Genomic DNA, 71,884 nt, shown 5'->3' with positions numbered 1-71,884 from the left:
AAACCAAAATGTCTACAGATGGCCATAGCGTCTAAGTACAGATTCTTCATGTATCTTGGACCACCTGTGAAAGTAGCTGGTAGAAAAAATTATTAACCTTGTTCATTCATATCTGAGTTGCCATCATTTTCAGACTCCTTGATAGAATCATAACTATCTGACCGCAAGCATGTCTGGTTAAGCTTCAAATACCTCAATCTGTTAGATTCTATTGTAGTATAGGCATCCACTATGAATTGCTGAAATAACCTTCTTGAATAAAGCAAAACATGAGACTCAGATTCTCGCTCTTGAATCCGATAAGCAAAATACTGTGTCATACTAATAGTATCTTTTTTGAGTTTCTTTGAAGCTTCTGTGACACCTTTTTTAATACCAAACCTGAAACCATCCTCACCATACACAAATATTAGAGGATATTGTAGTGCTAGATAGGAAATATGAATCTCATCGATCCTGGTAAGCCGGCCAGACTTGTGCTGCAGAACAATATCACGCTTATCCATTCCTAACTCAAAATCCCCAGGAATCAATGCAGCTACCTCAGATGCTGTTGGCATATTATATGTCCTCCCATCTTTGTCACTTCTACTGACTAACCTCATATGGAAAGTCTTTTCAGGATTTTCCAGAAACCTCTCTCTAGCTGAACGAAACTTCATAACCTATGGATTAACAGCATTCAACATATTGATAATAGGCTGGATAATTTCTTTCTTCAGGCCGTCTTGCTTACTATCTGATGACGATTTTTTGCTTTTACTGATAACAAACACAAAATAAGAATCACTTAGTATTTCAATTGTACAGTTAAAACATCACGAGAGCTTAATTATTAGCAAACCAATATTAGTTACCTAAGAGCATTAGATCTGTTTTCAACTTCATTCTCTGTGGATGTATCCACAATGTATAGCTGTCCAAACTTGGCATAGTCTCCTTCAGGTGGTGTTAAACTTCCAGACAAATGATAGTTTTCACCATGAAGCTGAAACATTTGTGGTCCTCGTCCCTTATTTAGAGAGTTCTCTACCTTTCCACCAAGTGAAGTGAAAGAGAAAACCATGTTATATGGTCTCGTATTCCTTTGGAAGTGCTTGCTAAGACTATCAGTCCCTGTTAAAAAGGTTCATGAGAAGGTCCTGTGGTTTTTTTAAAAGTGGCAACTGAACCTGTCCTTGCATACAACACAATGTAAATATAGGCTTCTTTCTATATTTGCTCTTGTTTATGCGTTCATTATTCCACATAATAGCACCACAATGAACACAAGTGTATGTTGGGTCACCCTCATCAACATAATCTGGTACATTATAAGAATGTAGGTTAGGAAAATATACTTTTAAAAAATTACAAATTAACTTAAGTGAAAACTAACCATCTTCTTTGGCCTTTACTGGCTTAACTTTTGTCTTCACCTCAGAAAAGGTCTTTTTAAACATTGCTGCCAGAAAACTAACTCGGTCAGATTGATTGTCTTTCTCTGGTTCTAACGCAATAGGTTGACCGTCATCTGTATTATCAGTTTCACCGCTTTCCTGACTACTACAATCAAATTGTAGATCATCATATTCATCCATGTTGCCTAGTAGATCTGCAAAATACATGAAACAGTTATTGTTGAAGTTCTTGTAGACCTGAAATATAAGCTTAATCAAGGTAATACCTTCATTCACCGGATCTACTTTTGAACCTTCTTTTCCTAACATTCCTGAATCCTTAGGCGTATCTCTGTTTTTTTGAGTTTGGCATTTTAGGATTTGGAGTGTTTTGTTTTCCAAATGTGAGCTGACTTGAACATGATCCAGTGTTGGTAGCGGAGATGCCTACATAATAGAACTCATATTCTAACCTTTGCTTATATAATGAAGTTAAAAACGTTTTGGCATAATTGCAGACAATTTTTGCCTCTATTTCAATGACTATATACCTTTTTGTATATGACTCCTTTTCTTCAGATTAGCGCTATCATTGTTTGATTTGTCAGAAAAAAACTACAACAAATACAAATTAATATGTGAGTCGAATGGTAAAAATAACATAGTTTATGAGCATAGGCATAGCATCGAATATAAAACAACCTCGTTTGTTTTTAGGTTCTTACATAGTCACTGTAACTCGCGGTTGAGATATTGATTCAATATTTTGACTGGTAATATCATTCAATAGTCTTGCAAAAACAGTTCTCAAGGGGACATCTTTTGATTGGGAAGAAAAATGTCTTTGTTTAGAATCAGACTGTGAACGTTTTTTATGACCATAAACTCCAAGGGGAGGAAGATGCTTTCTTTTCATCCTGCAAATATCAAGGCCAGGACGCAGAAAACTCTTTGTCTATAAATACTATGAATTGAAAATTTATCACGAATCAAACATTGCTTATATTAAGAGGATTATCAGAATCACCTTAACAAAAGTTGGATAGGTTTAGAATTTTTCAGTGACTGCTGCGCCCATTCTATTTCTATAATGAAATGTTAATCTCAGTGCTTACAGTCACGAAATATTTTGAAGACAGAAAAAGAGCGGGATGATTCTAAATCAATATGAGAATTAGTTAAGATTCTTTACAACATTTGGTAGTATAATATCTCTTTACATCATCTGAATATTTTATTGCAGTTACAATATTTTAGATTCTCAAATATATTAACCGATAAATTTAGAGTATTATATAACATTGTTTTAAACATTTTAGAGTACTAACAACACTAAGTGGGATATTCTAAATTTGCAGGACAGTTAACGTGTCTAACATGAAGGTCAGCGGAGAAAATTGTGAAGTCATAAGGGCAACGAACAACACTTTCCTTCCAAGTAAGTATTTATTTAACGTTCAATGCAAATAGGTTCAAGACATACTTAGTTGTTCGGATATTTTGTCATTGTTGAGTATATATAAAATGAATCACATATTTATAAAAACTAAGCTTTATTTCATTAAAAACTTATAAATTAAATAAAACTCATCGTACTTGGAAGGAAAATAACAACAAAATGAAAAGAGAAACTGGAAAACCACTTATTCTTAAAAATTGAAAAACATGGAAGTGACAATAAGATGCAACTTTGAACTTCAAGCACACGCAACCTTCAACTACTCCACAACAACCTTTTCAACCTTGATAATCTTTGAGCACTGTTTTTTTGAAGTAGAAGAAAGGTCTTCAATTTCATTGTCAACTTTACGTTTTGAAAGTGGAGTTGAGGATAAACAGGTGTTATCTTCACTGTCAATGGTGATGAAAGATACCTAAAACAAAAAAGCATACAACATTATTAAGGTCACCAATATAGATATGTTTTAAGAATATAAAAAACATACAAAACTTATAAACCTGTCCTGATGAACGATCAGATGAAACACCATTAGTCAATGTATCTTCAGAATTGTCATCGTCAGACTCTGATATTATTTCATCAGCAGACCAAGTTTTCCCAATGTTACATATGTGGGATCCATAGTCAACATTGTCTTTGCCCACATAGACACCAAACATCAAAGTCTTCCCAATCAGATCAGTAATAGCGTTAAGCAAATCTTCAGGATCCTCAACCTAATAAAAAATATACAAACAAATTTTAAGATCGACAAATATAGAATCCTAATATAATTGTGAACATACACCTCTTCTAGAGAACCATCTAAAAGAACTTCAGCACTTACTCCCAAAATGGGTTCAACAGTAGTATCAAGTAACATCACCTTAGTTTCACCAGTGTCATCCTTTATTAGGAGATGGAGTTTAAACCTAATAGAAAAATTTAAATTAGTTCAGTAATTAAGATCGTGAGCATTAGTGATTCAAGATAAAGATACATACTTTGGAGCAACATTGGTGACTGACTGCTTGCATGTAACCACAATACCACAGATGTTTCACAGGCACCAATTCTTTATTAGTAATGTTGGTCACCTTTTTGTAGTGGCACTTAACACAACCAAAATAATACCATGCCCAGTCTGTGTCTATTGCATAGACAGTTGCCTTGACAATGCATTTATCATACTACAAAAATATCAGTACTGTTAGTAAGGTGTACCAAAAAGGTCAATAATTTAAAGTCAATTCTCAAAAAAATACCTCAGTTACCATAATGATATCCAAAATTGTTCTTTCTGGGTAAAGAGACCATTTATCTGGTTGGCGTTTGTTTCCCTTTGGTTTGACAACCTCACGACAACCAGTTGTGAGAGCAAGCTCATTATTTTGCTCATTATTTGGCATCCTAAATGCATAATAAAATGTTTGCATAAAGACTTATGTAATATATATTTTAAACGGTTATAAATGATTAGAATATAACTTAAAATCTTAGATAATCTTGCACATCAAATTCAGGTGGATTAATCACAACAGTTGAAGTGTCAAATGCATTAGTTATCTGGACTTGTCCTACAACAAACAAAATAAATAATTCAAAATGAATAATAATTATATTATAAACAAACTAAATTGGTTTAATCAGTGTAGTAGAGATCTTACCCTTGTAAACATTTATTTTTGCAAATCTTAGCAACATAGGAAGTTTTCGTTCACTTGACCAACTTTGTAAGCATAATAAAGTTGTTCAGCAAAACGACCCCAAAGATAACACGCTATTTGTTGATCACTGATAACAGATAAAAAAAAAAAATAGTAAACACAAGTTCTGGATACAAAACTGAATGTCTATTTGTAAAAGATCATAGTAACATACTCAGTATCTCTCAAAGTAAGTTCCAGCTTCTTTGTTTCTTTAGTTTGCACTGCCACAACTTGCAAATCTCCATTATCAATTGGCTGACCAATAACATCTACAACAATATTTAAGAATCGCTATATTAGCTCATATTAAAAGAAGCATATATTTATTCTTTATAGTTTTTACGACTTACCAATAAGGAAATTTGAATCAAGACTCCCCGTTCGTGATTTCGGGAAAACTGGTTAATGACAAAAAAAAAATCATCATTTTTCAGGGAAGACTCAGTCACGTTGGAGTTGCTTAGGATGGACATCTTGTATTCATGGCTCGTTGGACGGTACTTTCCGCCAGCTGGGGTCACGGCAAAATTCTCAATGAACCTCCATGCTCCAATCTGCAATTTCTTAACACGAGCAAGGAAGAGTTTCTTGCAGGTACAATGAATCTTAACACCCTACATTATAAGAACGCATTAAATTTAGGTTTAGAGAATATGTAAAAGCTTTGTGAAACATAACGGTAACAAATAGACACTTACTGTCTTATCTGCTAGTATGAACTGAACAGAGTCTCCACCAGTGTAATTCGAATGTTGTGTCCATGAATGCAGAACCTTTACTTCAACCTTCCATGTTGTTTTGAATGGTTTGACATGGTTCAGCAAAGATACTCGGTCTGATGTAACGATAGACATTTTCGTGAGTGTATTTTTGCGGTGAGGTATAGAAAAATGAGGTGAATGAAGATGTTTTATAGTGATTTGGTTATAAAATTAGGTTTAATGGTATTGATAAAAATATTCAGAATTCAAAAAAAGAAATAGATATATAGCATATTCCGATTTTCATATTTTTTAGGAACTGTTAAAGGTAGTTTAGATATTCAGTTTTGGTTTGCAAGTCACATTAGATTAATGGGTATTGCGAAGATATTAGGAACTGTTAAAGGTAGTTTAGATATTCAGTTTTGGTTTGCAGGTCACGTTAGATTAATGGGTATTGCGAAGATATTCTGAATTCCAAAAATGAAATAGATATATAGCATATTTCGGTAATCCTATTTTGTTGGATTTGTTTGCAAGACACGTTAGTTTAGATTTTCTAAAATCTCCCTATTGATGTGGTTAGTGTTGTAAAAGAATGGGGAATTCTGTGTGTTTTATTAATGAATAATACATCCCTTTATATAAGGGTTACAAAGGAGTTTAAATGGAAATACATAAATGGAAAGATTACAAATCATAAACCAACAAGGAATAGTAAAACTAGTAATATGGAAACCCTAAGTCGGCTGCCTCTCTCTCCTTAGTCGGCCGCCTCTCTCTCTTCTCTCTCTCTAGGGTTTCGGCCATGTCTTTCTAGGTATGGGCCGGTTATGGGTCATCCACTTAATGATTTATAACACTCCCCCTTGGATGCCATAACCATACATGATTGTAATACGCTTAATGTTGCCTCATTAAAACCTTATCAGGAAAACCCAGTGGGACAAAACCATGATGAAGGAAAAAGAGTACAACACGTACTACTCCCCCTGATGTGAACCTCAGTGGAGATTCTTTAGTCTACGCATCTGATGCGTGAGCTTCCTGAACGTGCAGGTAGGAAGTAAACAAATTGGCCAAGTTTATTATTGAACCGTAATTGGACCACTTCGACCTCTCTGGTCTTTTCTCATGTCTTCTGACATCGTGTGTGCAAGGTCAAGAAGTGAACCTTTGCTGTCGACTTGTCTATACTTTTGTCGGACAGACTAAACATACTTATGGACAATATACTAAGTATGGTACCATGAATTTATAATTTCAGGTCGTAAACCTAAGATCCGGTGTATCTTCTATACACGGATGTGTACCAATGTCTTTGTCCATTGATCTTTCTTTATTATCATCATCAGCCATATTCTATTCTAATTGATTCATGTTGAGTCATAGATCTCAACCACACAAGCCCACGGATACTCTCTTTGGCTATTATGATTGGTGACGATGATAAAGTGTGGACTATATGAACTTCTCCTTCTTCACTACCATCGGCAATGTTTTAATCTGATCGATACATGTTTGGGTCATAGACCTCGTCTATACATGTCCACAACTCGTCTCATGAGTGTCCAAGATCATGATGTGACCAATGATCATTGCTGCAACGAGTTTTTACGATCTTATCAAACTATGGCTCTGCGGCCAAATACACTCGTGGACTTCTTACATGGCTATCGGTTTTTCTTGCATTTGGTAATGCCATATACATCAGACATTGCAGTCCTATATTTATCTTGATGGCGTCCCATGACCTCCCTTGCCATGTATCATATCACGCATTGAATATATATATATTAGGTCATGGACTTTGATCACACGAGCTTATAGACTGCAACATATTGGTACCCGATCGAGATAGGTTAAATATCTCCTCTCAGCCTCATGACAGAGTCTCGTGGGAGTAGTTGCCTTATACAGCAGCAGCAAACTGTTCTGCTATGCCGGATCCGTATCTAAGGGATCTGATGTCGGATTTGTCTATCCGGAGAACGTGCTATATGAGATAGCAAGCTGAGTTAATCCAAATTACCTTTCTTTAGGCTGATAAAGTAAACACAAGGAATTTCGAATTTCTTTTGTATATGTGTGTGGACTGAATTGGATTGTTCTTATACAATTCCTTTACTAGTATTTCATACTATATGCAGCTGCTTTGTTTCAGTCCATAAACAGCTTAGGAACAAAACTGTTATTTATCCAGTGATTCATATGCTGCTTACTACATCATTATATGTCAATCTAATTTCTTTCTTATGACCAGACTTTTATCAATTTCGAAAATATGTAGCAGCATCCACCACATAGGAGTTTATCACCTTATAATCTGTTCCATGGTCTCTGTGAGTATCCTTGTGTAACAAGCTATGATCGTATGATGTTAGTAGGAAACATGAACACCTTTAGACCACGTGATCATGTACCATATCTCACGGTTTCTTTTCCCTCACAAGACTCATCTATTTCACTGGTTTATATCAGATGGCGTTTCTGTATATATGTATGTGGCCAATACGCCTATCTTTCTCTATAGATAATTTAAACCCCACGTTTATCTTTTCAATCTAATCTTTATTTTTTATGAGTACTCTTTCGTGGGTTCTGATCCTCGTTTATATCTTTATGTTCAAGTGCTACTCTCTTATGTACAAATATATATTCATGTGTCGACACTTATATATGGTTCCATTGTGTTCCAGACATGATCTAATCGATTTGAGATTTCATTATCCAAGACCTTTGTTACCTAGTAGCTTTGCGTCCCAAACTACATGGTTTGGTACCTTAGATGTTTAGCTGCGCAGTCTTTTCTCAATGTCTGGTCTGGTTTCCTTATGACCTCAGATTTGTATTCTATGCACCTTTCTCTTTTTCTTTCTGAGGTTCCTTATCTTATGGAACACTTTGGTCTATCTTGTATAGACTCTGTAGCAACTTGACTGTGTCTCTTTCTAGGACATCAGATTTCGTTTGGTGCTAAGTTGGTTATGACTTAGTCATTCTTTTCTTTTCTTTTCTTTTCGGGTCAGTGTCTGGCATCTCGATTAGCTAGCTTTGTATAATCTTTTCTTTTCTTTGTTTGGACGTCTATAATCATATTCTCTAGTCCGAGAATCTTTGCCAAGACAATGATGGTTGATACCATACTATTTCTCTTTATCATTCTTTTCTTTGTACCAGCTTATAACTTTCTCCTTCTAATGTTGGATAGTCGGATTCATTGGTCATGCAATCCGTGTACCTGGCCATAATCTGATCACCCATGTTTTGGCTCAAGGTCTCTTAGAAATTGTGGGAGAAAGACATATTCTTATCCAACATATATTCTCAATCCTCTTCTGAGGTTCCATCTTAGACGGCACATATGTTTGTGGTGGTTTATTCAAAGTCTCTTAAGATGGTGTATGTCTGGTTTATGACCTGTATACAATCTGAGATGGGAATATCTATGCTCACTTATATGGCCTGATGCATATTATCCTTATGTACATGTAAATTCATGATGTCCCTAAGCTTTAGGATGGATGTCCGAACCTTATAGGTAATGGCCTTCACGGCCAAGCCGTTTATAGCATGGTCATAGACCATGGTACACGAATTTATAGTGTGGTCATGGATTTAGGGTTTTATCCTCTCTCCCCCTCATGAACATACTATAATTTTCTGATGCTTAGGACAATCTTAGCACCTCTAAGAACAAATGTCTTTGGCAAAGTATGCTACAAGCTTCGAAGAGTTGTCTCGGGCATTTCCTCGAACACCTTTCGGGTGAGAAATGCCTAAGGATCAACAACTGAGTGGCCAACTCAGAAGATGCATTATGTTCACTCTGTTAGCAAGGAAATATGAATAATCTACACTAAAACATCCTAGCTCTAACCCAATCACCCTTAATCTCCCTAACCCATGAATTCAAAAGGTGATTACTCACTAATCTCCATGATTCCTCTTAAACCCATGTTGGATTTCAGATTAATCATGTAGAGAAACACAGAAAATAGATATAAGAACACATAATTTCAATAACAAAACTGATCAATTGATTCAAGAGATGACTTTCCAAAGGTTTTTGGTGGTTTTTCTTAAGAACAAAGATGATCTGCCTCCTGGTGGCTTACAAAGTATTAAAACATAGGTTTAGAAAATAAAAGCGTGCATAATGAAATGACCAAAAGGCCCTTGAGAAATCATAAGTTCGAGCAGAAATAAGACGCGCAACGACCTCGGCTCGTCGCTCCGACAAGTCAATCCATGCTTCGGGAGCGACCTCGCTGTGTCGCTGCGAGAGGTCGCTCCGGACTCGTTCTCGCGTCTCTGGGTGATGAAAACGCGAGCGACTCTTCCCTGTCGCTCTGGTAAGGTCGCTTTGATAGGGAGATCAGAGCGACTTGATGGTGTCGCTCCGGACTCGTTCTCGCGTCTCCGAGTGATGAAAACGCGAGCGACTCCTCCCTGACGCTCTGGTAAGGTCGCTCCGATAGGGAGATCAGAGCGACTTGATGGTGTCGCTCCGGACTGGTCGCTCCCATGCGCTACTACTCACCCAATGATCACTTTAAACACTTCTTTTGAACTCCAAATGCACCCAAATGTCTCCAAGAACTCCATGTGGTACTCCAATACCTGATAAGGACTCATGTATGCAAAATGCAACCTAAACATGGCTAAATCCTAATCTATATGATCAAAATGCACATGTGTGAATGGATAAAACAATAGAAATATGCAAGATATCAACTCCCCCAAACTTGTTCTTTACTTGTCCACAAGTGAACTTTCTAGAACTCATAGGGAGAGAGGTTTGAAGGTGGGAGCTCATAGCCAAAAGAAACACCACTAGCAAACACAATTAGCACACTCTCTTATTACACTCTAGCTTCTCTAGGCCTATCTCAACTCCTTTTTGCCCCTACACTCATCATCAAGCATCCACACATTCAAATCAACCAACTCTCACATTCATTAAGCACAAAACATCTAGTGAATTCTTGCAAATGGTCAGTCGGTCCAAGTCATTTGGGTAAGGGAAGGCTTTTATTCAAGTGATTTAAGAGGTTCGAAACATAAAATCTTTAAGGTGGTTTACTCTCGAAACAAGTAGCCTTGACATTGCACATAATATATCTAAGAAAAAGACCAACTCATGCATACAATGCTCAATCTCCATTGTTCTACCCTTTTCCCAAACATACAATTACACAATCTTTCCCCAATGTCAAGCTCAACTCACATCTCTCACCAAAAGATCTCAAGAACACCCTGCACACAAAACTCTTTTCTTTGAAATCTCATAAGGATTTTTCTCAACTTCAAAACAAAACTTAGCTAGCTCTAAACAGTTTTGCTAGCCCCCTTTCTTTCTTTTTTTTTTTTTTTTTTATGTATATATATATTTTTTTTTTCTTTTCTTTTTCTTTCTCTTTTTTTTTCGGGGGCCAAGACTTTTCATAAACTGAGCTAGAAGTTTCTCTACTTATCCCATAAAGACTAGTCAATTAAGCACAAAAGTTCACTCTTTTCCTTCCACTTTCTCATACTCTCAAATCAAACTTTACAACACTCACCCCCATCTATGGCTAGACAATGATGTACCTAATCTAGCAAGAATGAAGATCAAGCATTGTCGTTCCCGATACTCTCAACATTATGCACATGTAAGATTTTCCTAAGAAGGCCTCACTCATCAAACAATGAAAGCTTAAAAGGAGGGAAGGTTTTTGGGAGTGGTCTACCACTAGAGTTTGTCAAAAAAGATTGGCATAAAAGATGTGACAACTCAAGTGTGTATAGCCATGACTCAGTACACAAGGGACCCTAAGGAAGAAGCATTAAGTTCGTTTAGTTCAAATAGGGTTGTAGTTGGCTTCAACGACTAGGTTTCAGCAATCAACATGTTTCAAGAAGAGTTTTCAAGGCACGAAACATACAAGTATTTTCGAGAGGTGCATAGCTTTTCAGGTGAAACGTAGTGTTCTTTATAAGACATTTAAAATCATTGCTCCCAATGCAAGTGAATGCAACCTATATGCTCTAGACTCTCCTAGAAATGCAAAATGATGCAAACTAAATGAATTTGTTTTTTTTCTTAATGCAAATATGTTTGCAATGCATGACTCCATGAAACAACATCAAAGCAAACATGATCAAATGCTTGGTACCTCCCCCAAACTTGAGTTACACAGTCTCTGTGTTGTCAAGTAAAGAGAGAGATAACGAAAAGAAAACTAATATGCAAAAAAGAAATGGTATATACAAGGGAGAGAAAGAAGTACCTCCTATGGATAGTAGGTGGGGGAAGATGCCCCATCATCGTCGTCGTCAGGTGGGAAGGTGGTGTAGTAACCACCGGATGCTGAACCGGAGCCTCCATACCATGGTTGGCTCTCAACCTCGTCAATCTCGACCTCACTATCAGAAGAAGCGAGGGATGGGGACTTGTTACCGGAAGTGGAAGGTTGAGTGGGTGGGTTCCTCCACTTACGCTGAAGCTGCGCAGAAGTGAGGGGGAAGCCAAGAGCATCAGGCGGAGGTGGAGGCTGGGGGTTTGAGGTGTTCGCAAAAGCAAAGTCTGCTGAGCTACATCCAGCTATTCCTCCCCTGGTTAAGACATCAGCTACTTTCTTCATGAATTTGGCTGAGGTCTTTGCCTGCTTCTTTACTGTCTTGCTTAGCGCCTTGCACTTATCCTTCAGCTTTTCTATCGTTCTGTCCTGAGCCTTGTTCCACCTCTGAAGGCGACCAATGTGGTCATGAGCATCACGAAGAGCTCCAGGGGGAAGAACTCCGTCATGTGGCTTGAAGTAGTAGCGCGGAGGTCCATAGATATGCTCAGAAGTGTCTGCAACAGGCGAGTCAGGTCGCGTAGGAACACTCCTTCTCCTTGATGGAGCAGCATGAACTGGATCGAGAGGCCCGTGTTCTCCAAGAAAGTACTCCTGGGGTATGTTGAAGCTGATAGCTCCAGGTATCTCTAAACTCGTCAGGTTCTGGTTTGGAAGAACCACTTCGACTGGCTTGCCATGCAAGTAGTAGTGGTAGACGTAGTCCTTCCCATACATCCCACTAAAATAGGTGGCAATCCTCAAGTAGGTGTCATCAATGAACTTTCCTAAGAAGGCCTCACTCATCAAACAATGAAAGCTTAAAAGGAGGGAAAGGTTTTTGGGAGTGGTCTACCACTAGAGTTTGTCAAAAAAGATTGGCATAAAAGATGTGACAACTCAAGTGTGTATAGCCATGACTCAGTACACAAGGGACCCTAAGGAAGAAGCATTATGTTCGTTTAGTTCAAATAGGGTTGTAGTTGGCTTCAAAGACTAGGTTTCAGCAATCAACAAGTTTCAAGAAGAGTTTTCAAGGCACGAAACATACAAGTCTTTTCGAGAGGTGCATAGCTTTTCAGGTGAAACGTAGTGTTCTTTATAAGGCATTTAAAATCATTGCTCCCAATGCAAGTGAATGCAACCTATATGCTCTAGACTCTCCTAGAAATGTAAAATGATGCAAACTAAATGAATTTGTTTTTTTTTTAATGCAAATATGTATGCAATGCATGACTCCATGAAACAACATCAAAGCAAACATGATCAAATGCTTGGTACCTCCCCCAAACTTGAGTTACACAGTCTATGTGTTGTCAAGTAAAGAGAGAGATAACGAAAAGAAAACTAATATGCAAAAAAGAAATGGTATATACAAGGGAGAGAAAGAAGTACCTCCTATGGATAGTAGGTGGGGGAAGATGCCCCATCATCGTCGTCGTCAGGTGGGAAGGTGGTGTAGTAACCACCGGATGCTGAACCGGAGCCTCCATACCATGGTTGGCTCTCAACCTCGTCAATCTCGACCTCACTATCAGAAGAAGCGAGGGATGGGGACTTGTTACCGGAAGTGGAAGGTTGAGTGGGTGGGTTCCTCCACTTACGCTGAAGCTGCGCAGAAGTGAGGGGGAAGCCAAGAGCATCAGGCGGAGGTGGAGGCTGGGGGTTTGAGGTGTTCGCGAAAGCGAAGTCTGCTGAGCTACATCCAGCTATTCCTCCCCTGGTTAAGACATCAGCTACTTTCTTCATGAATTTGGCTGAGGTCTTTGCCTGCTTCTTTACTGTCTTGCTTAGCGCCTTGCACTTATCCTTCAGCTTTTCTATCGTTCTGTCCTGAGCCTTGTTCCACCTCTGAAGGCGACCAATGTGGTCATGAGCATCACGAAGAGCTCCAGGGGGAAGAACTCCGTCATGTGGCTTGAAGTAGTAGCGCGGAGGTCCATAGATATGCTCAGAAGTGTCTGCAACAGGCGAGTCAGGTCGCGTAGGAACACTCCTTCTCCTTGATGGAGCAGCATGAACTGGATCGAGAGGCCCGTGTTCTCCAAGAAAGTACTCCTGGGGTATGTTGAAGCTGATAGCTCCAGGTATCTCTAAACTCGTCAGGTTCTGGTTTGGAAGAACCACTTCGACTGGCTTGCCCTGCAAGTAGTAGTGGTAGACGTAGTCCTTCCCATACATCCCACTAAAATAGGTGGCAATCCTCAAGTAGGTGTCATCAATGAACTTAGGTCCCGCTGCGTCGTTTCCCAAGGGAACATTCAGAAATTGGAGCAGTGGTGTGATCATTCCACCTATCCCCATCTTTGGGCGCGAATCAGTGGTGTACCACGCCCAGTCTCTGTAGTGCTGGAGACGACCCAAAAAGAAACTGACCATCCCGAAGGTAGCATAGATGTCGGTGCTGGGAAGGGGTAAAACTCCAGGTTGGGCGTAGGGACGGATAGCCGGACAGAGCAGTCGCATGTCTTCCTCAGTAACCGTACCAGCTTGCTTCCGTGGGTAGAATGCATGGACGAGCATCCTGTGGAGGTAACGTACGGACGGGTGTCGGATGTGTGAGTTCTTGTCAGCCCCGGTAGAGTGTTTGTTTCCAGTGATCAACTTCCAAAGCTCCGTGGGAAGGTTCTCACACTTGGGTAGGGAGTGGTCTTCTAGGTCTTGGAACCCCATGACTCTCCCAATGTCCTTGAAGTTCATGTTGTATCGTCGTCCATTGACCTTGAAACTGATTTTGCCCCATCCTTGCCTCACATGCGCGGTGTCGTGGTAAGTGACCGCAAGAGAAGATAAGAACTTACAAGTGACATCCTTGTAGAAAGGATATGCCATGGTGAGGAGTTTTGGCATCTTCAAATGTCCTAGCATCTCCTCAATGTCAGATTCAAGACCCAACTCCTTCAGCAGATCAAGGTCGGCGAACCTGGTTGGAGTCCAAGTGACCCCATTCTTCAAGTGATCATACAGCTCCTCCACAGATGGAGTTTTCGCCCTATCTCGATCAACCGCAACCCCTTTGCCTTTGGACATCTTGGCTTTCTTCGTAGGTGCCTGCTCATCAGCACTCTCAGTTTCACTTTCCTCATGGTTGGGAACTGCTACACTTTTCCCTGCCCTCTTCTCCTGTTCTTTCGCTTTCCTTGCAGCCAAAGTCTGTTGTCGAACAGTCCTCTGCGTCCCTGAGCCAGTTGGCTCGCAGGCTAAAGCTTTTCCTCTTAGTGCAAATTCTTGTCTTTCGGCTTCTTGCCTCTCAGCTTCCAACTTTCCCTTTGTCTTCTTAACCATTTTCACCTGAAAAATTAAAAACTTGAAAAGGGATAAGTAGATGGAAGTAAAGAAGGGCAAGACATTGCAAGTGAAAATTGCAAAAGTGAACTTAACAAATGAATTATCAATTTAAACTCAAGTTCAACACAATGCAACAATTCTCACTCTTGCAACACCTTAACGCATCTAGTTCACCCACAAACACACCCAATTAAGGTCAAATTCGAAAATCCCCAAATCCATGAACCCTAATTTTGCCAAAGTGCAAATTAAACTCAATTTCACCATTTATTCGACAACCCAACTTGATAGATAAGCTTTCCCTAGTCTATTTCACCATAATCTAGCAAGAAAATGACCAAATTTCGATTTTCAAATCCTAGGGTTCATGGACCTACGAATTTGAATTTAAAAACTCAATACCTTGCTTTGGATGAAAGGAAATGGTGAATGGGTGGTGAGGAATAGGCTACAGGGGCAAAAGCTTGGATTTAGAAACAAGAACTAGTTGATTTGGGTGAGAATTGAGAAAGTTTTGGGATTTTTGGTGTGGGTGAGTTTGAGAGAGTTTGAGAGAGGAGGGGAGAGTGAGAGAGATGGATTCGCGGGGGTTGGGGGTAGGTTTAGGGTCGTCCGTTTCGGTCTAGGGTGGTTAGGGTCGGTTTACTTGAATTAAACCGGGGTTTAGAGTTAGAAAACTTACCTGGACCGGTTCGGGAGCGACGTGAGGGTGTCGCTGCGAGAGGTCGCTCCCGAGTCGTTTTTCTCGCGTCATGATTCGACGAAAACGCGAGCGACCTTGGAGTGTCGCTCTCGAAACCTCGCTCTGGAGCTGGAGCGACTTCGAGGTGTCGCTCTAGGACGTCGCTCCAGGCCAGTTTTTGAGCTCTGTGACGACGAAAACGCGAGCGACTTCGAGGTGTCGCTCCCGTAACGTCGCTCCCAGCTGGAGCGACTTCATGTGCTCGCTCTGAGAGGTCGCTCCGAGAGTGTTTTTGGAGCACAAAACGTCTTTAAGCCGAGCGACCTCGAGGTGTCACTCCCGTAACGTCGCTCCCAGCTGGAGCGACTTCGAGGTGTCTCTGTGAGACCTCACTCCCACGCACGATTTTTGCTCAAACCTGCATCGATCAAGCACCTGCACACGACTTTTCTCTTTCCTTTTTTTTTTTTTTATGCAATAAGATGAAAATGAAAATACCAATGCAATATATACAAGGATACGCATGGGACTTCCTCCCAAGTGAGCTTGTTTTAAGTCTCTAGCTTGACTTTGCCTCTTTTTGGATTAGGCCGGGGTAGGGTCAGACAGTGGAGTTGAAACCCCATTTTCCTCTGGTGCAGTAGCCATGTATAGCTTAACCCTTTGCCCATTGACTGTGAAGTCTCTTCCATCAGTACTCCACAAAACTATTGCTCCATATGGCCTAACCTCTTTGACTTTGAAAGGACCTGACCACCTTGACTTAAGCTTTCCTGGAAATAGCTTCAGCCTAGAGTTGTAGAGAAGAACTTGATCTCCTTCTTTAAACTCTCTCTTCAGGATATTCTTGTCATGGAAAGCTTTAGTCTTCTCCTTGTAGATCCTTGAGTTCTCAAAAGCATCCATTCTTATCTCATCAAGCTCATGTAGCTGAAAAATCCTTTTCTCCTTGGCACTCTTGATGTCAAAGTTCAGCAACTTTATTGCCCATAGTGCCTTGTACTCAAGCTCCACTGGCAGATGGCAAGCTTTCCCATACACTAGGTTGAAAGGTGTGGTGCCCAGTGGTGTCTTGTACGCTGTCCTATAAGCCCAAAGTGCATCATCAAGCTTATTGGACCAATCCTTCCTTGTGATCCCCACAATCTTCTCCAAGATAGACTTGATCTCCCTGTTAGAAATCTCAACTTGGCCACTTGTTTGGGGGTGATAAGGAGTTGCCACCTTGTGCTTCACACCATTCTTCTTGAGAAGTCCCTCAAGCAGTTTGTTAATGAAGTGGGAACCTCCGTCACTGATCACAACTCTTGGGACTCCAAACCTTGGAAAGATGATGCTCTTGAACATCTTGGTTACAACTCTAGCATCATTGGTGGGGCTTGCAATAGCTTCCACCCATTTGGAGACATAATCAACAGCCACAAGGATGTATTTGTTTCCAAAAGATGATGGAAATGGTCCCATGAAGTCAATACCCCACACATCAAACACTTCAACTTCAAGGATTGGATTCTGAGGCATCTCATTCCTCTTGGTGATGTTTCCTCTTCTTTGGCAAGAATCACACTTTGAAACAAAGTCTTGTGTATCCTTGAACATATGTGGCCACCAGAATCCAGCTTGTAACACTTTCGCAACTGTCTTGAAGGTGGCAAAGTGGCCTCCATAAGATGATCCATGACACTGTGTAAGGATCCCATCAATCTCCTCATTTGCAACCACTCTTCTATAAAGCTGATCCTTGCAGAGAATGTAGAGATAGGGTTCATCCCAGTAGTATCTCTTCACATCCTTGTAGAACTTCTTCTTGGCATAGCCCACAAGATTCAAAGGTTCTCTTCCTGTGGCTAGGTAGTTCACCAAATCAGCATACCAAGGTTCCTTCTCTTCTGTTGCCTTGACTTCTTCCAGCTTCCTACCAGTCTCACAAACTGCTATCACTGCTTCAATAGCCATGATCTGCTCCTCAGGAAGTCCTTCGTCAATAGGAATACCAGACTCTACCCTCAACCTGGACAAATGATCAGCTACACCATTCTCAACTCCTGGCTTGTCCTTAATCTCCATATCAAACTCTTGAAGCAAAAGGATCCACCTCAAAAGCCTGGGTTTTGCATCCTTCTTGGCCAAAAGGTGTCTCAAGGCAGCATGATCTGTGTAGACAATGACTTTAGACCCAACCAAGTAGCTCCTGAACTTCTCAAAGGCAAAAACAATTGCCAGCATCTCCTTCTCTGTTGTGGCATACCTCATCTGAGCATCATTGAGGGTTTGGCTGGCATAGTAGATCACATGGGTTTTGCCATCTTTCTTCTGCCCCAAAACAGCTCCCACAGCATAGTCACTAGCGTCACACATGATCTCAAAAGGGAGATCCCAATCAGGTGGCTGGATAATTGGAGCACTAATGAGTTCACCTTTCAGCTTCTTGAAAGCTTGTAGACATTCCACATCAAAACTGAAGGTGGCTTCCTAGCACAACAGCCTGGTCAAAGGTCTAGTGATCATGGAGAAGTCCTTGATGAACCTCATGTAGAACCCAGCATGACCAAGAAAACTCCGGATGTCTTTCACTGTCTTTGGTGGGGGCAAACCAACCATAACATGGATTTTGGCTTTATCCACCTCAATCCCTTTTTCTGAAATCTTGTGTCCCAGCACAATCCCTTCCTTGACCATGAAGTGACACTTCTCCCAATTCAGCACAAGGTTGGTGTCTTCACATCTCTGTAGGACCCTGCACAAGTTTGATAAACAAGCAGAAAACAAAGATCCGTAGACAGAGAAATCATCCATAAATACCTCCACAACATCCTCAATCAGATCAGAGAAAATTGACATCATGCACCTTTGAAAGGTGGCTGGAGCATTACATAGACCAAATGGCATCCTTCGATATGCAAAGGTACCATAGGGACATGTGAATGTCGTTTTCTCTTGATCATTGGGATGTATGGGGATTTGGAAAAATCCTGAGTACCCATCAAGAAAGCAATAGAATGGGTGATTTGCAAGTCTCTCAAGCATCTGATCAATAAATGGTAATGGGAAATGATCCTTTCTAGATGCGGAGTTTAGTTTTCGGTAATCAATGCACATTCTATGACCTGTGATGGTTCTTGTTGGTATCAATTCATCCTTGTCATTTTTAATCACAGTGATACCACCTTTCTTTGGTACAACATGCACAGGTGATACCCATTTAGAATCTGAGATAGGGTAAATAACACCAGCATCTAAGAGTTTAAGAATCTCTTTCTTTACAACATCCTTCAGGTTAGGATTTAACCTTCTTTGATGCTCGATAGAAGTCATTGATTCATCCTCAAGATGTATCCTATGCATGCACAAAGAGGGTGATATTCCCTTGATGTCATCCAGTGAGTAACCTATTGCCTTTCTAAATCTTTTAAGCGTTTTCAAAAGTTCAGATAGCTCAGTTTCAGTAAGTTCACTACTCACAATGACAGGATAAGTTTCATTAGGACCAAGGAATGCATACCTTACACCATGGGGGAGAGGTTTAAGCTCCACTTTAGGTGCCTTAAGCTCACTCCAGTCATCTTGCTGGGTGTCATCTTGCTGAGTGGCTGAGACTTCTTGGTGAACCATCTGTGGAAGCTCCTCGTACTGATCCTTACTGACAAACCCCTGGTGTGAATCCAGCATCATCCCATAGGCAGTACTCTCCAGGTTCTCAATCACCTCAGCCTCTCTCTCTACAGTCAAAGCATGCTGTAGAGGGTCCTCTAGTGACAACTCTTCAAGGAGTTCATCAGCAAGGGCGTCCATCTCTTCAATGTAGAACACTTGCCCTTGAACTGTTGGCCTCCTCATTACCTCCTTGATGTCAAAATGGAGAATGTGCCCTTTACCCAGATGGAGATCAATCTTGCCTTCTTTCACATTAACAATAGCTCCTGCTGTGGCTAAGAAAGGCCTTCCAAGGATTAAAGGGTCTTGAGCTTCTTCACCCATTTCAAGCACCACAAAGTCTGTAGGGATCTCATAATTTCCAACCATCACTGGGAGGTCCTCTAAGATACCCACAGGGTACTTCACTGAACGATCAGCCAATACCAGAGAAAGTCTACACTTCTTGTACTGAGTGAAGCCGAGCTTCTTAGCAACAGATAGGGGCATCAAGCTGACACTAGCTCCCAAATCGCAGAGACATCTATCAAATACCATAGGTCCAAGAGCACAAGGTAATGTGAAGCATCCTGGATCTTCTAGCTTCTTTGGAATGACAAGCCTCTGAATGATAGCACTGCACTCATGAGTGAGAATCACCATGCCCTCCATCTCTTTCTTCTTTGCAGCTACAGCATCTTTCAGGAACTTGCTGTATTGAGGAATCAGCATGAAAGCATCAATAATGGGCATTGTGACCTGGACTTCACTCATTTGCTTTTCAAATAGAGCTTTGTACTTCTCTAGCAGCTGCCTCTTGAATCGACCTGGGAATGGGAGCTTGGGTTCATAGGCAGGAGGAACAAAAGAACTTTCACTTGCAGGAGTGACAACTTCACCATCCTTAACTGTTTTCTTCTCTTCTCCAATTTTTTTTTCCTTTGGCTTCCACTATCTTCTCCAAGATCTTGTCATTGATCTTCTCATCAACAATCACCACTTCATCATCTATGTTGATGGCAACCCCCTCACTTTGTTTCTCAGCATCCTTGGTGAGAGCTCTCTGAGGTAACTCCTTACCACTCCTGAGAGTGATAGCTTTCATGGTTTCCTTTGGGTTTTGCTCAGATTTTCCAGGTAGAGAACCTTGTTGGCGATTTTGTTGAGTGTTCATGGCAGCAAACTGGTTCTCCAAAGCTCTGAACTTGTTGTTGAGCTCATTGTAGCTCCCATCAATCTTTGAGTGAAGGTTCTTCAACTCATAGCCAACATGCTTCTCACTTCTTGTTTGAGACTCCAGGATTTGTTTCAGTAGAGCATCAGTGCTGCTGACTTGAGGAGTTGAGGTAGAGGGATTAGATTGCTGTTGGGAAGAATGGTTGCCCTTGTTGTTGAAACCAGGAGGAGGGTTTTGCTGAGGTTGATAGCTGCCTTGCTGATTATTCCGAGGCTGATAACCACTCTGTTGGTTGTTGGAATAGGATTTCTGTTGGTAGTTGTTGTACTGAAAGTTGGGCTCTTTCTTGTACCAGCTACCATTGTTGTTGATGAAACACAGCTCTTCCTGACCTTCCAAACCCTCAACTTCATGGACAACAACTGGTGTCTCTTGGCTTGGGTTGCCAACAAAGTGCAGCTGCTCTTGGGTAGCTTTATCAGCAATGAGGATGTCTATCTTATCCTGTAGAGCCTTCAACTCCTTCCTCGTCTGCTTATCATCTGTTCTACTACCTCTGTCGTGGTCTCCACTGTAGACTGCATCACTCTTAACCATGTTGTCAACCAGCTCCTCTGCATCCTCCTCAGTTCTCCCCAAGAAGAACCCATTGCTAGCTGTATCCAGTCTGGCCCTGTACTTAGGAAGAGCACCACGGTAGAATGTGCTCAGCAAACTCTCCTTAGAGAAACCATGGTGTGGGCATTGAGCTTGGTAGCCCTTGAATCTCTCCCAGGCTTCACTGAAGCCTTCTAAGTTCTTCTGTTGAAAGCTGGAAATCTCGTTTCTCAGCTTAGCAGTTCTTGAAGTAGAGAAGAACTTCTCCAAGAATGCTTTCTTGCAGTCATCCCAAGTGGTGATGGAGTCGCTGGGTAGAGACTTCTCCCACTGACGTGCCTTATCCCCCAAAGAGAAGGGGAATAGCTTGAGCTTTAAGGCATCTTCGGACACACCATTGGTTTTTGACAACCCACAGTAGCTGTCGAACCTGTCCAAGTGATCAAATGGATCCTCTAGAGCCAAGCCATGATACTTGTTGTTCTCGATCACGTTGAGGAGTCCTGATTTGATCTCAAAGTTGTTGGCTGCCACAGCGGGTGCTCGGATTCCCAATCTATGACCATGAATGTTGGGGCGGTCGTAAGTGCCAATGGGTCGAGCTGCTCGCTGTTGGTTAGCTGGAGCATTGTTATTAGCGCCATTGACGCCCGCATCATGCTGATGAACGTCTCCCATATCAGTGTTCAGTCTTTGCAGTTGAGCCTGTTGCTCTTCTCCTCTTTTCTTTCTAGCACACTCTCTCTCTAAAGCTCTGATGTCTGCAGCTCGTGGAACTAGGTTTGATGGACCCTTGCTTCGCAAGTTCATACACATGTAGATTAAAGGGAGGTGAAAAAGAATCAGTAACGAAAGAAAATAAAAATGACTTAGCCTCAAGCAATTGACTAAATCTCAATGTTTAAATCTACTCAGAATTTGGCAACGGCGCCAATTTGATGTTAGGAGTTTTCAAGGCTCCTAAGATAAATGTTGTAGTATAGTGATTGTCGAACCAGTTCTGAGAGATATCAAAGCACCGAGAATGCAAGTAATCACTTAATCTAAGTGCAACCAATGATTTAGATGGGTTTTTAAACTGTAACTAACTAAAAGGAATAACTAAATGATATTTTCTTAACTATGGGAAAAGAGAACTCATGGATATAGGGATTAGACCTCGGGTGATCAAGTTTCGAACTAAGGATGGCAAACGATCAATCAAACTATCAACCTTAAGCTTAGACACTATCCTAAACAAACTCTATGTCTAGATGAATGTTCATTTACTAACACAATTCAAACATCAAATGTCTTTGGTTGAATAATATGAAAGCAATCATAACTAGCAAGTCCAATGGCTATCTTAGCACCTCTAACAACAAATGTCTTTGGCAAAGTATGCTAAAAACTTCGAAGAGTTGTCTCGGGCATTTCCTCGAACACCTTTCGGGTGAGAAATGCCTAAGGATCAACAACTGAGTGGCCAACTCAGAAAATGCATTATGTTCACTCTGTTAGCAAGGAAATATGAATAATCTACACTAAAACATCCTAGCTCTAACCTAATCACCCTTAATCTCCCTAACCCATGAATTTAAAAGGTGATTACTCACTAATCTCCATGATTCCTCTTAAACCCATGTTGGATTTCAGATTAATCATGTAGAGAAACACAGAAAATAGATATAAGAACACAAAATTTCAATAACAAAACTGATCAATTGATTCAAGAGATGACTTTCCAAAGGTTTTTGGTGGTTTTTCTTAAGAACAAAGATGATCTGCCTTCTGGTGGCTTACAGAGTATTAAAACATAGGTTTAGAAAATAAAAACGTGCATAATGAAATGACCAAAAGGCCCTTGAGAAATCATAAGTTCGAGCAGAAATAAGACGCGCAGCGACCTCGGCTCGTCGCTCCGACAAGTCGCTCCATGCTTCGGGAACGACCTCGCTGTGTCGCTGCGAGAGGCCGCTCCGGACTCGTTCTCGCGTCTCCGGGTGATGAAAACGCGAGCGAGTCTTCCCTGTCGCTCTGGTAAGGTCGCTCTGATAGGGAGATCAGAGCGACTTGATGGTGTCGCTCCGGACTGGTCGCTCCGGACTCGTTCTCGCGTCTCCGAGTGATGAAAACGCGAGCGACTCCTCCCTGTCACTCTGGTAAGGTCGCTCCGGTAGGGAGATCAGAGCGACTTGATGGTGTCGCTTCGGAACGGTCGCTCCCATGCGCTGCTCGCCCAATGATCACTTTAAACACTTCTTTTGAACTCCAAATGCACCCAAATGTCTCCAAGAACTCCATGTGGTACTCCAATACCTGATAAGGACTCATGTATGCAAAATACAACCTAACCATGGCTAAATCCTAATCTATATGATCAAAATGCACATGGGTGAATGGATAAAACAATAGAAATATGCAAGATATCAAGGACGTCTAGGATCAGGAACGCTTTAGGGTTTTAGCTGATCGGATAGTTGCAAGCCAGAACACAAGCAAGAACAGATTAGGGTTCTTAGGTAAGTTGCCGGCTATGTTAGGTTTAAGGGGTTGGCGATTTAGGCTCAGATTGCAGAGGACAATCGTGCTGATAACGTGTTGTAAAAGAATGGGGAATTCTGTGTGTTTTATTAATGAATAATACATCCCTTTATATAAGGGTTACAAAGGAGTTTAAATGGAAATACATAAATGGAAAGATTACAAATCATAAACCAACAAGGAATAGGAAAACTAGTAATATGGAAACCCTAAGTTGGCTGCCTCTCTCTCCTTAGTCGGCCGCCTCTCTCTCTTCTCTCTCTCTAGGGTTTCGGCCATGTCTTTCTAGGTATGGGCCGGTTATGGACCGGGCCGGTTATGGGCCATCCACTTAATGATTTATAACAGTTAGAGTATTTTAGTCTATGATTTATAATCTAAAACTATCCGAATAAGATCATTGATATGACTGGAAGTGTTTAATTGAAATTTTGGTTTTAATAGATCAGACTAAACATATGTAATCTAAACAGTGAACATGATCAAAACTCTATATGAGAGTAGCTTGTATGCAATGTATATTGTGGGGTTAAATTGTTTTTTTCACCTATTGGAATGTTCTGTACGTTGAAAGATGACCCAAATAATTCATAATCTGACATTAAAGTTATTATATCTAATAATATATGGTCTAAGTTTGGTTGGTTTTGTACGGTAGAGTCAACAGTTGTGTTATTTATTTAACATTTCATTTAATTTCGGAAGGGTTTGGTATATTAGATGTTGGTATAGTTAAAGTGAACCGGTTATGTTATTTAGGAAGCGTGTATATAGTTATTATGATAACAAACTTATACGGGTCCAATGTATAAGGTAGCCTAGTAAGGAAACCGAAAGAGTCCAAAATTTAAAATGAACTTTCTTGAGTAGATAAAAATAGGACCATGTTTTAATAGATTAGATATTTTTACCTTGCGGATCACTCTAATATCTATATATTACCATAACTTAAAAACGTCAAATATATGCTCTTTGCTATCATTAAATTACCTTTCAAATCACTCAAAACAATTAAATTCGGACCAAGCAATCATGTTGGTTTTATTCGGTTTGTTTATTATTAATTGAATCACGGTTTGTTTAATTTCCGACGTGCATTTTTTAAATACAAAAAAAATCTTCCGTTCCAAATTTAGTTGGCCAACAACGTAGGTGCATGAACTTCACACACACGTAAGAAGACACCGAAGCTACACCGAAGCTATACTGAAGCAGTTAACCTAACTACAACAGTCCGTCTTGGACTTGTAAAAATAGTCTTAACTTCCCTGAAACTACACTGAACATTCTCCGACCCTTCTTTTCCTTCAATGCAGCATTTCTTGGATCAATATATTGGTAATTTCCGCTTCATGGGGTAAGAAGCTTGTTCTTTGCTGTCGTTGTACTCTTTCCAAACCTTAAGCCTCTCAGCGACAATGGTCCCGCCTATTCTTCTTCTCGTTTCACGCTTCCTCGCTGTATCTGCTAGTTTCTCCGCTATGATGAAAACCTTCATGTTTTTTGACGAAACAACATAAGCTACATAAACGAAACATTTTTATATGACAACCCGAGTTGAAATATGTCTGGAACACGATACCAATCACTGAATTTTTCAATGCTGTGTCCGAATCCAATAAATATAAAAATGTAAACTAAGGACTCGTGATCTGAATATATCTTCTTATTGAACTAGAATAGGGTTTACAATGTATATATACAACCGAAAAGGAAGATCTTCATGAAACAAGAATGGGAAATATCCCTAACATAATGGAAGTTATCCTTATCTTAACAATGGGAATATTCGATATGATCCTTGTCACACAAGGATCCCTAATACTCCCCCTCAAGTTGGAGAGTGAAGATTCTGAACTCCCACCTTGGACAATAAGAACTCAAACTGAGGTCGACCAAGGGCTTTGGTAAGGATTTCAGCTAGTTGATCCTTTGTACGAACATGACGCATTGTGATGAGACCCGCTTTGGCAGCATCGCGGACGCTATGACAGTCTCGTTCAATATGCTTAGTGCTTTCGTGAAACACATGATTTGATGCAATGTGAATTGCAGCCTGATTATCACAATAAAATGGCACGGGCGTGGACGGTGTAATGCCGAGGTCTTTGACAAGAGGAACAATCCACTTCATTTCGCGAACTGCCGCTGCCATTGCACGATATTCAGCTTCAGCTGACGAGTGAGAGACTGTGTCCTGTTTCTTAGTCTTCCAGTCAATAGGAGAGCCACCAAGAAGAACCACATACGAACTGAGTGAGCGACGCGTTAGAGGACACGACTGCCAATCTGCATCACAGTAGATAGATAGTTCAAGATTACTATCAGACTTTAAAAGAATCTCTTGACTAGGGGACCCTTTAAGGAAACGCACGACGCGTAAAGCTGCGTCCCAATGAGCTTGACGAGGAGTTTGCATGAACTGAGATAGCAAGTGAATCGAGTAAGACAACTCAGGACGGGAAATCGCAAGGTATACAAGTCTTCCAATCAAACGACGGTATTGACACGGATCAGGGAACATTGGACCATCATCAGAAGCGAGGTGGTGATTTTGCTCCATAGGCGTACCAGCCGGCTTGGATCCAAGCAAGCCTGTTTCAGCAACAATATCAAGAACATACTTCCGTTGAGAGAGGAAGATGCCTTCGTCAGACCGAGCTACTTCAATGCCTAAAAAATATTTTAATCTTCCCAAATCTTTCATGTGAAAGCATGTACCCAAATAAGCTTTGAATTTTTCTAGACGATCCAAGTTGTTGCTTGCAATGACCAAGTCATCAACATATTTGAGAACACGAATCTCGATGTCCCCTTTGATAAATGAGAACAATGAATAGTCTTCGTAGGACTGCTCGAAACCGAATTTAATTAGCGCATGTGAGAGCTTGGCAAACCAACAACGAGGTGCTTGTCGGAGACCATACAAAGACTTCCTTAACCGACATATTTTTGTCGGATCTGAGTGAGAGAACCCTGGAGGAAACTTCATGTACACTTCTTCTTCAAGATCACCATGAAGAAAGGCATTATGGACATCCATTTGATGAATCTCTCATTTCTTAGCTGCAACAATACGAAGAAGAGCACGAACAGTGGTCATTTTAACCACCGGTGCAAAGGTTTCATTGAAATCTTCACCTTCTATTTGATGGTTTCTCCGAACTACAAGTCGCGCCTTATGTCTCTTAATTGTCCCATCAGAGTTGTATTTGATTGTGAAGATCCAATGTGATCCTAAGGCGACTTTTCCTGGCGGGAGATCAGTAACATCCCAAGTGCCTTGGTCCTCAAGTGCAACAACTTCGTCTTTAACGGCTACACGCCAGAATTTTTGTTTAACAGCTTCTGAGTAACTTTTCGGGATCACACATGCATCTACTGCCACAAGAAATGCTCGATGCGAAGGTGAGAAAGGTAAATCAGATAGATATTCAACCAAGTGATACGGTGTCTTACCTGAGACCGAATCAGACAACACTGACGGAACCGTAGGAGTAGGAGCGAGATGGGTATCTTGAATGCAGACTGTAGTGTAAGCAACATAGTCTTGAAACTTAACAGGAGGAGCTCGAACACGTTGTCCACGTCCTAACACTTCTTCTGGAGAACTAGACAGCTGATCAGTAACCGAAGTGTCAGAAACAACTGTCAGTGATGCAGGAGATGATGGTGTATGCTATGTTCCGGTGAAAGTACTCAAAGGCGGAACATCATGAGTACTCAAAGGCGGAGCGTCTTCTGCAATATGTTCATGGTCACGGGAGGTATCAGCGCTCCCCCTTTCGTCTAAGATCAACTCCGACTCTGTTTGGAAAAGCCAATCATCGTCAGAATAAGCAGTCGGAGAGGAGAGGGATTCCCGCGGCAAAACTGGAACAGAGGCCATCAGGAATTCAGTTTCATAGAAAACAACATCTCGACTTATGAGGAACTCCTTCTTGTCTAAATCGTAGACCTTCCATCCTTTCTGACCAAATGGATACCTAGTGAAAATGCGTCGCCGACTTCTTGGTCCGAATTTGTCTCTATCACGAGAACGATGGTGCGTATAGTACAAGCTCCCAAAGACCTGAAGGTGATCATACTGTGGTTTCGTTCCATGCAACATCTCATACGGAGAACGCCCTTGAAGCACCTTTGTAGGCGTTCTATTTATTAAGTGAGCCGCTGTCATAACCGCTTCACCCCAAAACTTAACAGGTAGCTTGCTCTGAAATAACAATGCTCGAGACACGTTCAAGATGTGTCTGTGTTTCCTTTCAACACGCCCATTCTGCTGAGGCGTTCCAACACATGACGTCTGGTGTAACACGCCATGTTCTCGAAAATAGCTTCCAAGACAAGTAAACTCTGTACCATTATCAGATCGCACGATCTTGACTTGTTTTCCAAACTGTTTATGCGTCATGGTACAAAAGTTTTGAAGGACAATTTTCACTTCAGATTTCTCGAGAAGCAGGTATGTCCATACCACTCTAGAATAGTCGTCTACAATAGTCAAGAAATAAACTGCACCACTCGAAGAACGAGTTCGATACGGTCCCTATACGTCACAATTAATCATATCAAAACACTCTTTAGTTTTATTAGAACTATTAAAGAAAACTTCGCGAGTCTGCTTTGCCCTAAAACAAGTGTCACATGGACCTGGGTCAGCAGTTTTATTTGTAGAAAACATAGGTAAAGACGACATAATAGAGAACGACGGATGTCCTAGCCGTTGGTGCCACATAAACTGATCGAGTGAACTGACAACTGAACCAGTCATACGATGAACCCTTGCAGCCATGACATCTTGAAAATAGTATACCACATCTCGCTCTCTACCGGCTCCAATCAGGGTCCTCGTCAAACGGTCCTGCAAAACACACACTGTATCAATAAGGAGAGCAAAGCAGTTTGTCTGTTTCAAAAATTTTGAAACAGAGATCAAGGAGCAGTTTAGGTTAGGCACAAATAAAACTTTCTCCAGTGTGACACGATCTGTCAAAGGGAGACTCCCAACATGAGTCGCAAACGTTTTATTGCCGTCTGCGAACCCAACCGGACACGGTGAAATAACAGATGTGTTTACCAACAAAGCAAAGTCTCTTGTCATATGGTGAGACGCTCCAGTATCCAGTATAAGATCACCATGTATATTCTTACCAGAGAGCTTATCAGACGATGAACGTGTTCTTTCAGTAATCATCTGAGAGAGAGATGTTCACTATTCTTCAGTGAAGCCAGGAAAGGGAGAAGAGTTCGAAGTGGTTGCATGAGCATTATTCACCCGAGCTCCAGTATTGCGTGATCGATCGAAACCAGAAGACCCGCGACCATGACCTCCTCTAGCGCCACCTCTACTACCTCTAGTGTTCCCTCTGTTTGAGGGCTGACGTTCTTCCCACCAGTCAGGAAATCCGATGAGTTGCCAACAATTTGTCTTATCATGCCCAGTTCTCCCGCAGTGGCCACATTGTGTTCGTCTTCCCGAACCAACAGAGCCTGTACGCCGAGTGACTTGCTCTGGTTCACTTTTGGTTGCAAATCCAATCGCGCTCTGCTGTGACTCTCTATCTTTGGCCGAGTTAAGACGCTGTTCTTCTCGAATGATCTTAGCATATATCTCCCCAATGTCAAGGTCTGAGTCGGAGGAAATAATCGACTGACAGATTCCACCAAATCTCACTTCATCAAGGCCCATTACAAATTGATGCATCTTCTCCGCCTCTCTTGCTTTCTCTATCTCCGGAGCTGCTGAACAGGTGCAGCTTGGGAGAGGCGAGTACATATCCATCTCTTCCCACAACTTGGACAAGCGCCCAAAAAACTCAATAACAGGTTGTCCATCCTGTCGACACGAGGCGAGCTGTTCCTTCAGACGGTGCACACGCACCTTATTTCCAACCGAGAACCGTTTGCGCAAGTTTTCCCAAAGTTTATGAGAATCTTGTACGAACGTGACAGTAGACCGCACACGGGGTTCAATGGATGTACGAATCCATCCCACTATGATCGAGTTAACCGAGAGCCAAAGCTCCAAGTTAGGATCGTTTGCGAGCGGCTTCGCGATTGAACCATCGATGAACCCTAGCTTTCGTTTTGCACGAATAGCATTGGTCATCTCACTAGACCATTCATTATAATTCTCTCCTGTCAACGTCACTGACGTGATCATAGCTCCCGGATTGTCGGATGCAAAGAGGGAGTAAGGCGTGGCCTTGTTGTTCCCAACGTCACCGACGTTGTCCGATGTTCCATTCTTGATAGCCGACGATTCATCCCCATCAACCATACTTACTGAATCTCACAGAGAACCAGCAACACGACTTAGGTCTTCGAACTTCGAAGATCTCAACACGAATCAGAAAAATTCTAGATCTCAAAAAATTTATGCTCTGATACCATGTAAACTAAGGACTCGTGATCTGAATATATCTTCTTATTGAACTAGAATAGGGTTTAAAATGTATATATATAACCGAAAAGGAAGATCTTCATGAAACAAGAATAGGAAATATCCCTAACATAATGGAAGTTATCCTTATCTTAACAATGGGAATATTCGATATGATCCTTGTCACACAAGGATCCCTAATAAAAATCAGAGTTTAATGTAACAGAGGCCAATAAAACAGAGTAATGAACATTAAGGATTTTCTATGCTTCATTTATAGATTATCAACGTCAGAACTGATCAACTTCGTGCGCAATAACCTATCCTCTTCGTGTGTGGTTTACGCTTCTCAGCAAAGACTTATTTAACAAAGTCCTAGCAACTAATAAACGGCTTCCTCAAACTCTATTGTTTGCTCTGCTTCATGTATAGATTATCAACGTCACTTTTCATCAACTTGTCTCAATAACCGATCCTCTTCGTCTGTGGTTTACGTTTCTCAGCAATAACTTATGGTTTAGAAGTCCTCGCAACGAATAAACGTCTTGCTCAAACTCTATTGTTAATAGGACTATTAGTTTCTTTGCTTGTCGTCGCAGCACACAATAGCCCTGTTCTTTTCATTAACGCGCGACCAGCGGCTGCGATGTCAATTCTAAAGAAAAAGAGGGAAGAAAATTGAACGGAATCAGTTTTTAAACGCAGAGGAAAGATGCAGAGGAAAGACGCAGAGGAGAGAGAATGAAGATAATTGGTCGCTGTTATTTTTGGCGTCAACGGAATTTGCCGAATCCGTGTAGTTTTTGATCGCTGCGTCTCTCCTCCTCCCTCCGAGCAACCATTAAAGAAAAAAACAATGAAGAAATTTCAGTCGCTGGTCGCAACCGCCGCGAGAATGAAACGAACAGGGCTAATATATATTGGGATTTTTAGGTGGCCAGGAGATACTCATGAACTTACTCGGCCGTTATAGGATATCGTAGAATGTTTCCGAAATGATCAACAACCTTGGATTTCCATACTTCCTCGTCTTCTTTCTTCTCGAGATTCTATGCACTTTGTTACTATTGATATTCCGTGTTTTTAACGGTTTTAAACTCGTTTTGGAGCAATTAAATGGTCGGTTTTAATTAATGTTTTGGTCTATTTGATGCGTTTTGGTGTTCTTAAGTGTAATATGCAGGTTACTAGATAGCTTGAAAGAAAAGAACGCATTCGGGATTTATTCAGAAGCAAGATAGACCGAACGATGGACCGAATGAAGTAATGATCGCACAGGACGTGGGATCGACCGATCCGTTCAATGTGGATCGACCGATCTCAGACTTTCATGCACTAGATCGACCGATCCGGTCTATGTGGATCGACCGATCTCAGGCTCTACGGGCTCCACACGCACAAACGAGCTTTTCACTCCTTTTTACCCACTCCCCTCAATAATTCAGAAAAGAACTCGACCTTTGAGACCCAGAAAAGACCAGAGGCGACCAAGGAGGAGATTTACAAGTTCTAGAGAGAAGATTTGAGTGTTTTGTACTTGTTTTGGTGTGATTTGTGAAGATTTGTAAAGGAGTTCATCTCAAAACCATTTGGAGAAGATCTTCTGAACCTTTACTCTGTTTTAATACAATCTTATCATGTTTTCTTCATCAAAATCGTTTTGTTCTTGCTTAGTTATGTGTGAGTAGTCATCTAGTTGGGTTTAGGGGTTCTCATAGGGGATTTCTTGATGTTTTGATCCATAAAACGTGTGTAGACTAAGGGATTACGTTTTGGTTCTTCATCTAATGGATTTCTTACTGCTTGAACTGAATTGATCACTTAGTTCATGATTTCAGATTGTTTGATGCACCGAAAGTGATTGTTTGAACTTCCGAAAATACTTTAGATGAGCAAAGTGTCCTTAACCCTCGGAAGTTGATGTTATTGCGCTTTGTGAACATATTGAACCTGTTCTTAATGCTTGTTTAGAAATTGAAACTCAGCGGAAGTTAGTGTGGAGATTTCTATAACATAGAGAATTAGCGCTACGGAAGTAGGTTAATTCTAATATCGTGTTTGAGTTCTAGACGGTTCTTAATATATCCCTGTGTCTTCCATTAATTGTATCTTGATTAAAAAGAAATCCCTGAGAATTCCCAATGCCCAACGTTTGTTTTAAAATAGTTTTCAAATCGTTTAAATCATCTTTTTACATGCTTGTTTATGCTTTGTGACACTAGAGAAAATTAAATAAAAACCATCAAAAATATATTTTGATTCGCTGTAGCTATTAACTTGTCTGCAACTCTACGTGTGATCATCGGTCCCTGTGGATTCGATCCCGTATTACTACTGCGTACTTTACTGTGCACTTGCAGTTAGATAATCGGGTTAAAACTCGAGACATCAAGTTTTTGGCGCCGTTGCCGGGGACCATTTGGTCACCCTAGAGTTAATGATCAGTTTAAGACTATAGCATTTTCTTTATTTTGTCTAATGTTTCTGTCTTTCTCTTTCTGTTTGTGTTTTCAGGTGAATGAGCGGATTTCATACTAGAAGCAAAGGATCATCGAATTTAATACCTTTGGAGTTAGAGCTCGGCCGCCTAGAGAGACAAGTGAAAAAGAAAAGACTTGAGTCCGCTGAAGAGGTTGAAATGGCTGAACACCAAGAAGACCAATTTCAGGACAACCCGCAAAATCCAATTCCTGTAAATGAACGAGAAGGCAACAATGCTGGTGATAATCAGCAGGCTGGTGTAGCTGCAAGACAACAGGCTGGAGACTATGGCATGCCTAGGATGACGCTTGCACATTATGATACACCAGATGCATTCTATGCCGATCGTTCTGGGATTCGCCCACCTCCCATTGAGAGAAGAGACTTTGAGATCAAGACTGGTCTCATTAATTTGGTGGAGAAAAATCCGTTTCATGGAAACCCGTCTGAGGACCCGATGTATCACTTGGAGCATTTTGAGCGAGTCTGTGACACCAGCAGACATAATGGAGTTCCTCAAGGCGCTTTGAAATGCAGGTTGTTCCCGTTTTCCTTAGCTGATAAAGCTATCAGATGGTTAAAGTCCATCCCTCCAGGATCTCTTACTACATGGGAAGAGACAAGAGCTGCTTTTCTACAGCATTTCTTCACCAAGTCAAGGTCCACATATCTGAGAAGCAGAATTGGAAGCTTTCAGCAACTTGATTCAGAAAGCTTTCATGAGGCTTGGGAGCGTTTCAAGGAGTACACACAGGACTGCCCTCACCATGGCTACACTGATGTGAGTTTGCTGAACATTTTCTATAATGGAGTTCATGAAGAGAGTCAAGATGCCATGGACACAGCAAGTAATGGTGATTTCATGACCAAGACTGTTGAAGAAGCTTACACCTTGTTGAACAACCTGTCATCCAGCAAAGCAAACCGCAAGTCAAGGTTTGATACCAGCCAGAAGGGTGTTGGTTATGAATCCAAGAAGATAGATGAGTTGAATGCCAAGATTGAGATGCTTCTCAAGAGAGATCAGAAATCTGTGAAATTTGTGGAGGAGCAAGGCTATCGTTCCTCACAAGAAGCTGTTGGTGATGATTCAAGTGATATGCAGGCTGATGTGAACTACATTGGTGGTCAAGGAAACTACAACAGAGGCTACAATCAGAACCTTGGGTGGAATCAAAATCAGCAAAATAATCTGTCTTACCGGAGCAACAATGTGGAGAATCCACAACATCAGTCCTACCCTCAGGCAGGAAACAGGCAGAACCAGAATCAGAACCAGAGTGTGTTCAACCAAGGATTTCAGAACAGAAATCAATATCAGGGGAACAACTCGGGCAACTCAGGATTTCAGCAAAGGCAGCAGTACAACAACTATCAGAATCAAGGAAATGCCTCTTCGTCACAGCCTTCTCAGGATAACGAAATTAAGAAGATGCTGCAAATGGTGCTAGAAGGTCAGAAGAATAGCACTGCAGAGATAAACACCAAGGTGGATAACATGTATGGAGAGCTTAATGGGAAGTTTGAAGCTTTGAACACCCATTTGAAAGTTTTGGAAAAGCAAGTTGCTCAAACCGCCTCCAGCAGCAGAACAGCACCTGGATTTCTACCAGGGAAGTCAGAGACGAATCCCAAGGAGTTTGTGAATGCTATAACACTTAGGAGTGGAAAAACGATTGAGGAATCGAAAGAGAAAGAGATCGACCGATCTCAAGAACAGATCGACCGATCCAAGGGGAAGGAGATCGACCGATCCGGTCCATCTGGATCGACCGATCCCGTGTCGACAAAGCCAAATTCCTCTGAACCTGAAGAGGTGTATGTGGCGCCTCCTGCTTATGTTCCTAAGGCTCCATACCCATCCAGACCAAGGCAGAAGATCAAAGAACGTGAGTACGAGAAGCTAAAGAACCTTGTTGGGGAGTTACATGTGAGATTGCCATTCGTTGAAGCGGTGAAGATGGTACCTTCTCTTAAAAGGTACATGAAGGAGATTCTTACCGATAAGATGAGCCTAGAGCGGGGTGTGTTGATGCTCAATGAGGAGTGTAGCGCAGTTCTACAAAATGTCATGCCTAAAAAGCGTGAAGATCCCGGAGCATTTGTTCTACCATGCCGCATTGGATCACTTACTTTTGAGAAGAGTCTCTGCGATCTGGGTTCAGGAGTGAGCCTAATGCCTTTCTCTGTCTCTGAGAGGCTAGGCATGACGAACTACAAACCTACAAGGATCTCCTTGGTCCTTGCTGACCGATCAGTGCGAAGACCAGTCGGTGTACTAGAGAACATCCCTGTTGGTGTTGGAAAGGGATACGTGCTTACCGATTTTGTAGTTCTGGAGCTGGAAGAGGAACCTAAAGATCCTCTCATTTTGGGCAGACCGTTTTTAGCTACTGCTGGAGCCATGATTGATGTACAGAATGGGCATATAGACTTACGTCTAGGAGACATGGCGATGAGATACAATGTGGAGAAGGTGCTGAAAAATCCGACTATTGATGGACAGACTTTCTGGGTTGATACATTGACTGAACTGGTGGAGGAAATGGATGAAGAGTTGCACACTGATGATCCTCTACAAGTCGCATTGACCCAAAGGGAGAGTGAGTTCGGGTTCATGAACCAAGAAGTGGTTGGATTTTCTGAGATTTTGGATTCAGCCTCACCGATTGAGAAGCATGTCGCCTATGTCAGCCTTGAAGACTCAGGCACCGATAAAACCGTCAAACCGTCATCCTCCCAACCAGATTGGAGTGAGGAGAATGCTCCAAAGGTGGAACTTAAAGCCCTCCCAGCTGGGCTGAGGTATGCATTCTTGGGACCGAATTCCACATATCCTGTTATTATTTGTGCTAACCTGAATAATGTGGAGACCGCTTTGCTTCTTTCAAAATTGCGAAAGTATAGAAAAGCATTGGGGTACTCTTTGGATGATATTACAGGTATTTCTCCAGATCTTTGCATGCACAAGATTCACTTGGAGGATGAGTCAAAGACGTCCATAGAGCACCAGCGAAGACTGAATCCCAAACTGATGGAAGTTGTGAAAAAGGAGATTCTAAAGCTGTTGAGTGCAGGGGTGATCTACCCAATTTCAGACAGCACTTGGGTGAGCCCGGTTCATGTGGTTCCTAAGAAGGGTGGCATCACTGTCATCACAAATGAGAAGGCTGAGCTGATTCCTACCAGAACAGTCACAGGGCATAGGATGTGCATTGACTACAGGAAGCTAAACTCAGCCACAAGGAAGGACCACTTCCCACTTCCTTTCATTGACCAGATGCTGGAAAGACTAGCCAACCACCCCTACTACTGTTTTCTCGATGGCTACTCCGGGTTCTTTCAGATACCCATTCATCCAGACGACCAAGAGAAGACAACATTCACCTGTCCATACGGTACTTTTGCCTACAGGAGAATGCCCTTCGGATTGTGCAATGCTCCTGCCACTTTCCAGAGATGCATGATGTCGATCTTTACTGATCTTATTGAGGACATTATGGAGGTTTTTATGGACGATTTCTCAGTCTACGGTTCTTCATTTAGCGACTGCCTTGCTAATCTGTGCAAGGTGCTGGAAAGATGTGAGGAGAAGAACTTGGTGTTAAATTGGGAGAAGTGTCATTTCATGGTGAAAGATGGCATTGTTTTGGGTCACAGGATATCAGAGCAGGGTATCGAGGTTGACAAAGCAAAGATTGAAGTTATGACCAGCCTACAGCCTCCCAGGACAGTGAGGGATATTCGGAGTTTTCTGGGACATGCCGGTTTCTACAGGAGGTTTATCAAAGACTTCTCTATGATAGCGAGGCCACTCACCCGTCTGCTGTGCAAAGAAGCGAAGTTTGTTTTTGATGCTGACTGCCTCGCTGCGTTTCAGATTCTCAAGAAGTCTCTAGTCAGTGCTCCCATTGTGCAGCCACCAGATTGGGACTTGCCATTTGAAATAATGTGTGACGCAAGTGATTACGCGATTGGAGCTGTTTTGGGGCAGAGAAAAGACAAGAAACTCCATGTGATCTATTATGCCAGCCGAACGCTTGATGATGCTCAAATCAAGTATGCTACCACTGAGAAGGAGTTGCTGGCAGTAGTTTATGCTTTCGAGAAGTTCAGGTCCTATTTGGTGGGCTCGAAAGTAATTGTGCACACAGATCATGCAGCCTTGAAGTACCTGATGACGAAAAAAGATGCTAAACCGAGACTCTTAAGGTGGATCTTACTCCTACAGGAGTTTGATATTGAGATCAGAGACAAGAGAGGAGCAGAAAATGGAGTGGCAGATCATCTTTCCCGAATGAGAGTGGAAGCTGAAACACCACTGGATGATACATTACCCGAGGAGAATGTCTATGTGATCACCTTGCTGGAGGATGAGTATTTGGATCAGGCTGATTGCTGTGCCATGAGACAAATTCAGGATGATCTCCCATGGTTTGCAGACTTTGCAAACTACCTATGTGCTGGAATTGAACCACCGAACCTGAAGGGATATGAGAGGAAGAAGTTCATGAGAGATGTGAACCACTATTACTGGGATGATCCCTTCCTCTACAAGAGATGCTCAGATGGTTTATTCAGGAGATGCGTTCTGGAGAATGAGATGCAAGGGATTCTTTTCCACTGCCACAGTTCAGAATACGCAGGCCATTTTGCAACATTCAAGACGGTTTCTAAGGTCCTGCAGGCTGGTTACTGGTGGCCTACACTTTTCAGAGACGCCCATGAGTTTGTCTCAAAGTGTGATGCATGTCAGCGGAAGGGTAACATCAGTAAGAGAAATGAGATGCCCCAAAATTTCATCCTTGAAGTTGAAGTTTTTGATGTATGGGGAATTGATTTTATGGGCCCTTTCCCATCTTCTTATGGAAATGAGTACATCTTGGTTGCGGTTGATTATGTCTCCAAGTGGGTGGAAGCAGTAGCCAGCAAGACAAATGACTCTAGTGTTGTCAAGAAAATGTTCAAGACAGTCATTTTTCCAAGATTCGGGATCCCGAGAGTGGTTATTAGTGATGGAGGCTCTCACTTCATCAACAAGACGTTCGATAAACTGCTGAAGAAACATGGAGTAAAGCATAAGGTAGCTACACCTTATCATCCTCAGACAAGTGGGCAGGTTGAAATATCGAACCGAGAAATCAAGGGAATTTTGGAGAAGGCTGTAGGCAAAACAAGGAAAGACTGGGCTGTGAAGCTTGATGACGCCTTATGGGCGTATAGAACCGCCTACAAGACTCCCTTGGGCACCACTCCTTTTAATCTGGTCTATGGAAAGTCTTGTCACCTACCTGTGGAATTGGAGTACAGTGGTTTTTGGGCAACGAAGTTGATGAACTTCGACATTAAAACCGCAGCAGAAAGGAGGATGGTTCAGTTGAACGAGCTGGACGAGATTCGGTTGAACGCCTATGAGAACACCAAAATCTACAAGGAAAGAACTAAGGCATGGCATGACAGAAAGATAATCCCGAGAGACTTCGCTGCTGGAGACAAAGTCCTTCTGTTCAACTCTAGACTCAAGCTATTTCCTGGAAAGCTTAAGTCTCGTTGGTCCGGACCTTTCACCATCACAGAGGTTAGACCTTATGGAGCTGTTGTCTTGGAAGACAATGGGAGGAAATTCACCGTCAATGGGCAGAGGCTAAAACCTTACTTCACAGATGCAAAACCCGAAGAAGGAACCAACATTCCTTTAACGGAACCCGATCTCGCCTAAGGACAACAAAATAGTCAGGCTCGCGACTTTAAACAAGCGCTGACTGGGAGGCAACCCACATGGTTTGATTTTCTTTCTCTTTTGTGATTATATTTTCTTGTGTGAATTGATTTTTGGTTGTGTTTTTAGATGATTTTTAGGCATGTATCACGATCAGGCATAGATCGATCGATCCAGTACACTAAGAGCCGTCGATCCAAGTCAAAGATCGGTCGATCCATACGTATTAGATCGGTCGATCCAAGGTAAGGCATGTCCGGTTTGATTTCACTCAATTTAAACCGGAAAACACCCATACAAACATCCACTCGCGAAAATCAGATCAAAACACTCATAATTTCATCTTCCTCTCCTCTCAAACTCTCTCAAACCTCTAAAGAACATGCAAATCGATTTTCATCATATCTCAACCGATTTTTGTAATTCTTGGTGCTAAACTCATTAGTTTTTCAAGCTCTATCCATTTCTACCATCAGTTTTCATCAAGACACAGGTATGACTCTCTAATTTTAGAATCAAAAATCGCCCTAGGGTTGAATTTAGGGGAATCTCCGAATTCTAAATGGAATAGCATCTACGATGGTTTATTTGTGATGATTATACTCATGGGTTACCTAGATTGCCAATTTGTAGGATGAATTGCGATTTTGCCCCAAAAAAAAAAAAAAAAAAAAAAAAAAAAAAAAAAAAAAAAATTAATTTTCTAGTTTAATTGAAAAACGAAAATTGGAATGGAGTGTGATGTGTTATTTGAGTTTAGAGAAGAGATGTGTGCTAAATTTTTACATGTTTAGGAGGTTGATCAGAAATGATTATATAAGAGTGTTTTTCTATATGTCTCTTACTTGGGTTTTGATGAATTAATTTTGCAGATAATGCCTAAGAGACAGAAGAAGCAGAGTGAGCGTGGGGATTCCTCGGTACAGACTGCTAGGCTCAGCACAAAGGACAGGTTCCGAAAGACGGATAGGTCTCATCCTGCGAATCGAGAGATAACCCAGCAGTGGGATATACATGATGATGATTTCTATGAGCAGATGAGGGGAGTGGAAATATGTCCGTCGCGCTTCGCTCACAGAGACACTACAGATGCATTGGGGATAACCGAGGATATTGAAGCCTTGTTCGCGAAGATTGGCCTGGGATACATCTTCGATCTTCACTGTGATTGCTATGCTGATTTGACCAGGCAGTTCCTCGCATCAGCCCGCCTCTACCATCCTGACGAGGACAACCCAGTTGCTGATAAGGCGATGTTCTCCTTCGTTGTGAACAGGCAGTTCTACTCCATGACCATCTTTCAGCTGTGCGACGTCTTTGGGTTCGAGAAAGGACGTCAATCTTGTGTTCCTGACTTCCCGGAACACAATGATTTCTGGACATTCATCGCTTCAGGAAACTTCATCTCTCGAGAGGCCAAGCAAGCGAGAATGCGTAGCCCTGTTCTGCGATATGCGGTGAGAGTGATCAGCAGTGTCATCTATGGGAAGACGGAACCCGCTGCAGTGACAAAAGATGAGCTAGCTCTTCTGTTCATCGGGGCTGGGCACCTATGGCCTCAAGGCGCGGACATTACCTATGTTAGCGGGAAGGACATAAACATAGGAGCTGTGATCGCGGAGAAGCTTGCGTACTTCAAAGTTTCAGATACGAAGAGATGTGGGTTTGGAGCGGTTATCACACAGATCTTAAGGCATTGTGGAGTGTTTCTTCCACCTGTTGACAGAGTGGTGGATAAGAAGGGGATGTATCAGAACTTTTTCGACATGAGAGCACTCATTAGCAGCCACTACCTCACCGGCCCTTGGCGAGGAAGCATCGACAAGTCCGCCCCTCATATCTACCAGTTCCAGAACCAACAAGGGAGAGAGCAATTTGTCAAGCTACCCGATACCGCCATCACCGAGCTGACTGATCCAGGTGCTATCATATTTCTACCACCGCCTGCATCTCTCTGCACCAGACCCGCGACACTGAAGAAGAAAGGAGTCGCATCATCATCGACACACCAGCAGACACCACATGATGATATAGAGGAGGAACCTGAAGATGAGGAAAGTCTTTTCCCCACGGATTTCACTCCGTATATGCTGCCACCAGCACCTCCCGCTACTGCATCCGCTGCTGAGATCAACGCTTGGTCGATCAAGAGCCATCAAACCAACAACTCCATACTGCTGAAGATGTGGAAGGGAATCTGCAACATTAAGAAGGGATGCGCATCACAGCCAGCTGTTTCTGGAGATAGCGATGACGACTCAGGCGCTCACGACACCGCTGCTGGACCTGAGGCAGCGGAGGACTCTGATGATGATGGAGCCTTGGAGAGGCGCTCCAAGAGGCGTACTGACCGCAACGCCTGATCGGTAATCTCTCTTGGAATTATTTTCACACCGAGACGGTGTGAAGTAAGTCTGGGGGAGGATGCTACTTATGTACCATATTGCTTTTATTTCTTTTATTTTCTTAGTTTATCGGATTTTTCTCAGACCCTGTGATGATTATTAGACTATTTCCTTGTGTGTTGTGTATTACATTTCATATTGACCATTTTTCAGGACTGTTAGCGCAGACAAACCGAGGAACTACTTGACCAAGCAACCTCTCCTTAAATCTTTTATCAAGTCTCGGTGAATTGTAATCGACTCAAATATTTTTGACCATTAATGAATTTAATTTCTTTTGACCAGGAATCAACATCAGGAAACGGTACACCATATACACATTCAGGATTTTCTTTACCACATTTTACCACTCTTTAATAATCCTGAATGGCCAGACTCATCAATAGTTTGGTACCACACCTACACCGTACCCTTTTATTTCATCTCCATGCATTCTTACACACTGATTATATGTGCATACATGTGCAAAAACAATGGAGAGATTAGGGTAGACATGGTTCATCCGACTGCTTAGGTAGGATCGGAACATTTAGGTGGTTAGACACGGACCTGTGTGTCTAGAGGTGTAAATGGAAAAATTGGGTGTTGTAAGTGTGTGATTGCATCGCAGTGTATATATTCGATTTCGGTTTGTATATGTTGTCTTCAAAAAAAAAAAAAAAAAAAAAAAAAAAAAAAAAAAAGAATATGATTCGATCGATTACCACAAAACATTTGCAAGTAATCGGTCCAAAAAAAAAAAAAAAAGAGTTCATGTTTATATCTCATTCAGTATATTTGATTTAGACATTTTATTTTTATTTTATGTACTAGAGATGATGCTTTGTTTAAATTTGGGGTTAGAGTTTGAGATTTGTTGGGTTTTGATCATTTGAGACTTGAGCAGTTCGAAAACATGGTTATCAATATACTCGGTCTCTCCAGCGATTTTGCATAATGTTTTGCATTTTTTTTGTTATCGCTGATACCCACAAACACTTGAGCCTCACCTAATTAAACACTAAAACAGCCTCCCATACACCGAGCCCGTTATACCTGATGGAGATATCTTTGGTGGAAAGGTCACGCCCTTTTTAATGAATGTAAAGAGTTGATTACTTGAAACTGAGACTTGCAGGTCTGAAATATGGGAAGGTTTGCGAGGTCTTGGTAGGGATTTGGAATGAAAGCCTTGACAGTCTCTGATTCAAGTGGTTAGCGAAATCACAAGGTAAGGTCTACTGAGGGTTAGTGAGCTGAGCTCCCAAATTTTAATCCTCTTTACTTGAGGACAAGCAAAGATTCAAGTCTGGGGGAGTTGATATTCCGTGTTTTTAACGGTTTTAAACTCGTTTTGGAGCAATTAAATGGTCGGTTTTAATTAATGTTTTGGTCTATTTGATGCGTTTTGGTGTTCTTAAGTGTAATATGCAGGTTACTAGATAGCTTGAAAGAAAAGAACGCATTCGGGATTTATTCAGAAGCAAGATAGACCGAACGATGGACCGAATGAAGTAATGATCGCACAGGACGTGGGATCGACCGATCCGTTCAATGTGGATCGACCGATCTCAGACTTTCATGCACTAGATCGACCGATCCGGTCTATGTGGATCGACCGATCTCAGGCTCTACGGGCTCCACACGCACAAACGAGCTTTTCACTCCTTTTTACCCACTCCCCTCAATAATTCAGAAAAGAACTCGACCTTTGAGACCCAGAAAAGACCATAGGCGACCAAGGAGGAGATTTACAAGTTCTAGAGAGAAGATTTGAGTGTTTTGTATTTGTTTTGGTGTGATTTGTGAAGATTTGTAAAGGAGTTCATCTCAAAACCATTTGGAGAAGATCTTCTGAACCTTTACTCTGTTTTAATACAATCTTATCATGTTTTCTTCATCAAAATCGTTTTGTTCTTGCTTAGTTATGTGTGAGTAGTCATCTAGTTGGGTTTAGGGGTTCTCATAGGGGATTTCTTGATGTTTTGATCCATAAAACGTGTGTAGACTAAGGGATTACGTTTTGGTTTTTCATCTAATGGATTTCTTACTGCTTGAACTGAATTGATCACTTAGTTCATGATTTCAGATTGTTTGATGCACCGAAAGTGATTGTTTGAACTTCCGAAAATACTTTAGATGAGCAAAGTGTCCTTAACCCTCGGAAGTTGATGTTATTGCGCTTTGTGAACATATTGAACCTGTTCTTAATGCTTGTTTAGAATTTGAAACCCAGCGGAAGTTAGTGTGGAGATTTCTATAACATAGAGAATTAGCGCTACGGAAGTAGGTTAATTCTAATATCGTGTTTGAGTTCTAGACGGTTCTTAATATATCCCTGTGTCTTCCATTAATTGTATCTTGATTAAAAAGAAATCCCTGAGAATTCCCAATGCCCAACGTTTGTTTTAAAATAGTTTTCAAATCGTTTAAATCATCTTTTTACATGCTTGTTTATGCTTTGTGACACTAGAGAAAATTAAATAAAAACCATCAAAAATATATTTTGATTCGCTGTAGCTATTAACTTGTCTGCAACTCTACGTGTGATCATCGGTCCCTGTGGATTCGATCCCGTATTACTACTGCGTACTTTACTGTGCACTTGCAGTTAGATAATCGGGTTAAAACTCGAGACATCAACTATCAACACAATTGAATAGTCATGAAGCTGAATCGTCAACATTATCATTATTTAAGCATTACCCGTATTCATGCGTTTGCACTGGGAAGTCATAAATCTCAAGTAGTACTCTCAAAACTGTACTGTTGTCTCAACGACAATGGAACAACAACAATGGTATGTTTCGTTTCTCTGTTTCTTTTTTTTTTTGTCTGAATGCCTTTCTATGTTCAACCCTAATTTCGTTAGAGACCTAAAACTGATATATTTTATTTTGGTTTTTGATAGCTTAGGAAATGAAAACGAGGACAGGATCAGTGAGTTACCTGAAGTTTTGCTTGTGCATATATTGTCTTCACTTCGAACAAAAGAGCTCATAGCCACGAGTGTTTTGTCTAAACGGTGGAGATATCTTTGGAAGATGGTGCCAAATCTCAACTTTGATTGTACAACGTCCATGGTGTCTTCAGAGGATGTTTACAGGTCGCTGATTTTATATAAAGCTCCATTTCTGGAAAGTCTGTCTTTGAACATTGAAGATACGGTCCTGTTGATATTGGAATATTGGTTGGAATTGGTTTTTCGCACCATGTGCGTAAATTAGCGTTGTATCACCTCCGTGAGGATCTAGAGGAGGCATTCAGGTTTCCTAGTGTATTGTGTAGCTATAACAATACACTCCATACACTGAAGCTCATGTATGACGTTCATTTAGAGTTTCCTTCTCGGGTCTGTTTAAATGCACTTAGAGAGCTGTATCTTTACGACGTAATATAATATTCATAGATGAAGCATCTGTTTCCAACCTTTTCTCTGGCTGCCCTAGGCTTCAAGATTTGTATGTGACACGAATTATGAACTACGATGTCGTGACCTACACTATTGCGGTGCCTTCATTACAGAGGCTAACCATAGAAGAGGATTATTGTGGCGGTGGCTCACATGAAGGAGGCTATGTGATTAATACACCATCTTTGAAATACTTAAACATGGATTGCATCATTTCTGGTGACTTCTGTCTGATGGAGAATGCGCCAGAGCTGGTGGAAGCAAAGATCGTTGACGTTCCTCATGTGAAGAATGAGAACATTCTTGCATCTCTAACTTCAGCCAAGTGTCTCCTTAGATTTACCCTTTACGGTAAAAAAAAATTAATTTAATTTTTATCTGCCACATTGTTTAACAATGTTTTTTATCCGTCCACAGATCAAGTATCCTATCTTTTATCAGCTGGTATCTTTGGAGCTACATGTAAATGAACTAAATGTGGGGAATCTTTGGTTAATGCTCGATAGCTCTCCTAAATTGCAAAAACTCAAGCTCATCAGCGTAAGCAATTGCAACAAGTTATTTCATATATTCTGATGATCTAATAATATCATATTAATTGTGTTGTTGTCAGTTATTTTGTGATTATTTTCCGGTGGAATGGGAATGGAATCAGACGAAACGTGTACCAGAATGTTTGTTGTTCCATCTTGAGACATTCATGTGGACAGAATACGAATGGGAACGAGAAGATGAGAAACAAGTGGGCCACATACATCCTCCAGAACGCTGGACGGTTGAAGAAAGCAACTTTTCTTGCTGGAAGAGTTGGAAAAGAGCGTCAACCTCATGTCACCTTGTGTTGGAATGATTACTTCAACGTTATGTTTTGGCAAATGTGCAATGTAAAATTCTTAACTTTTTAGCTGCCAAGTTTAATGGCAGAGCTTGATGATATTTGAATTTTTTTTTTCTCAAGGTATGTATTTCAATCGAGTTTCTAAAGATGCACACTCAATATGATACCAGTAAAAGCGTAGATTCATAATCAAGCCTCTTTTATTTTGACTATATGAACTAAAATATCAAACTAAGTGAAAGGCAACGAATGCGGTATCATATTTTAACTATGAACTAAAATATCAAGCTTTATGTATGTGTTTTTGAACATTATGTATTTTGTTTAAACTGTTGAAAACAAAAGTTTAAGATTTTTGTGTATTAAATGAATATCAAACTCAAGTAGAACAACACATCATCAAATTACCCTTTTTTAACTTTGCCTGAAGAAAAGAAAAATAATTTATAAGGTAAAGTAAAACTTTCTCAGTTCCTTTCAAAGTCAACCAAAGATAGAATTGTTTGCCAGACTCATCATCAAACCTAATGTCTAACTGTAAAACCCCCGTTGAAGGTTAACCAGTCTCTGAACAAGAAAGTGAGAAGAATATATATATATATAAAATAATAATAAGACAAACAAACTCAGTTGAATTTACCAATCTCCATTTTCTTCTTAATTGCTCTTTGTCCATGGTATATGAACGAATCAACTATTCCTGATACGGTGAAGATACCTCCTACTATAGCACAAACATTTGTTAGGAAGTGCAAGAACTCCACATGCTGCTCCTCAAATATCACCTAAATCAAACAAACAACAATCAAAGTTAGAATGTCTTTAGGATTAACACAAGAAACCAAACTCCAAAACGGACCTTAATCGGCGTAAGATCATAGTAGAAGAAAACACCAGGCGGAGATTGCATTCGACCTGCTTCCATTTTTTGGAAATGTTCTGTCACAGAGAACTTTACCCCACCCCCCCCCCCCCCCCCCCAAAAAAAAAAAAAAAACCAAACTTGTAACATTTTTACCAAAAAAGTTGAAAAAGGCTAAAAATGTTTAAACGGAGATTTGGAGATGTAGCTTCACCTGGTTTGACTGAATGGTATGCCCATGAACATCTGTGTAAATGCTTGGTACCACCTACAACACCAGTCCCATTTCTTTTTCATTATACTCAATATTTTCTATAGTATGCAGAAGCTAAACTCGATAGAGATGGGTCAAACCTTGACGAAATATTGATACACGCCATTTTGTTTCTCCTGATTCCACTGCACACTGAGAGAACCAAGAGAATGTTTCAGAGGATAAGACGATAAAAGGAGTGTGTAATGGGTTGGGAGAGAGAGAAGTTTATACCCATCTAGAGGGTTCACTACACCGGGGAAAAAGTCTCCAAAGGCCAGCCTGTTAACCTTGTGGCTAATCTGTGTAGAGATACAACGGAGTCAAACCAAACATGAGCTATATATATAAGAGAAGCTGAAACAAGAAGGGAGCTTCTCTTTACATTGTAGTTGCCTTGCTGGAAGAATATAAGATCACCAAATTGAAAACCGGATTGATGAAAGCTTTGTCCTGGAACGAAATGAAAATTCCCAGCGACTTTATTAACTTCCAAGAAACCGTGAACGTTACAGCCTTCACCTTCTTCGTCTTTCAACTTTTGCACATATCCTTCTCTTTTGCACTGAGAATATTATACAACTAGATGTGAAGACCACAAACTAAGTAACAAGATCAACATAACATTGTTGTTTATGTAGCGTATACCTGGTCGATAGATTCAGGGTCAGAGAGGGCCCAACCTTTCTTTCGATAAGCTTCACGAACTTCATCACATGAATTACAACAAGTATCATCCGTCTATAAATAATGACAACCACAACATCTAAAGAGGATCAAAACATTTCACCACCACAAGAAACTAAGAGTAAAATATAAATGAATCAAAACTAATTGAAGATTTTTTTTAAGTGCAATTGAAAGTCTGAGATCAAATGTAGCTATGTAGGAGCATATTATTACTCTACTGAATTAAAGATGTTTACCGCTTCAGCACCAAAGCAGGAACCACAATATGTTTCATTGTGCTCCAACCTTCCACCATGTTTCTGTAAAGGTTTCTCAATCTGGTGATAGACAAATTACAACAAAGAATCAGAGCTTTAACATTTTCAGTTTCTTAAGACTTCTCGCAATGAAATAAAAAAAAGAGCACCTGAAAATGAAAAAAAGGACAAGAGTCTTTGGAAAATCAACCTTAGTATGACCAATTCCATCTTGTTTGGACTCGATGACATCTTGAGAAGCTACGGTAGTGGATCGTCTCCAGAATTGTCATTTTCTTGGAGTATTTTGTCGGTGAGTAGTCCAAGAGACGAAACTGAAACACTGTTACGGGATTACGTGTGTCTTGGGGTACCGCCAAGGCCAATCCCGCTTTCGGCCTAGTCCCTTTTTAACCAGTCCTGCAAAGCCCACTTTTTTATGGACCTAAGAAAATACCGGCCCAAACCCGCTCCGCATGAGTCTTTTTCGAGCCAAGCTTGCGGTACACATACTCAATTGCCATCTCTATACGTAATGCTGATCAAATACTAGCATGAACTGGTTGTCAAATTTGCCTAAAAAGAATTTAGAAAACTTCAGCACCACTTGAATAATACTATTTGTGATTTCTATTAGAGAAATACACTACTAGGATAGCAATAAAAAAGTTTTTGTCACAAATATAGACTCTTAAGGATCAAAATGACCAAAATATTTCATTAAATAAGTATATATACACGTATACCTTTAGGGTTAACTAATCCAAACTTTAGGTTTTACAGTTAAAGAGCGGAGATTTGGGATTAAATTTTAAAATTTTATAAAATAAAAAATAAATATTAAAAATTTGAGAAAAAAAATTTGAATTTTTTTTTCAAAAGTATGTCGAATTACAAAAAAAAATTCAAAAAAGTTCGGATTTATAACTATAAAAAAATATTTATTTATTATTTATTTGTATTTATATATTTAGGGTATTAAGATTTTTTTACCTATTAAATGAAACATTTTTGTCATTTTCTTCCCTAGGATTTATTTTTGCGATAAAAACTTGAAAATGGTATATATTTAGGAGAATTGCCTTTTTTATTATATAGTTAAAGATTTGTAACTTATAATTCAAGAAATTTCACTTTAGGATTATCTATAAAAGACATGCAACATTACTCGTCCTTTCGTGTAGTATGTACATCATTTTGATAGTTACCCTACCCTTTAATTCTCCAGCCAATATTTGATGGAATGAGAAGTAGCCATGAGCTAAATCATAACATATTCTTGAAATGGAACAACAGCATTCTTGAAATAAATAAATAAACAATGTTCTTTGTGTACCAAGTTTTGTGATTTAGGCTCTTATTTTTTATATTTAGATGAAATCTAGAAAAACGAGAACGTTCCTGATACTAAAAGGTTCAACAGAATACTCTCAGTTGTTGGTCCAATATCTATAAAACCGATTGATAAGCTCAATAAAATCGAGATATCTAAAGTGTTTCACTGCGACTTGGTGTTATGCGCGACCAAAGACAAGACGAGGCTATTGGTTTGGAACCCGTATCTAGGGCAAACCAAGTGGATCGAGCCCAAAAGGTCTTACCACAGATAAGAGAAGCTTGCAGCCTTATATCAGTCCGAGTATATAAATGTGATGGAGATATGGGTTACGACTAAGATTGAGCCACATACGGTGTCGTGGAGCAAGCTGTACTTCTTAGCAGTTAATAATATGATCCCTCTCATTGGTGGAAGTTTCTTCATTGACGAGGAAAAGAAACTCGCAGTGGTTTTCGCTTTAGACATACTTGGTCGCTAAAAGAACTTGCATCATTGAAGAGGATGTGTATTTTAAACAAGTGGATCTCGAAGAATTTGTGAATTCTGATGACGAAGATCCCTACTGTTTCCCAGTGTGCTCTTAGGTGCCAAGTTTAGTGAAAATCAACCAATCCCTAGTACTATCGGGAAAAAGGAAAGAACGATAAGTTCATTTTTATAAGTGTCGTGTTTGTTTCCGCATATCATCTCCTCTTTGTTTTCTTTTGCCTTTTGTCATCTTCTTTGAACAAGACTTAGTCAACTACTTATATTTATTTTGTTTCTATGTTCATTTATTACTCGATCGTATTGAAGTCTTGGCCAAGAACTTATTGATAACAAAACAAGCATGCTTTTGCACAACCTGTTCTTAGCGATTTTATGTATGGCATCACATGTTGCAGCCAAATCTGGATTTACCTTTTGAGATTTCAACCGAACATGACAAGAGCAACTGAAAGTATCCTTGTTATGCATAATACACCCAGGAAATCTGGATAATCCTAGAGTGCAGTTACTTGAAACTTGAATCATGTATATGTATATATTATTATCCTGATTTGATTAGGATGTACAAGTATCTATAGATGCAACATTACTCTTCCTTTGATGTAGTATGTACATCATTTTGCTAGTTACCCTACCCTTTAATTGTCCAGCCAATGTTTGATGGAATGAGAGGTAGCCATGAGCTAACTCATAACATGTTTTTGAAATTGGAGCGACTCCATTCCTGAAATCGAAAAACAATAGTCTCTGTGTAAGTTAACAAAAAAATAAAGTTATTTGTGTACCATATTTTGGTATTTACGCTCTTATTATTTTATGGTTTAGATGGTCGATCGAAAGGTTTCGTGACAAACAAACAAAAAAGATGTTCGAAATAGTTCTCTCCTTTGAACGATGTCTCGCGGATTACTATTATTTTATTAAACCAAGATTATGGGTTTTTCAGGCTTTACTTGTATGTTGGGTAATCACTGATCAACTATATTGGAGCATAGTTCACGTTCAAACCCTCAAGCAGATTAAGAAGATTTAAGACACAACATAGATAAAAGATGTTATTTTCAAAAAAAAAAATAGATAAAAGATGTCTAACTGAAATATATAAATTCATCAAGTAAATGTGATTATCATTATAGTTGTCTTTTTAACTCATTATAATTGCTTTACGCTTTGAAAAAATTTGCTTTACATTTAAATTAATGTTATCCTTATGAATATTCGACTCGGTGAACTTGCTGATTGATTTTTATAAAATATCACCATCACTTCGGTATAATATAGGAACGATCGTACCATCAAAACCATGCATGGAACATACCTCCTCAATACAGATTTGCAAATATTGGAAGGACATTTCGCTTAGGTTGAACTAAATTAACCAAAGCAGCCGGCTTCATTTCTTTGATTTATTATACACTAATGCTAATGAAGCCGAATTCTAGTTTCTTGTTATAAAAGGAGATAAGTACAAAATGTTAGCTAAAATAAAAACGTTATCGGTTCCAAAAATAAATAGCGGAACAAGTATTATTACCATTGATAATAACATAAAAGAGACTGTGATAAAGTTAAAAACGCCAAAATGTGCAAACTATTACTATATGGTAAACATAAATCAAATTCAAATGTTAGGTGGTGACTTCTTACCTGTGTGGACATGGTAAACATAAATCGAATTCAAAATGTTAGGTGGCGAGACTTTTTACTTGTGTGGACATACCATAGACTGTAGAAAAGAAACATCTTGATGATAAATTAATTTTGTGTCAAAATATGTAATGTAGTTTAGAACAAGGTCGAGATATATCTGATATTTATTTGTTAAATTAGTGGATAATGCTCACTGCAAGCTTAAAGCATACATTAAGATTTGAATTTTAGCGGATTATCAATCATAAATTATTATTTTTTAACATCTAATCATAAGAAAAATATATTTTTTTTGACAACAATCATAAGAAAATATTAATCGGCCAAAAATTGTATAGATATCATATCACACGTCAGGGTGGTGCATCGGTGCGTGTTTTCAACATTATTCATTAGCTCAATGGGTAAGATACAGAAGTATAAAAAGTCAACAAAGCCCAATATTGAAATGAAGACCAAATCGATGAAAGACAGTATACTTGTAACATGAAACTAAATAGCTGTCCCCCACCGAGTGAAACCAGGCCAAGTGCCACTTAAATAGGCTCGCAACCATGAATGTACAAAATTATTTTTCTGTTACTCGTAAACAAGACACATGTTTAAATACGTATAATGAGGACATCTTAGGATGTACAAAGTTAAAATAAAAGTTAAATAAACACTACCTACAAAGTGAAACTAGCTACCACACTGACCCGATTTTGAATTACTTTCTGACTAGTACCAAAAGTGAACGGATCATATACTATTCACCATGAAAATTATTCGGGTCGAATCTCAAACTGGGCAAATAATAATAGTAATTTAGTTCCAAAAAAATCAATGAAGTGTCTCTAACAACAAAAGGAGCATGATAAAAAAAACCAGAAGAATCAATGTTTTCTTTTTATATAAACCAAAAAACGTACGCACCGTAAAGTACTTTCTTCAAAACCATTCAAATCATTCACAACACAATCACCATGGACGAACACGAACAAGACAACCTCTCGAGCTTACCACTAGAGCTCCTCCTCTACATCATCAGCTTCCTCCCTTTCGAGTCCACGAGACTAATCCCTTTCGTCTCCACACGGTGTAGGTCCGTTTGGAGCCAAGCCTTAGTCGTCGCTCACATCCACAACGGCTCCATCGAGGAGATCTCTCACGCGTTATCTAGCTTCATCCACAACTTCAACGAAGACGATCCGTCTAAAAACACTAGAAAAATGGAGTTACACTTCGACAAGTCAACCTTCGTGTCAACTATTCTCGGACCTCATAACGTCATGCATATGAACTTCTTCTCTAACGGTTCTAAGAATGAAGAGAGCTATTGCTGGCGAATTGAGATCAAAGATCAGATCCCGAGACGTGTCGAGCCAAGCGGTTTCATGGTGAAGACGCTTTGTTTAGACTCGGTGGATTCGTTAACCCACGAGGTGGTTTCCTCCATGGTGTTGGATTGTTCTTGGCTTGAGAACCTCAAGATTTGTGGTTGCAAGGGTTTGACTTCTCTCACTATTGATTCACCAACTAAGCTTGTTCACTTGTCTATCTCGGATTGTCCGAAGATGAGATATCTCAATATTAGAACACCGAAGCTTAAAACTCTTCATTACCAAGGATTTCTACCTTCGATCAAGATCCATGAACATTTTAACTTGACCAATGCGATTTTCAACGTAAGACAAGGCCCAAGCTACTACAACAATGCTTTAGACATCGGTCCTCTCTTGCTGATCATCAAGAACTCTCAATCTCTTACACTTTGCAGATGGATATTCGAGGTAACAAAGACAATCTCTATATCTTTTATTTTACAATAAAAAACAAACTCTCTATTGTTTTTAAAGATATATATATATATATTGGAGGTTTCACACATATTAGTTTTTGATTCTATATACATCATTGTCTATAATTGGCTATTTCTCGTAATTTTAAAATAATTAAAATTCAATAAATATAAATATATTTTTTAAGTTTGCAATTTATATTTATTTCTTCATAAAAATACATATAAAACTTAAAACATATATATTTTGAAATAATATTTTCTAAAACGTGTGTATCATTTTAAAAAAGAAAAATATTAATCATGCACTTCTGTTATTGAGTTTGTGAAAGAAAAAAGGATTTTACCACATATAATTAATTTTCCGATATTAGGACATGCTTTTGAGAGTTGTATATTACTATTTTTGTTTATAGGAACTAATCAAACCGTCCATATCCTCTTCTTGGACATCATTTCAATTCTACAAGTTACATGAATTGCGGTGGATTGATAACTCGATGAAACAAGAAAACATCAATTCCCTGATCTCTTTTCTCAAGCTTTGCCCTTCAATCGAGCGCATCTTCATTACTGTAAGTGTCAAGCACCTAAAATATTCGTTAGTTTAGACCTTTTGAGTTTATATTCTAATAACTTCTATTATTTTGAAGATCGATTTGAATACTTATAGTTCAAAAGAAGACATTATTGTTGATGCTGAACATGAGAGCAAGCATGCAAGAACACTAAAGAACTTAAAACTTCTCAAGTTGGAAGGATCAAAGAGAGAAGACGATAAGAATCAACTGATATTGGCTATGCAGGAGATGGTCAATATCGATCAGCCTCTCCTTATACTGTCTTAACTCCCGATTAGCTAGGAACGCGAGGGACAAAAGATTTTATGTCTAAAGATACACGCATGAACATGCTTTAATTAGGTCGCTGCCACACGTGGGTTTATGTTTCTTGCGTTACAAGAAACCCTCTTCAAAACAAAAATCAAACTTGGCTGTTTTGTCAGGATTCACTGATTAATGATGTTCACCAGTACCTATAATTATAATGTGTACTATGATAATGACTTCCAAAATCACCAACACTGATTGCGCATGTGTATGTACGTGTATGTGTATGATGTAATAGGAGTGTGTTAATTGATATTCATACACTTGCAACTTTAGCATATAATGGCCAAAATATTTAGTTTAGGTGATATATCGTTTTCAGTCCATGCGCGTGGAATTCTTTTCTTGACCTTTTCAATAAAGGCATGTGTGAAAAGTTCATTTGTCAACCAAAGGAAAGCGTGCATTGCATCATCAAGTTTGATCGCTGGACTTTTGGACTTGGCAACACAAGCAATTTTAATGAAAAAAAATAGTAAGAGGAACTATTTTTTTCAACTTTGGTCAGCACAAGTTAGGCGAAGAAGGTGTTCGAGATGTAGATGATGGATCTGTAGTCGATGGGTGTGGTGGTTTCGTGTTACGGATGAGATCTCGAGTTTTATCGATGGACACTCTCCGTTGACAGAAGCCAAGGAGATGAAGATTTGAGTCGTAATCTGTTACCGGTGTGGACCGGTGAAACACGGTTCAGTTCTCCGGCGTTGTTCTTTCGGCGGTGGTGATGTGGGGCCTGTGTAACGCGTGTTTGTTCCTCGTTGTTTGAGGTGTCAACACGTGGCCCATCTTTACTGTTATTTGGACGCGTGTGTCGGTATGGTTTTTTGGGTTGGGCTGTTAAGTTGTGTTGGGCCCTGGGGTATGTGTTTGTACTGGCTTTTGCTCTTTGGGCTTCGGCCTTTTATTATAATAAAAATAGATGGAAAAAAAAAGATCGGAAAGGGTTGCAAAATAAAATTTAGGTTATAACAAATTCAAGTTTCCTTAGCATTTATTATATATCTTTCAACGAATGGTATCATGACAAAGAACGAATATGTTAATACTTACGTGGACAAAACGGTCAAGCTAGTTCGTTAGAATCAGAGTGGGACCGTGACGTACAGAAAGCTCTTGAAATAGAACTGTTTTTACTCATTGCGCGCTTAAGGTGTATCATTTTGTTTATTGAAACTGAAGATTTTTACTGGCTGAGGTTTGTTTTTGTTGTTGCTGTGAGTGATTTAGGTGGAGAATGTGTAATGTTTCTTATAAATGAAATATGCAAGTTTGATTGAAATTTATCTCTTTTTTTTTTTTTTTGCTAAAAATGTAAATATCATTGCAATGAATAAAGGTTTGGTTGCAATTGTGATTGAACCAGAATTTGCTTATAAAATCATTCTGCTTTTAAGGGCCGCAAAAAAAATAAAAAACCTCTGAGAACTAAGATTAAGATCAAAGCAATCCGATGAAGGTAAGCCATGAACTTAATAAGTGAACTAGGACAAGAGACAACATATGACTTCCCAAACATACCACTTCTCGATCACCGAACCAAGAGAATAGCTGTAGGCCGTTCAGACGAACACTCACCGGAAGGTGGCTCCAAGCGGCTTCAACGGAGGCGCTTGGCAATGGAGGCGGTTGGCAACGGCTCCGGGGCACCACAGGAGGAGGACGCCGATCAAACTAGCCTTCAGCTAACACGGGAGAGAGTGGAAGTGTAAACCCGACGGTCCATCGCTGAAGATGAAGAGCAAGCTCCAGTCAAACGTAGGCGGTACAAACAAGCTCCTCAAACCGGCCACGCGACCACAATATGCGGCAAGAACCATCAAGGGAAGACACAAACGCTTCAACCGGAGATATGCAATAAGGGAACATGAAGTACATATAGAGTTGACTGAGAACTCCACAACAACAGGCGGGCAAAGAGGGGATCGAAAACTCCACATTCAGGCAAGGACACCTTCGGAGAGGGTCGTCCTCAAAACCCAACCTTTAGACATCAACCAGGGAGAAGGGAAGCTACAACGATCGCCGAAATAAGCCATGGGGTTGGCTCTCGACCTATAGAAAGAGGTTCTCTGTGGCAAGCCTCGAGACCACATGTCACTCAGATCTGAGCTGAGAAGAGAAGCTCTAAACAAACCTTGAAACGAGCTGAGGAAGAAGGCGATTGGAGCGAGACGGAGAGGCTAGGACAGCGTTGGCAGCTACGCGACGCACAATCCCGGCGAGACTCGGGTCTCAAATCTGACCCAGATCCGAGCAAAATCGGAGTATCCAAGTCAAATCAAGGCCCCAGAGAGACCCACAACTCGTCGCTTCTCGCCGGAGCTCCATAGAAGCCAAGGACTCCTGCGGATTCTGTTAGATCTCGAAGAAAAATCCAGAGCATCCGAACAAGGAGAAGAGAAAAGGCAGGGACCGCAAAGGTTAGAGGCTGGAACGAGAACTCGAAATCGTTGTCCCACGGTGACCGGAGACGGAACGTTACCAGCCACCGCGAGAAGTAGGGGAATCCGGCGGCGGTTCTAGGGTTTTTGACGGTGGGGAGGAGAGACTCTCGAGAGAATAATTTTCTCTCTCTCTCTCTTGAATTCCATAAAGCCTTTCATCTCTCTTAGTATATCAAATCAGAATTTCACTCAACTCACAATGCCAAAACATCGTTGGAGTTCTAGAAAATATGTAACATATCCATTGTTATCTACAAGCAGTTTTCGTAACCATAGAGAGAAATATAGATAGGAGTAACATAAGATGTTTCTTGTTTTAATCAAATCTGAAGGATCTTCAAAAAATCAGCCGCAACTTCAAGCTGTTTCTTCACTTTCCTCTACCTCCTCTTGTTTACTCCAACTATGAGTGTGTAGTATCAGTCTGCAATATCAAAATCAATCAAACTTTTTTTTATGTCTCACTTTCCCTCATTCCTTATATACTAATCGCAAGTCGCCTGGCGAATCAAAACTATACATGTGGCAATCATTTTGCCAAAAAAAAATTGATTTTTTTCTTTCATCTCCTTTTTATCTACGGCCAACATATGTCTCAACCAACTTCTTTATTTTTCTCAAAATAATTTAGGGATAAAACTTCTTCAGATCCTAAATCTCACTTGAACGTAAAAAAAATTTAACGTAAAATTTTCAGAGGATCCTAAATTAATGCAACACTAGAATTATTTACGTTAGTTTATATATTTGATATATTTTCTTCATCTCCTAAATGCAACACTAATTTTGTTTTCTTCTTTTTGGTATTTCTCACACGATAACATCAAATGATTTCTCACACAATAACAAATGCTAAAATTTCAATTTAATTTAGGAACAATGACTAAGAAAACCTTATGCTTTTTAGATAATATACAATATTATCCAGAGTGGATATGATCGTAAGTCCGATGGGACTGGCCTGCTTTTACTAAAGAAATTTGATATTTTTCAGAATCTGTAGGATAACTTCGAGAGCGTGACCTGCATCATATTTTAAGGAACGAGAAATGTCGAACGGACTAACTATAAAAAGAGGCCATGACTATAAGCTTTATTTTCTCTCATATATATCAGACACGATCAGATAGAAAGTGCTCATCAGAAAACCAACTCCTCTGACTTGGTTTAACCAAATGGATAGCTGACAAAAAAGAGAGAGATAATATACAATAATTAATTCGTAAAGTGAATGTCAATTGTATAATTTAGATATGTTGTGATATATATATATAGTATATATATATATATATATACATATTATTTTCTTTATAAATTTTCATATCATCTATTTTCATGTTATATTTAAAAAGAAAGTATACTTCTTAGAACACTTGATTTTATTAATGTTACGTTAGAACGACAAAATCATTGTGAAGATCCATTAGATATAAACCTTGGAACAAAATAATGAAATATAAAAAAGTTGTTGTCTTGAATTGGTTGTTTCACTAGCTTGTCTGCCACTCTGTTTCCTGCTCTGCTAATCCATTGAAACTCCAAGTGATCAAAACAATCTTTCCACCATTGTATCTCATGTTTCCATTTATATTTTATAGGCATCAAAGTGGAGTAGTGTTCAATTCAGAATCTCTATGGCCTCCTGACAATCTGATTCTATAGACACTCTATTATATCCTCTACTCCACGCATGTTGTATTGCCATTAGGTTGGCTTGCATTTTACTCTCCAAAGCATTATTTACTATCTTTCCAATCGCTTGGACTCCACCATGGTAGAAACCTTGATAATAACATACGACCCAGCCTGCTCTTCTTCTCACTGCATCCTTTATATATTAAAAGAGAAACACTGTAATAAATGTATTCACACTATAATAGACACATGGCAGTTTCACAATGATTTGATAATAAGTATGCTAACGTGTTCACACTATATTCATAAATGTGTTCACACTACGTATTTTGCTTTTTTTAATATAAAACTCACATACATGGTTCCAATAAAACTCTGGATTTTTCGGTTCAAATAAAAATAGATAACGAATCAAAAGCCAAACAATATATATATATATTATTTTTATTGTTTACGGATAAAGTTTGAGCAAAATATTCATAAATTATGATTCGATTCGTTATCCGTTTTGATTTGAACCAAAAAATCTGGATATCCGTAACTCTACGAAATAAATCAAATACTAAAATACAATATCCAAAAAAAAAGCAAATCACAAATACCAATATTTTTAGGAACAAATATCTAATTCGATCTGTTATATGCATATATATAAATATGTAAACAATTATATATATATATATATGTTATATATATTATACTTTATATCAATTTTACAATATTTTTATGAATTAAATTTATTATATTAAGTACTAGAATTTAAAATTTTAGATAATGTTTTATTTTTGTAATAAAATGTTATTATTAAAAAAATTAATAATTTTAAAAATTTTATTTTATTTACGAATCAAATCGGATATTCTTTAAAATTCTAAAACATTTCGGATATCCGAGTCACCGAATATCTAGGTGGCTAAAGATCGAATCGACACGAATGCTTCCAAATACCCAGATATTCGATCTGTGTCCACCCCTATTTTCGGATACAATTTTATTTTCTTTATATGTAAAAATGACTAATGTCAAGGCCTTTTTATTTTAAATTTTAATTTTATTTTTCATGTATTATTTTGAACAAAAATGTTATTTAATATTAATTAACAATATCTTTATATATTTGTCAACTATTTTTATATACTTTTTACATACACATATATGTGCACCTTGATGTGAGCACCTTGTAACTAAGTATTCACCACAACTGAAGTATCTAATTTTTTTGAAAGTTGAAATATTTTTTCTTAATGCTTCTTTCGCTACCGACCAAATTGTAGTGAAATGATTTGTCTTAATAATTTTTTTTTCTTTTTCTTAAACTATTATCTGTTTAGAAACTATAAAATGAAACTATTGGTTCGATATGACGACTATCTAAAATTCATAACATGAAAATAAACAAATAATATTAATTTTTGGTTTTTACCGGAAAAAAATCAAACATTTAACTGAATAAACTAAAATGAATATTAATTTAAAATAATAGTTATATTTTAGAAGATTAAAAACTAAAAAAAAAAAACTTAAAACTGAACCAATATCCAGATTAAACAGATTTAATGTCTTTTTATTTAAAATAACGAAAATAAAAATCACATTTCGCGCAATGCGCGGATTATTACCTAATTACCGGTGAAACTGTCATCAACATTATATTTTATCCATCGCTCCGGAGGTTTCTTCCAATGTGTAACAGTAGGCCTTCCACTGTTATTAATGCCTCGTTCTATGTAATCATCCTGTTGATTAGCATTCTCATACCATTCTTTCGCATCTAGCCGGCTCTGTTGGTAGCAATGTATTTCATGGAATGTTTTTATTTTGGAAGATAAGAGCATCTCCTACTGCATTTTTTGTTTTTATATGGAGTATTGTCTTTTTTATTTGTTCATGACGACATTTTTAACTCCATTTTGTAGTTTTTTTTTGCAGTGGATTGGAGATGTTCTAAACACGTTTCTGCTTTTCCAGAATCTCTTAATAATCCACATTGGGTGATTTTAGGGAATTTCCTACTACAACACCAATTTGGTGCTGAAATTACACTAAATTTGGTGTTAAACTTTATTTTCCATCTCCAAGCATTACACTAAATTCTACACCAAAACAATATTTTGTATTATTAACTTTTTAATTTTGATAATTTAATACATTAATTATTTATTTTATTAGTTATATTTATCAAATATGAGTTTATATTTATTTAATAAAATTCAGTAATTTTATCTTTTTGTTTATTTATATATGTTATTTTTCTTTTAGTTAATTTTTATACTTTATTTATTTTATTTAAAATTAGATGAAATTAAATTTTTATACATTTAAAATGAAAATTATTTTTATTTTGTTACAATTTGATGTAACTGATAGCTCATTTAATTATATTATTAATTAAAAATATAAATACAATATTATTTTAATATTTTAGTAATATGAAAATAAAATTAAATACAATATATTATGATATATTCATTTTAACTATAAGTTAAAACTAATTAATAAAACTAATCGATTTATAACTAAATAAAAAGTAATAAAATATATTATTTTAATATTTGGTGTGATGAATAGTATTATTCCAAATCTAGTGTAACATTATTAACTCTACATAAAATTTGGTGTAACACTATTCATCAAATCAAATCTTTAAAATGCATATTTTATTATGTTTCATTTAATAATATATTTTAGTTACTATCAAATTTGTAATTAAAATAAATATATTGTATTATTTGTATTTTAATTTATTTTAACATAATTAAAAACTTAATTTTTTTATTTTTACTTTTATTTACAAAATAAATCACTAAATGACTATTATCATTTATCATTTACAAATAATAAAAATATAAATTATAATCTAAATGTGATAAAATATTTATTTATCAATTATAAATAAAAATATATAAAAAATATTTGAACCTGAAAATATTAAATAATATGTAATATTACTTTTGGTGTAAAATTAGGTGTTATTGTTGAACATGACAAAACAATTATGACATCAAAACACCAAATTTGGGTAATTCTAACACCCAATTTGGTGTCATTTGGATATGCTTATAGAAACTATACTATTTCTTAAAAAATGTACTTTATATTTTAAAAGATACGTTCATAGTATGTTAGACATGCTCCTGAGCAAAACTTAGATAAATGCCAAATGTTTCTGGTAAATATTATTTGATCATGTTCATTAAAATTTCAATATCACTCTCTATTCTTTACACCTTTGTTAAACCTTGTAAAATATATGTGTATATCTAAGTAAAGTAAAATGTGTTGATTTTTTCCAATGAAGCTTACCACAAAAATGGGGGAGGATATTCATCCTTAGCAAGAATCTTTCAAGAGTACCATAACTGGAAACTCCATTTTCACAGGTTAATGCTATATATATTCAAGGAAATGAGAGGTTTCGATTTTCGCATAGATTATGTTTTCAATATTTTAAGATATGAACTAGATACGGACCCGCACACAGTTGTGCATGGATATGCTTAGACTAATCTTCCTAATAATGATTGAGATTGCCTATTTACATTTCATATTTATGTGTTTTTGATTTTTTGTTATATAGTATGTGGCTATAATATACTTTTTTACATATATATAAAATATACTTTTTACATGTAAATAATTAATTTGTGTTTAATATGTGTTGTACATAATGTTAGTTTATAATAAATAAGTGTTAAATATGCAGTAGTTAATTGATTTTATCTTTTTAAAAATTAAAGATAATAGCTAGGGGTGTATAATCAGGATGTCGGTTTGGTTTAGGTTCAACTTTTCCCTTTTTTTTGTTTATACAAAAATAGCTACCATATTAACACCATGTATATTTTGGTTTGGTTCGGTTTATAAACTGTCGGTTTTTGATTTATTCGGTTTTATCGAAAACCATAAATATATTTATCTTTTATAATATTTTGTTAATTTTACTTTATATGATTAGATAGCGGCTTTAATATAACATGAAGATATTTTGATTTTTAAAATAATTAATAAACATATTAAACTAATAATATTGATAGTTTTTATTGAATAAAGTAAGAAAATAGTAGTTCATAATATTATTAAATAACTAAATATTAACATACATATTTGTATTATTTTAAATTATCCAAGATAAATTGCGCTCTAGATAGGTATTGTATCTACTATATTAATTTTGAATCCTGTTTTTATCTAATGTTTAATATTGTAATTAACTTTTGGACCTTCTCTAGAATCTAATAATCGTATCATTTAAAATATTACGATCATGTTTGGTTCCTTAAATATATCGACATCACTTAATTTAAACCGACCTCCAAATAAATAGTACTTCGGTTATCTATAGTCTACAAATAAAATAAGAATACACGATTTATATCTTTATATCAGTTTAACAATACAAGTATCAACCTTTGTATTACATTTATATTACATTCATTATATCCACCCTACATACCTTAGACTAAACCAACATTATAATTTGCTTCTCTTTACTTACCACGTTTTGCACCTGCTACACCAACTCAATTCATATTTGTCAAACTTTCATCATTCCAAAAATTGTCACAACGTATATATTTACATGAGTTTTGTGTAATGCACCATTCCATTGAGTAATCAATATGAAGAAGAGTTTAAAATATAAACCACAAAAATCATGTATGTTTCACTTCATTTTAACTTGGTCTTCTTGAATCGTATAAATTAAAAATAGAATATATACATATATAAATGATCAATTTTGTAAATTAGTGAAACAGAATATTCTAACTATATATATATATATATAGAGAGATTAGTTCAAATCTACAATTTTGTAAGATTCACTGTACCTGTAAATGAATCTTCACTCCGCGTGCTAAGAAACATATGCAGATTGGTCAATGGTGTTTCATTGAGAATTTTGGTTTAACCCCAGCTACTGGAAAGTATAGAGCAACGAGCCACAAATACAAGTTTTCCATCATAGACAGCTCCTTAATTAGTGACCAGTTCATCCTTGAAAATTGATGATAGTTTTCTATCATTAACCCCTTACGAATCAATTATCAATGGAAGTCTTGATTCCAATTTTCTCATTGGTAAGTGTATTAATGGATCTAAAAAGTCTATAAAAAATTATGATATGGGCCAAATGTGTTAAAATTTATCAGAAAACTTGTAATTTGTAATGTAAAAAAAATTATGATATGTTAAATAATCGGTTCAAATTAATTTTTAATGATAAATATTAAGTATAATATTTAACTAGATACGGATCCGCGCTGTGAGCGGATACGATTAGACTAATCTTCCTAGGTGTTAGAACTTCGACCTTCCATTAAATGGAACAGGGGAAAGGCTCTCAAATTCTTGCTTAACTCATTTGGTGAGATTAATTTCCGTAACTTTTTCATAAATTTTGATTTCATCACTCATACTTTTTGGTAAGATAATCTTAGTTCCGTTAATTTGACAGTTTTTGGTAAGATTATAAAATAGGGATAGCAGAGTCTAAAGATGTTTTACCGGTTTACATTGGGGATGACCGTACTGACGAAGATGCATTTAAGGTACGCTTGAACCATAATAATACTATACATAGTTAAGGGTGTACACTTAATAAACATATGTATAGGTTTTACGTGAAAGGGGACAAGGTCTTGGGATTATCGTCTAGCAATAAATAACTTCCGGTCCTCAGAATCTTGGGGCCCTATTCAAAATTAAAAAATATTAAATTTATTTTCAGAAATAAACTAAAACTTCTTTTAAAATCAGTTTAAATATTTATCTTCTTTAAGCCAAATCAAAATTTTAATTTTAATCACATTAAATATATTTTTTTTTACTTTAGCTGTATAAATATAATGAAAATTTTATTTTAGTTGTATTTTAAAATTTATTTATGTTAGATTATAACAGCAAAGGAAATTATTTTGTATTTATTATTTCACATGCAAATATCTGAATATTTATGAATCTATATAAATGATTTTTAAAAAAGAATTTGGAGGCCCCACAATGTGGGGACCCCATACAAATGTTTCTTGGGACCCCATACAAATGTTTCTTGGGACTGCCCAAAGATCTGACTCTCTAATACTTTTTTTTTGCTCAGCATTCAACTTAGCATTTAATCAAAGAGTTTTACCCAGCAAGTTAATCAACCTCTACAAGAAATTTAATCCACGACGGCATATTAGAGTACAAGACAGGACCTTCATGATTGAGTGAGATTGCTTCTTTTGCTGTCATGTCCGCCACTCCATTACTTTGTCGACACTTGAAGATCACTTGATGAGTTCCTATCTTTGTGAGCAGATTGTGAATGTCCTGTGTATAAGCTAGTATACTAGGATTACTATTCTTGTCTTGTAAGGCTGGAAGCAAATGAGTTAAGCTTCAATAGGATTCCTCAACTTCAAGAGTCTTCTTGCACCCATCCATTTCACATTTCCCTGATGATCTCGCAGTACCCATCCTACAATGCAGTACTCCTTGTTTTGATCCCAAGCTCTGTCAGTGTTACACTTCAGCCACGGTTGCATAGGTGGTTGCCATTTCTTAACAGTTCTCATCACAGGGGTTGTAGTCCTCGGCTCTTCCTCCAAATTATCCCTACGATTCCACTCTTCCATGTCCTCTTGGGCCTTAGAAATCATCATAGGACCATCATAGTCTTCTCCTATAAAGATAAAAAGCATTTCTGCTTTCCCACAATCTCCTCATTATCCACGGTCACATAAATCTGACCCTCTCGTCATCATGATCAGAAAGACTCAAGCATAAGATTCTATAGAAGTTTTCATAGAGAGAGTGAGACCAATCTCCTCCTGGTGGCGCAGGGATCGGTGATAGAGCCCAAATCAGGCGTGCGCGTACGGACATTGGAAGAGTACATGGCTGACTGTCTCGTCCTAGATGCATATATCTCATTGTCTCTCCAACAGGCAAGCAATCATTTAAGCATCTCCACAAGATGTGCTTTACCTTTGGGGAAGTGTTCATCTTCTAAAGCGCTTGGAACAAAGCATCCAGACTTGGCTGGGAGACTTCCATCTGAATCTCATCTTTCATTAGGTTTGCAACAACCCAATAGCTAGATTTCACCGTGTAAGTGCCGGAAGCTGTAGTCCCAGTAGTATGCATCTCTAGTATTTGGGCCTCCAGGTCTTATATATTTGATCTTCCTCATGACTCCTCGGTCAGCACAAGTCTCAACAGCTCTGTGTTCCATTCTTTCCCATCAGGTGCCAGAAAATCTCTGACCTTAGTACAGCGCGACATAGTACTTTGGTGTTGAGTGTGCACCCATCTTGAGGAAGCAAGAGGTTTGGCTGGCTTTTCTGCAACCCATGATCCTCCCATAACAAGGTGTTCTCTCCACTACCAATCACTGCCCGTGCTCCCATTTTAACCAGCTTTGTCGGCAGCATGCAAGCTCCTCTAAGCATATGAGGGCCTGGATCCAAGAATGGCATTCAGAATGATGGTATGTTGAAAATACCGAGCTTTGAACACTTTTCCACTAGGGTATCCGGCTTAGTGAGTATTCTCCTGACATGTTTTCCAAGCAGTGCCAAATTGAAATCTTCAAGATCCCTAAAATCCAATCCTCAGACTTACAAAAATACTCCCAGCTTTTCCAGTGCATCCCTTTTGATTCCTTTGAATTCTTCCACAAGAAATTTGCCATAACCGACTCAGTCTGTTGACAAGTCATTTTCGGCAATAGAAAACAAGACATTGGGTAGTTTGACTGAGCCATGGCGACAGCTTTGAGCAGAACCTCTTTAGCAACAGGTGTTAAGAACTTGTTCAAGCATCCTACCACTTTATTCTTCAGTCGCTCCTTTATAAATCTAAGAGTGTTGACCTTTGATCCTCGAAAAGGTTCTGGTAAACCTAAATAGATGCCCTTTCCGCCTTCATTAACAATTCCAGTTTTCTCCTTGATAGAAGTTCGTCTTTGATCAAAGCACATGTAAAATATTCATAATATATAAAAAAAGGATTTTGATATTATTTACGATTTATCAATGCAAAAAGTACAGACGTGCCATTTATGGGCCTAAAATAATTATTGGACCCTAGCTCTCTGCTTATTAGCATCTTACATCTCAGAAGCCATGTAGCCCAACTGTTTAGATTTTAAATCAATTAATTGCTAATCAACCTCGTCACAGCTAATAAACAATATATACAATGTATATATCTCTTCATTTGCTGCAAAAAAAAATATATATTCTCTTCGCTTTTTTGGGTCAAATATTCTCTTCATTTAGACATTGATTTGTATATCATACTTTTTTTGAAAATTTTCCAATCGGTTGGAATAGACGATATTCACAAACACGGGCATATTCACATACAATCTTATACATACTTTTGGGTTCATCTAATCTATTAAAATAGAAGTACAAATATAAACTAATCCTTAAATTTGCATAATATTTACAATCCAATGCAACTAAAAATTAAATAAACTTACATCTAAGTAATCATTGTTTTTCCTATTTTATTAAATCATTTCCTAAATCCAATTTAGTAAAAAAATTGTGATCAACATATTTCCTAAAATGATTTAGCTAAATTACGTTTTTAATAGTATAATATAATATTTCCTAAGTATCATATAAATTCCACATATTTAGTTTGTAAGGCTTACAATATATGTATTTTAATATTTTTAAAATATATGTTTAACCATTACTATTAATTATTTTAAACAATAAAATCTATCTATGCTAAAGTTCAACTATTTTTGAATTACTTGTAGAACAATATGGATTGTTTATAATCTATCTAAATGTTGCATAAAATATATATATATATATATATATATCAAATATTTCTAAAATACATTTTTATTCATTTCAGTCACTATTAATTATTTTCAACAATACATTTATCTATATAAAGTTTTAAATATCATAAAATTACTTGTAGAATAATATTTAATGTTTATAATAGATTATTTTTTTCTGATGTATCTAAATCTCACTATATGACCCATATTCTGATGTAGCAAAGGACTAATCAAAAGGGTGGGAACATGATCTTCTATATCTGTATGGAACGATCCTTGGCTCCCAACCACTCGCCCGAGACCCGCCAATAAAAATCAACACAATTTGTATCCAGACCTTACTGTGGATTCCCTTATTGATTCTACTTCGCGAAAATAGAATTCGCAGGTTATTCGTACTTTGGTAGACCCACAGGATGTGAAAATCATAGAGAGCATACCACTGAGCAGAAACCAGATGGTTGATAGGGAAGGATGGCATTTCACAAATAATGGAAAATTTACGGTTAAATCAGGATATCAAGTAGAGAGGATTTACCCGGATAGGGAAAGATCACCAGTATTAATTGGACCTACAGTTGATGTTTTGAAGGCATTTTGTTGGAAACTAAGGTGCCCACCAAAAATAAAACATTTTTTTTGGCAATTGGTTTCAGGGTGTGTTGCAGTTAAGAAGATTTTGCAGGCGCGAAGGATCCAAGGAGATATATGTTGTGCAAGATGAGGAGCGGATGAGGAGTCGATTAACCATGTGTTTTTTGAGTGTCCTCCAGCAATTCAGGTTTGGGCGCTATCAAAGATACCAACAAATCCAATTATTTTCCCAACAAGCTCTATTTACAAACATGGATCACCTTTTCTGGAGAGTTGCTCAACCGATGGAGGATCATCACTTTGCTTGGATACTTTGGTACATCTGGAAAGGAAAAAATAATAAGGTTTTTAGTAATCTGGATATGGACCCTAGGGACTCTTAAGTTGGCAGAAACGGAATCCACACTCTGGGCAGAGACACAGATTTTGAAGGACCAGAACACGGGAACACAGGTTCAGGCATCTCTGCCGTCAATTCCTGGAAGATGGTGTTTTACAGATGGATCATGGAAAGAGGGGGATATGTTCTCTGGTCAGGGTTGGTTCAGTACTTTAGAAGGTTTTGAAGGTCTAATGGGAGCCAGGAATGTAAGGGCTTCTTTAACTCCCTTGCATGCAGAGATGGAGGCGCTACTATGGGCTATGGAATGTATGAAGAATTTACGTCAATTCCAGGTTACGTTTGCAACGGATTGTTCTCAATTGGTGAAGATGGTTTCAGAACCAGAAGAGTGGCCAGCTTTTGCAAGTTATTTGGAAGATATCAAGAGTCTGAAAGAGAGATTCACACGATCAGAGATTATACATGTACCAAGAACGCAAAATACAAAGGCGGATAACCTAGCACGTAGTGTCAGGAAACAAACGTCTTTCGTCGTTCACATGGATCAATATCTCCCGGTGTGGTTTACAGAGTCAATACGAGTCTGTAATGTTGTCGACAAAAAAAAAGACCCATATATAAACAAAATATTTAAAATATTATAGAGTTGGGAAATGATCTCGTGTTAAAAGAAACATTACTCAAACATATCAATGGTTAAATGTTTGTCGAAAGTTTAATATGACACATGGATCAATATTTCTTTCCAACATGTAAACTATTTCACTATGATGTTTATAAAAATTTTAAAATATGATAAATATTTAAAATATTAACTAATAAACATTTAAATAATATTTTATACATAAAACTAAAAATAAATATCCGCACGGGCGTGCGGGTCAAGCTCTAATCTCATTGTTATTTTTGTTGTAACATTTGAATTTTATTTTATTTGCAGTTTTAATAGTTCTCAAGGAATTCATTTTAAAAGCTACATTAGGTAGTTTAGATAATGATGTTTTGTGGTTAACTTTTTTTTAATTGGTATTATTAGCTGTACGTTTTGAACAAATTGTGAATCATTGAATCTCTATAAAGTTTATACTCGATGAGCTAATGAATAAAATCGCCTTAGTGTTTGAATGGAAGGGTGGACTAAGGTAGTTCTCCCGCACAAAAAGTTCTTTTGCATGCACTACATTCACCATTCAACAATTTCTAGTTTTGCATTGTATATAGTGGGAGATCTGCGTGCAGTTCATTTTTTTTTTGTCTTTTTGTGGAAAAGACAGGAGATCTACACCCGCTATACATTTGGTGTTGTTTACGGGAGATCTGCAAATATTTAATTTTGAAATATATTTATCTATTTTTTACAAATACAATATTTTCATTCAATTTTGCTTTCAACTTTAGAATATAAAAACTATCATTTATATATTTATCTTTCTATTTTTGTCATATAATTTTATATTTATTTAAGTTATTATATATTTATAATGTGTGTTAAATTATGATAATTAGGATTATGCAAAATATCCTAATATAATTTAAATATGTATATTAGTGGAAGATATTTTCATTAAATTTTAATGTTTTCATATTTTGATTTTAAAATTGTCGTAACATGGTTTTAGTGCAACATTTATTGTTGTTTATGTATTATATTTCTATATTATATGTTTTGATGTATTTTATTGTAATTTTTATTATTGAAACATATAATTTATTTTATTTGAATTGTTTTTTTTTTTTACATCGAAAGCTTCATATTTTTTATTACGATGGTTCCAACCAAGTGGTGTCGAGCACCAGCCAAGTTGGGACCTCAGGAAGTACATGGAAAAAACAAAAGCCGCGAGACCGAGCACCTTTCGCAAGGCAATCGGCTCGGAGGTTCTTTAAACGTGAAACAAAAGAGATGGAGCAAAATTGAAACATAGAACGAAGGTTAGGAAACTCATCAAACTCAGCCATAAGACTTGGTCATTCTTCTTCTTCCTCAATCAGCCTAACCAGCTGCAAGCAGTCTGAATCAAAAGCCATCGAGACGTGACCGAGAGATAGCGAAGACTTCATAGCCCACAGCAAAGTTGCGAACTCTGCATGTAGGGGAGACAACACACGGTTACTAGAAATTGAACCAAAAATTGTGCTCCCATCTTCATTCTCCATCACGAAACCACCACCGTAACAGGCGTCATCTTCCTTCCATGATGCGTCTATCCTGCAAAAAGGCCTCCGTGGAGGTATATATTGCGGCTCCGGAATCATCGAGCTCTCATTCACCTCTGGTGCATCCATGCTAATTTGCGCCACACACCAGCTAGTCGTTTTTGAGACTGCGGACTGCAACACCTCCAATGGCGAGATGTCCTTGTTGCTAAAGACCTTCTCATTTCGAGCTTTCCATAGGAACCAGAGGATCCAAGGGATACGAGCTTTACACTCCTCTGTGCTATGGCGTTTGTGGATCCTATTGAGTAGGAAATCAAAGTTTCCGTATATGGAGGAACTCGGGAACTCTCCCGGGTCGCTGGGTAGTGCCGCAAGGGACCAGGTCTGGGTGGCTATATGGCACTCAAATAGAATATGGTTTATAGTCTCTTCATGTTGCCCGCATCTTGGACATGTCTGATCAGGATGGCATTGCCGGTCAGCCAAACGACTACAGACGGGAACACAGTTTGTCAGGGCTTGCCACATGAAGTGCTTTATTTTTGGCACAGTCTTGCTCGCCCACACCTGTTGAGTTAAACCGGTAATGCTAGGTTCTGAGCAGTATTATGTAGGAAGTTCCTCTGTCAGTCGACACATCTCATCATATCCAGTTTTGACGGAGTACATTCCGGATTTCGTATGAACCCATCAGTAGCTATCTACCCTGAAAGCTTTACTAATCCGCAGGCTACATATCAATGGGATATCTTCTGGGACAATCAAAGTTTTCAACAAATCCAAGTTCCAATTCTTGGAGTTGCGATCGACGAGCTCATGGACGAGTAATTTTGGTTTTTGGATCGGGCTTACCCCAGTAGGCGGACGTGGGGGGCTTGTAGGAAGCCATGACTCGTCCCAGATTCTAGTATTATAGCCAGAGCCTATCGCCTTTCTCAGCCCCGACTTCAGGAGGGGTTTTGCTGCCATCAAACTGCGCCATACGTAAGATGGTGAACCTGCTTTCTCGACATCAATCGGATTTGTATTGCGATAATATCTTCCTTTCAGTACTTTAGCCAATAGGAACGTCGGGTATTGTACGAGGCGCCACAGTTGCTTGGCCAGCAGAGAAATGTTGAAATTCTTTAAATCTCGAAATCCCAAACCTCCCTTGTCTTTCGGTACGCAGATTTTATTCCATGCGATCCAGTGTAGGCCGCCATTATTTTGCTTGGTACTACCAGAACTGTGCGATTGCACTAGACATTTTTTTAATAATGTCTTGAGGAAGTAGGAAGCATGACATAACATAGGAGGGAAGTGCCAGTGCCACCGATTTGATCAAAACCTCCTTTCCGCCTTTTGAAAGTAGTTTCGCAGACCAAGAATTCAGACGATCCATAAGGCGTTCATGTATAAAAGCAAATACATGTCTCTTGAAGCCACAAATCTGCTCCGGTAGTCCCAGATAGATGCCCATACCTCCCTCGCGAGATATACCCAGAGCTTCTTTTATTTCAGTTTTGAGTTCCGTAGGGACCTTGCTGCCGAAGAAAACGGAGGATTTGGCAGCGTTTAACTGTTGTCCTGATGCTCTCCCATATTCACTAATGATTTTCATGAGTTCCCGGCATTGTTGAGGTTCTGCTTTACAGAAGAAGAGGCTGTCATACGCAAACAGGAGATGCGAGACAGGAGGGCTATCTCTCGCAATTTTTAGGCCGGTGAGTCTGCCCTCTCTTTCTGCTCCATGTATTTGGGATATAAGCTCCTCTGTCAGGATAATGAACAGGAATGGTGAGAGTGGGTCACCCTGTCGGATACCTTTGGTTGGGATTATGTTACCTTTTGGTTCTCCATTGATGAGTACATTGTATGATACTGAAGAAATACATACATGTATCCAGGAGATCCATCGCTCACAAAATCCCAGTTTGCGCATAAGTGCTTCTAAGAATGTCCATTCCACCCTATCATAGGCTTCACTCATATCGGTCTTGATGGTGACAAATTTAGTCTTGCAGCTTTGGTTAGTCCGTAGAGCATTAAACACTTCTTGTGCGACTAGGATATTATCTGTGATGAGTCGCTTAGCCACAAAGGCCGATTGGGTCTCCGAAATCAAAGTCGGGAGGAAGCGTTTAAGTCGATTGCTGAGGATCTTCGAAACAATTTTATAGCTTACATTACACAAGCTTATGGGGCGGAACTCCGTCATCTCGCATGGTCTATTTGTCTTTGGGATTAGGCAGATGTTTTTTTGGTTCAGTCGCGCATCCAGTGTCTCTGACGAGAAGAAGTCTTTCACCGTACGGTAGATCTCCCCTGCGGTGATTCCCCATAATTTTTGATAGATAAGCTCGTCATCCCATCAGGGCCAGGTGCCTTCTTCGGGTTAATATCGAACAGAGCTTTTTTAATTTCCTCATCTGATGGGGCACTAGAAAGCGTCTCATTACACCGTGTAGTAACTTTTTCGGTAACATACCGGAGGGCTTCATCAAAATTTTCGGGGCTTGATGTGGTAAAGAGAACTTGGAAGGATTCCTCTGAAACCCGTTCAATATCCTCTTCACACTCAGCCCATCCTCCCTGGGGGTTCTTTAGCTTGGTAAGCATGTTACTAGCGCGCCGCTGTTTCGTTTTGGCGCGGAAAAATTTTGTATTCCCATCTCCTTCCCTCAGCCAGTTAGCTCGACTCTTTTGCTTCCAATACAACTCTTCGTCCCGGAAAGCCGCGCCTAGATCCCATTTGAGTTGTAGAATCGCATAATTTGAGATAGCATCATTCAGTTGAGCTTTCTCGAGCTTATCTTTGATCTCTTCAATTCGTACGCTCGAATTCGATGGGTTCAGACGTTTCCAATGCGAGATTGCCTTGCGGCATTTGGCTATCCGCTCATACAAATCGGGCGGGTGAAGATTGCCGGGGTCGTTTCATCCCTATAGGATCGTTTCTCTAAGGCCATGCTTACCAATCCACCGTTTGTCGAACTTGAAACCGCGTCTGATCCTTCCTTTCTTTGTCTGATCCTTCCTTGCTTGGAGAGGAAGCGAGTTAGGATTGGGCGGTGGTCAGAACC

The 71,884-nt window shown here is 38.8% G+C and overlaps 5 protein-coding genes, 2 non-coding genes and 1 pseudogene across 8 annotated transcripts; 4 read left to right on the top strand and 4 right to left on the bottom strand.

Moving 5' to 3' along the window:
• Positions 1-3,097: 3,097 nt before the first annotated feature.
• Positions 3,098-5,383, bottom strand: LOC106399054. Its single transcript, XM_013839532.1, has 8 exons — positions 5,228-5,383; positions 4,979-5,143; positions 4,702-4,784; positions 4,095-4,230; positions 3,871-4,010; positions 3,668-3,752; positions 3,339-3,557; positions 3,098-3,253 (listed from the first exon to the last, which is right to left on the bottom strand). The coding sequence occupies exons 1-8, from the start codon at positions 5,381-5,383 to the stop codon at positions 3,098-3,100; spliced, it is 1,140 nt and encodes a 379-aa protein (XP_013694986.1).
• Positions 5,384-21,057: 15,674 nt separating this feature from the next.
• On the top strand, positions 21,058-21,164 carry LOC125590762. The gene has a single exon (XR_007326765.1). It is a non-coding gene; the product is annotated as a small nucleolar RNA R71 (small nucleolar RNA).
• An 11,816-nt stretch (positions 21,165-32,980) lies between these two features.
• On the bottom strand, positions 32,981-33,087 carry LOC125590889. The gene has a single exon (XR_007326891.1). It is a non-coding gene; the product is annotated as a small nucleolar RNA R71 (small nucleolar RNA).
• A 5,261-nt stretch (positions 33,088-38,348) lies between these two features.
• On the top strand, positions 38,349-40,721 carry LOC125589976. The gene is made up of 2 exons (XM_048762729.1): positions 38,349-38,525; positions 38,905-40,721. The coding sequence occupies exon 2, from the start codon at positions 38,908-38,910 to the stop codon at positions 40,393-40,395; it is 1,488 nt and encodes a 495-aa protein (XP_048618686.1). The 5' UTR covers positions 38,349-38,525; positions 38,905-38,907; the 3' UTR covers positions 40,396-40,721.
• Positions 40,722-43,028: 2,307 nt separating this feature from the next.
• Positions 43,029-44,733, top strand: LOC111213538 (annotated as a pseudogene).
• A 352-nt stretch (positions 44,734-45,085) lies between these two features.
• Positions 45,086-47,231, bottom strand: LOC111213536 (endoplasmic reticulum-Golgi intermediate compartment protein 3-like). Its single transcript, XM_048764106.1, has 10 exons — positions 47,221-47,231; positions 46,919-46,985; positions 46,708-46,788; positions 46,430-46,522; positions 46,167-46,346; positions 46,016-46,083; positions 45,883-45,934; positions 45,743-45,796; positions 45,526-45,618; positions 45,086-45,451 (listed from the first exon to the last, which is right to left on the bottom strand). The coding sequence occupies exons 1-10, from the start codon at positions 47,229-47,231 to the stop codon at positions 45,293-45,295; spliced, it is 858 nt and encodes a 285-aa protein (XP_048620063.1). The 3' UTR covers positions 45,086-45,292.
• A 2,923-nt stretch (positions 47,232-50,154) lies between these two features.
• On the top strand, positions 50,155-54,302 carry LOC111213537 (F-box protein At2g39490). Of its 2 annotated transcripts, none has more exons than XM_022715322.2 (3): positions 50,155-51,957; positions 52,382-52,540; positions 52,676-54,302. In XM_022715322.2, exons 1-3 carry the CDS (start codon positions 51,151-51,153, stop codon positions 52,811-52,813), a joined length of 1,104 nt encoding a protein of 367 aa, XP_022571043.1. In that variant the 5' UTR covers positions 50,155-51,150; the 3' UTR covers positions 52,814-54,302. The 2 variants fall into 2 exon arrangements, with proteins under 2 accessions (XP_022571043.1, XP_022571042.1); XM_022715321.2 differs by having other exon boundaries at positions 50,159-51,957; positions 52,619-54,298.
• A 9,006-nt stretch (positions 54,303-63,308) lies between these two features.
• Positions 63,309-64,062, bottom strand: LOC106453344. The gene is made up of 2 exons (XM_013895602.1): positions 63,954-64,062; positions 63,309-63,598 (listed from the first exon to the last, which is right to left on the bottom strand). The coding sequence occupies exons 1-2, from the start codon at positions 64,060-64,062 to the stop codon at positions 63,309-63,311; spliced, it is 399 nt and encodes a 132-aa protein (XP_013751056.1).
• Positions 64,063-71,884: the final 7,822 nt, after the last annotated feature.

Source organism: Brassica napus, chromosome C7, assembly GCF_020379485.1.
Source record: "Brassica napus cultivar Da-Ae chromosome C7, Da-Ae, whole genome shotgun sequence".
Taxonomy (NCBI): domain Eukaryota; kingdom Viridiplantae; phylum Streptophyta; class Magnoliopsida; order Brassicales; family Brassicaceae; genus Brassica; species Brassica napus.
The sequence above is the reverse complement of the archived record's forward strand: the minus strand, read 5'-3'. Positions and strand labels throughout refer to the sequence as shown.

Coding starts and splice junctions, on each gene's coding strand:
- LOC106399054 (XM_013839532.1), bottom strand. CDS start 5,383: ATGTCTATCGTTACATCAGACCGAGTATCTTTGCTGAACCATGTCAAA. Junction 3,558..3,667: donor CTGTTGAACCCATTTTGGGA/GTAAGTGCTGAA, acceptor ATTTTTTATTAG/GTTGAGGATCCTGAAGATTT. Junction 3,254..3,338: donor CTGATCGTTCATCAGGACAG/GTTTATAAGTTT, acceptor TTTTTGTTTTAG/GTATCTTTCATCACCATTGA.
- LOC125589976 (XM_048762729.1), top strand. CDS start 38,908: ATGCCTAAGAGACAGAAGAAGCAGAGTGAGCGTGGGGATTCCTCGGTA.
- LOC106453344 (XM_013895602.1), bottom strand. CDS start 64,062: ATGCATACTACTGGGACTACAGCTTCCGGCACTTACACGGTGAAATCT. Junction 63,599..63,953: donor GATGGAAGTCTCCCAGCCAA/GTCTGGATGCTT, acceptor TTATCTTTATAG/GAGAAGACTATGATGGTCCT.
- LOC111213537 (XM_022715321.2), top strand. CDS start 51,151: ATGGACGAACACGAACAAGACAACCTCTCGAGCTTACCACTAGAGCTC. Junction 51,958..52,381: donor TTTGCAGATGGATATTCGAG/GTAACAAAGACA, acceptor TTTTGTTTATAG/GAACTAATCAAACCGTCCAT. Junction 52,541..52,618: donor TCGAGCGCATCTTCATTACT/GTAAGTGTCAAG, acceptor ATTATTTTGAAG/ATCGATTTGAATACTTATAG.
- LOC111213536 (XM_048764106.1), bottom strand. Junction 46,084..46,166: donor TCCAGCAAGGCAACTACAAT/GTAAAGAGAAGC, acceptor ATCTCTACACAG/ATTAGCCACAAGGTTAACAG. Junction 45,452..45,525: donor ATGATCTTACGCCGATTAAG/GTCCGTTTTGGA, acceptor TGTTTGATTTAG/GTGATATTTGAGGAGCAGCA.